General features: G+C 38.1%; 1 protein-coding gene and 1 long non-coding RNA gene across 6 annotated transcripts; both read left to right on the top strand.

Moving 5' to 3' along the window:
• The first annotated feature begins 26,128 nt into the window (after nucleotides 1–26,128).
• Nucleotides 26,129–30,918, top strand: LOC107803761 (putative methyltransferase PMT21). 5 transcript variants are annotated; one of them, XM_016627535.2, is made up of 8 exons: nucleotides 26,129–26,316; nucleotides 27,618–27,907; nucleotides 27,992–28,140; nucleotides 28,234–28,429; nucleotides 28,938–29,148; nucleotides 29,330–30,005; nucleotides 30,094–30,171; nucleotides 30,292–30,918. In XM_016627535.2, the coding sequence occupies exons 2-8, from the start codon at nucleotides 27,644–27,646 to the stop codon at nucleotides 30,509–30,511; spliced, it is 1,794 nt and encodes a 597-aa protein (XP_016483021.1). In that variant the 5' UTR covers nucleotides 26,129–26,316; nucleotides 27,618–27,643; the 3' UTR covers nucleotides 30,512–30,918. The 5 variants fall into 5 exon arrangements, with proteins under 5 accessions (XP_016483021.1, XP_016483017.1, XP_016483027.1 ...); XM_016627531.2 differs by lacking the exon at nucleotides 26,129–26,316 and adding an exon at nucleotides 26,449–26,670; XM_016627541.2 differs by lacking the exon at nucleotides 26,129–26,316 and adding an exon at nucleotides 26,670–26,966.
• Nucleotides 30,919–39,327: 8,409 nt separating this feature from the next.
• On the top strand, nucleotides 39,328–46,988 carry LOC142177469 (uncharacterized). The gene is made up of 2 exons (XR_012705913.1): nucleotides 39,328–41,427; nucleotides 42,699–46,988. It is a non-coding gene; the product is annotated as an uncharacterized LOC142177469 (long non-coding RNA).
• Nucleotides 46,989–72,089: the final 25,101 nt, after the last annotated feature.

Below are 72,089 nucleotides of genomic sequence, written 5' to 3'. Positions count from 1 at the left end.
TATTACCCATAACATTACGAACTCAAATATATAATTTATTCCTAATTCCATGACCAAATGCGTGGTAAAAATCCAAAAATACCAATTTCTAGGTTTTTTCTTAAAATCCTACAATTTCCATAAATTTTCATGTATAAATCCGTATATAACTCATGTATTTAACTCACAATAGGTGGGAATAGCTTACCTCACAATGGATGACGAAAATCTCCTCTTCAAGAACTCCAAAAGTCGCCCAACCAAGTAAAAAATGGGTGAAATGGGCAAAAACCCCGACTTAAACCCATTCAGCCCAGGCCCGCCCTTCATCGCGATCGCGAAGGCTAAAAATCATGGCCTCCAAAATTCCTCTTCATGTTTGCGTCACCTAAGCCGTATTTGCGATGATTTAAGATCCTACTGCTTCGCGTTCGCGAAGGCTTAACTGCTATAGGTCCCCCAACCCCCATCCTTCTACGCGTTCGCAACTCCCTGTCGAATTCGCAAAAGGGTAACCCAGTGCCTTCTCCGCATTCGTGAACTCCTTGTCGCGTTCACGATTAAAATTTCCCAACCGTCCAAACATCCTTCTTCATGATCGCATAAGCCCACTCGCGATCGCGAAGCACGACACCATCACTAGCAACCAACAACATCAAAACACCTAAATTTGGTCTGAAACTACCCCGAATCACACCCGAGGCCTCCCGGGACCTCGTCCAATCAGACCAACAAGTCCCAATACCTTATACAAACTTATCCAAAGTCTCAAAATGCCACAAATAACATCAAAGTCATGAATCAACGATCAAAATCTTTCTTTCAAACTTCCAAACTTTGATGAACGTGTCCGAATCATATCAAAACATTCCGGAATGATGCCAAACTTTACGTACAGGTCACAAATCATAATACGAACCTATTCTAAGGCTCGGAACCTCAATCAGACATCGATAAAACCAAAGTCCACTTCAAACCAAACTTAAGAAATTCTTAGACCTTCAAAATGCCAACTTTCCATAATAAGCGCTGAAATGCTCCCGGACCACCCGATACTCAACCCGAACATACGCCCAAGTCCAAAATCATCATACAAACCTATTAGAGCCTTCAAATCCTGATTCCAAGGCCGTTTACTCAAAAGTCAAATCTTAGACAATTTTTCCAACTTAAGGCTTCCGATATTAATTTGGAAGCTTAGACTAATTTCGGAAGCTTTAAGTTGACCAAATTGACTAATGTTTGACTTTTGAGTAAACAACCTTGGAATTGGAATTTGAAGGTTCTAATAGGTTCGTATGATAATTTCGGACTTGGGCGTATATTTGGGTTGAGTATCGAATCACTCGGGAGCATTTCGACGCTTATCATGGAAGGTTGTCATTTTGAAGGATTAAGAATTTCCTATGTTTGGTTTGAAGTGGGATTTGATGTTATCGATGTACGTTCGGGATTTTGAGCCTTGGAATGGGTTTGTATTGTGATTCATGACTTGTACGTAAAGCTTGGCGTCTTTCCGCGATGTTTTGGTATGGTTCGGGCACGTTCGTCGAAGTTTGAAAATTTGAAAGCTTAAAGAAGGATTTCGATCATCTATCCGTAGTTTTGATGTTATATGGCATGATTGGAGGCCTCGACTAAGATCATAATGTGTTTTGGGATGCGTGGGTATATTTGGTTAAGGTCCTAGGGTCCTCGGGTGAGTTTTGGATTGAAATCGGATAAAACATTTGAAGTTGAGGAATGCTGGTGTTGGCTAAGTGTTGGTGCAATCGCACCTGTGTGTTGAGGGCCGCAGGTGCGGCGTTGGCACCGCAGAAGTGATATTTGGACTGAGCTGGGGTGGCCGCAGATGCGAGGCTATTTTCGCATCTGCGAGCCCGCAGATGCGAAGGGTGCTCCACAGAAGCGGAAAATGAGAGGGGCAACTGGGTCGCAGAAGCGGAGGGATATCCGCATGTGCGTGAGCGCACAATCGCTAGTTGTCCGCAGAAGCAAAAGTGCAAAAGCGCTATTTGGGATGCAAAAGCGGAGGCTGCTGGCTTTGGCCGGAGCCGCACCTGCGATGGTTTTTCCGCAGGTGCGAAGCCGCGGAGGCGGCTATTTGACCGCAAATGTTATAGGTCGTCTGGGTTGAGGTGTTCTTTTTAAAGAGGGATTTGGCCCATTTTCACTTGGTTAGGGCGATTTTGGAGAGCTTCAAGGGGAGATTTTCGTTAAGCAACACAAATTAAGTGATCCCCACATATTACAAGTTAAATACATGATTTATATATGGATTTAAATATGGAAATTAGTAAAAATTTGGGATTTTGGTAGAAAACCTAGAATTTGGTATTTTTGGATTTAGACCACGAAATTGGACATGGACTTGAGAATAAATTATATATTTGAGTTTGTGGTTGTCACGACCCAAATCTTCCTCCGTAAGATATCGTGACGGCACCTAGTCTCTATGACTAGGTAAACCTAACAATTTCGGAATAATTGAAATAAAAGCAGAATCAACCACTAAACTTCAACAGATAACTACATACTGAAAAATACCGCTCGGCAAGTACAAGTAAACCAACACTCGAGTATGAACAATTCCCAAAGACCCGGTAGTCACAAGTCACAAGCTCTAAGAATTTGTTCTAACTATATCTGTACATCAATAACTAGGAAAAATAAAGGAGGAATAACATAAGGGATAGAGGGGGACTCCGAAGTCTGCAGACGCTGGCAGATATACCTTGAAGTCTCTGAAAGCCACAGGAAAAATCTCGACTAGTAGCGGGGCCGGTAGGAGGTACCTGGGTCTGCACACAAAACATATGTAGAAGAGTAGTATGAGTACACCACAACGGTACCCAGTAAGTGCCAAGCCTAACCTCGGTAGAGTAGTGATGAGGTCAGGTCAGTGCCCTACTCGGATATATATAATAATAAGACAGAAGATATAAAAATATGATGAAAGACTGAGAATTTAACAAGGAGAATTTACGGAAAAAAAATACAACACATCTCATAAAGGTAAACAATAGGAGCACTCCAGAGATACCATCTCGTAATCCCAAAAGTAAATACTCAACATGGGATCTCCCGAGGTACCGCCTCGTAGTCCCTAAAGTAATATGTAAGGGGATCTCCCGAGGTACCGCCTCGTAGTCCCAAAAGTAAATGTGCAGGAGGATCTCCCGAGGTACTTCCTCGTAGTCCCAAAAGTAAACACACAACTTGAAACCGATGGAAACAACAATTAACAGCAAGAATCCTACAGTTTAAGACTAATACAAATCAAGGAAAAATAGGAATTCAACTAAGCATGCTGCAAAGATTTCAAATAAGCATTTAAGACATGTAGACATGCGATATTAGGCAAGACAGAATAACTACACATGCTGGGATGGCTCGTTTAAGATATAACGGGTTACTGTTCAGTAAAACCGGATTTTCAACAATTAGCCCGTGTACGCACTCGTCACCTCGCGTACACGGCACTCACATATCACAGAATTTCCATAATAGTATCAAATCCTATGGGGATTTCCCCCACACAAGGTTAGGCAAGCCACTTACCTCGAGCCAAGCTCAATCAATCAAGTAGAATACCTTTTCCTCGGTTTTTCGACTCCGAATGGCCCAAATCTAGCCAAAAATAATTACATACTATAAATACAACTATAATAAACTAATCTAATTAATGAAATCAAGACTTTAACAAGAATTTTGAAAATTGTCCCAAAAGGTTGACTCGGGCCCACATCTCGGAATCGGGTAAACGTCATAAAATACGAACACCCATTAACCCACGAGTCCATCCATATCAAAATTACTCAAATCCAACTCCAAAATCGGGATTTCGGTTGAAGAACGTTTCCCACTTTCCCCCCAAATTGCTCAACCCAAAACCTTAATTAAATGATTAAAGTAATTATAGATTAATGGGATATAACCAAAAACTAGTTAAGAATCATTACTCAATCGATGCTTATGAAAATCCCTCAAAATCTCGCCTAAATCCGAGCTCTCTATCTCAAGTTATGATGAAAATGGCAAAACCCTCGATTTAAAATGTTTATATCTACCCAGGTCTTTTATTCATCGCGAACGCGGAAGATTCCCCGAGTTCGCGAAGCACTAGAAACTCTACAGCCAAAAATCCTCCATCGCGAACGCGAGTGACCTCTCGCGAATGCGGAGCTTACACAGCCTGACCCTTCGCGAATGCGGGACCCTCATCGTGAATGTGTAGGCTAAATGCCTGATGACCCCATTGTAATAGACTCTGTTTCTAGATTAGTTGTTAGATGCTCATGACTTAGTGACACCCCGATGTCGGGCTATCATTCTGCACTTGTGTTTTGGGTTTTTACCCCGTTATTATGTAAACCTTCAATTAGTTTAATTGCTTTAGCTCACTTCTGTTATATATATTGAAAGCATATTGAGAATGTCGGCTTGCCTATTTCCAAGATAGGTGCCATCAAGACTGGTTAGATATTTGGGTCATGACAAGTTGGTATCAGAGCCTAGGTTACATAGGTCTCACGAGTCATGAGCAGGTTTAGTAGAATCTTGCGGATCGGTACAGAGACGTCTGTACTTATCTTTGAGAGGCTACTGAACCCTTAGGAAATTTCACATTCTTGAATTCTTGTCGTGCGAATCTTTTGATTCTGGTAACTAAATTTCTGTTGTTCTAATTCTCTTACAGATGATGAGGACGCGTACTACGGGAAAGGATGGACAGCCACTAGTTCTCAGGGCCGCGAGAGGCCGAGGTCACGGTAGGGGCAGAGGTGCATCCTGCACAGCAGCTGGGGCACCACTAGCCCAGCCGGTTGCAACTGCTCATGACTATGTGGTTCTTGTCATGCCTCATGATGAGCAGCGTCGATTGGAGAGGTTTGGGAGACTCCAGCCTCCATCTTTTAGTGGTACCGAGGGAGAGGATGCACAGGGCTTCTTGGACAGGTGTCAGAGGATACTTCGTACAACAGGTATTCTATAGACCATTGGGGTCTCGTTCACTACTTTTCAGTTCTATGGGGATGCCTTCAGTTGGTGGGAGGCTTATGAGAGGCGTAGGCCAGTCGGCGCATCACCCCTTACCTGACAGCAGTTCTCCGGTCTATTCCTGGAGAAGTTCGTTCCCCAGTCCCGTAGAGAGGAGCTACGTAGGCAGTTCGAGCAGCTTCGTCAGGGTGATATGTCCGTGACACAGTATGAGATGAGATTTTCAGAGTTGGCCCGTCATGCTATCTGGTTAGTTCCCACAGACAGGGAGAGGACCAGGAGGTTCTTTCAGCTGCGATTGCTTATAACTAGAGAGAGAGAGAGAGTGTCTGGTGATACTTTCGACGAGGTTGTCAAAATTTCTCGTCAGATTGAGATTGTTCGCAGCCAGGAGCGGGTTGAGAGGTAGGCCAAGACGCCTCGTGGACAGGGGTGGATTTAGTGGTTTTCCTTATATGGGCAGTTCCACCATGGTAGAGGTCGTCCTTTCATACATGCTCAGACGGCTCGCCCAGTCCACCGTGGTGCATCATCTAGCCACGGGTCACATAGTCATCAGCAGGGCCAATCATTGTTCAGTGCACTACCAGCGCAGAGTTCTCACCATGCCTCATCAAATCAGGTTTCCACGGGTAGTTCCTCTGGACATCAGGAGCAGCAGTTCCGTCAGATGATGGGTTGTTTCGAGTGCGGAGATTTTGGTCATATTAAGAGAGATTGCCCTAGGTTATTGAGTGGGGCTCCTTAGCAGAGTACTTGGCCGAGGTGGGGCTCAGTCAGCTAGGGGTCGCCCGAGAGGGGGAGGCCGATCAGGGGGTGGCCAGCCTATTTCTATGCTCTCCCTGCTAGACCAGATGCCATTGCTTCGGATGCTGTGATTACAGGTATTGTCTGAGTTTTCCATAGAGATGCCTCTATATTATTTGACCCGTGTTCCACTTATTCATATGTATCATCGTATTTCGCTTATTTTCTGGATATGCCCCATGAGTCTCTAGTTTCATCTGTTCATGTATCTACTCCGGTGGGCGATACTATAATTATGGACCGTGTATATCGGTCATGTGTGGTGACTATTGGGAGTCTGAAGACTAGAGTGGATCTCTTGTAGCTTAGTATGGCCGATTTTGACGTGATTTTGGGTATGGATTAGTTGTCTCCATGTCATGTTGTTCTAGACTATCACGCTAAGACCGTGATGTTGGCGATGCCTGGGTTGCCGAGGGTTGAGTAGAGCGGTTCTATAGACTATGTTCCCGGCAGAGTGATTTCATACTTGAAGGCTCAACAGATAGTTGAGAAGGTTTGTCTATCCTATTTGTCTTTTGTGAGGGATGTTAGTGCAGAGGTCCCTGCTATTGATTCTGTTCCGGTGGTGCGAGATTTCCCGAATGTGTTTCCTGCAGACCTGTCGGGCATGCCGCCCGACAGAGATATTGATTTGGTGTCGGGCACTCAGCCCATTTTTGTTCCACCGTACTGTATGGCACCGGCTGAGTTGAGGGAGTTCAAGGAGCAGCTTCAAGAACTCCTTGATAAAGGGTTTATTCGGCCTAGCGCGTCACCTTGGGGTGCACCAGTTCTATTTTTGAAGAAGAAGGATGGTTCTATGAGAATGTGCATTAATTACATATTGTTGAACAAGGTCACAATCAAGAACAAGTATCCTTTGCAGCGTATTGATGATTTGTTTGACCAGCTTCAAGGAGCGATTGTGTTCTCCAAGATTGATTTGAGGTCAGGGTATCACTAGCTGAAGATTCGGGACTCAGATATTCTTAAGACAGCTTTCAGGACCCGATATGGCCATTATGAGTTCCTTGTGATGTCTTTTGGGCTGACCAACACCCCAGCAACGTTCATGCATCTGATGAGCAATGTGTTTCAGCCTTATCTTGACTCGTTCGTTATTGTATTCATTAATGACATCCTGGTGTACTCTCGTAGCCAGGAGGAGCATGCTCAGCATCTGAGGATTGTGTTACAGTGATTGAGGGAGGAGAAACTTTATGCAAAGTTCTCCAAGTGTGAGTTTTGGCTCAGTTCAGTGGTGTTCTTAGGGCACGTGGTGTCCAGTGAGGGTATCGAGGTGGATCCGAAGAAGATAGAAGCGGTGCAGAGTTGGCCCAGACTATCCTCAGCCACGGAGATTCAGAGCTTTCTTGGGTTGGCGGGCTATTACCGACATTTTGTGGATGGTTTCTCATATATTGCATCACCCTTGACTAAATTGACCCAGAAGGGTGCTCCTTTCAGGTGGTCGGATGAGTGCGAGGAGAGCTTTCAGAAGCTCAAGACTACTTTAACCACGGCTCCAGTTCTAGTTCTACCATCATCTTCTGGATCTTACACAGTGTATTGTGATGCCTCGCGGATCGGTATTGTGTGTGTTCTGATGCAGAAGGGTAGAGTGATTGCTTATGCTTCGCATCAGTTGAAGCCCCATGAGAAGAACTATCCTGTCCACGACCTTGAGTTAGCAGTTATTATTCACACCTTGAAGATTTGGCAGCACTATTTGTACGGGGTCCATTGTGAGATTTACACTAATCATCGGAGTTTGCAGCATCTGTTCAAATAGAAGGATCTTAACTTGCGTCAGCGGAGGTGGTTGGAGCTTCTTAAGGACTATGATATCACCATTTTGTACCATCTCGGGAAGGCCAATATGGTGGCCGATGCCTTGAGTCGCCGGGCGGAGAGTTTGGGGAGCTTAACATATCTTCCAGCAGTAGAGAGTCCATTGGCATTGGATGTTCAGGCCTTAGCCAGCTAGTTTGTTAGATTGGATATTTCTGAGCCGAGTCGAGTTTTGGCCTGTGTGGTCTCTCGGTCTTCTCTTTATGATCGTATCAGGGAGCGTCAATATGAGGATCCCTATCTACTTGTCCTTAAGGACATGGTCCAGCACGGTGATGCTTAGGAGGTCACTATTGGGGATGATGGTGCATTGCGGATGCAGGGAAGGCTATGTATGCCCAATATAGATGGTTTGCGTGAGTTGATTCTCCAGGAGGCTCACAGTTCGCGGTATTCTATTCATCCGAGTGTCGCAAAGATGTATCAGGACTTGAGGCAATATTACTGGTGGAGGAGAATAAATAAGGACATAGTGGAGTATGTAGCTCGGTGCCTAAATTGTCAGCAGGTGAATTATGAGCATCAGCGACCAGGTGGGTTGCTTCAGAAGTTAGAGATTCTGGAGTGGAAATGGGAGCAGATCACTATGGATTTCGTTGTTGGGCTTCCACGGACTTAGCGGAAGTTTGATGCAGTTTGGGTGATTGTGGACCGGCTGACCAAGTCACCTCATTTCATTTCTGTGATGACTACCTATTCTTCCGAGCAGCTGGCTCGAGTGTATATCTGCGAGATTGTCAGGCTTCATGGCATACCGGTATCTATCATTTCTGATCAGGGTACGCAGTTTACATCACGGTTCTGGAGAGACGTACAACACGAGTTGGTTACTCGAGTGGAGTTGAGCACATCATTTCACCCTCAGACGGACGGACATTCCAAGCACACTATTCAAATATTAGAGGATATGCTCCATGCATGTGTGATGGAGTTTGGAGGTTCTTGGGATCAGTTCTTGCCTCTAGCAGAGTTTGCTTACAACAACAGTTACCAGTCGAGCATCCTAATGGCACAGTATGAGGCTTTGTATGGTAGGTAGTGTAGGTCTCCAGTGGGTTGGTTCGAGCCGGGCGAGGCTAGATTATTGGGTACAGACTTGGTTCAGGATACTCCAGAGAAGGTTAGGGTGATTCAGGATAGACTACGCATAGCCTAGTCCAGACAGAAGAGTTATGCGGATCGGAAGGTTTGCGATGTTGCATTCATGGTTGGAGAGCGGGTCTTGCTCCGGGTGTCACTCATGAAGGGTGTTATGAGGTTCGGAAAGAAGGGCAAGCTGAGCCCGAGGTTTATCGGTCCATTTAAGGTATTGCGACGTGTTGGGGAGGTTGCTTATAAGCTTGCCTTGCCTCCAGTCTAGCAGGATTTCATCAAGTATTCCATGATTCTATTCTCCGAAATTATCACGGCGATCCGTCTCACGTGTTGGATTTCAACTCAGTCCAGTTGGACAAGGATTTATCTTATGTTGAGGAGCCGATGACGATCTTAGATAGGCATGTTCGAAAGCTGAGATCAAAGAATATTGCTTCTGTGAAAGTTCAGTGGAGGGGTTAGCCGGTCGAGGAGGTGACTTGGGAAACCGATCATGATATGCGCAGCCGTTATCCTCATCTTTTCACCACTTCAGATATGTCTCTATGCTCGTTCGAGGACGAACGATAATTTTAAGAGGGGGAGGATGTAACGACCCGGACGGTCGTTTTGAGTGTATTAGCCCCGATCCCCTATTTACTGTTTTCCCCGTATCTGGTTTTGCTTAAGTGACTTACCGAGAGGTCTTGTTTTTGGTTTCGGAGTGTTTCGGGACACTTAGTCCCTAAAAAGGAGGCTTAAGTCTCAAGATTTTGATCGTAGTTAGAAGTGTATGAAGATGACTCTGTAATGGAGTTATGTCGGTTCCGTTAGCTCTGTTGGGTGATTTTAGACTTAGGAGCGTGTCTGAACTGTGAATTTGAGGTCTGTAGCTAATTTAGGCTTGAAATGGCGAAAGTCGAATTTTGGAAAATTTGACCCGGGGAGGGGGGGGGTTGAATTTTTGATATCGGGGACGGATTTCGATTCCGGAAGTTGGAATAGGTCCGTAATGTGGAATATGACTTGTGTGCAAAATTTGAGGTCAATCGGATGTGGTTTGGTAGGTTTCGGCGTTATTTGTCGAATTTTAAAGTTTAGAAGTTCTTTAGGCTTGAATCCGGGTATAATTGGTGTTTTGATGTTTTCTTGAGTGATTCGAAGGTTCGACTAAGTTTGCATGGGGTTATATGACTTGTTAGTATGATTGGTTGAGGTCCCGGAGGCCTCGGGGTGATTTTGGGTGGTTAACGGCTTGATGGGAGTTGAGGAATTGCAACTGAAGCTGCTGCTACTGGTGTAACCGCACCTGCGGAGTGGAAACCGTAGGTGTGAGCCCGCAGAAGTGAAGGAGGAGCCTCAGATGCGGCTAAGGAGGATCTGGGCAGCAGACGCAAGTGCGATGGAATTCTCGCACCTGCGATAGTCGCAGAAGCGGATTTAGGTGCGCAAGTGCGAGTTGGACCGCAGGTGTGATGTAGTTCCCGCACCCACGAAGAGTGCAGATGCGGTTACTTGATCGTAGGCGCGGAGGCAGTGTTTAGGGGTTTTTCCATAGAAGAGGGCCTTTGCCCGCAGATGCGGCTCCGCAGATCGGAAATGGAGCCGCAGGTGCGAGAAGTCTGGGCAGAACCTATAAATAGAACACTTCGAGAAATTTCACCATTTTCATCATTTTTGAGCTCGGATTTTGGGGATTTTGAGAGATATTTCGGAGTAATCACTGAGGTTAGTTCCTTGTGCCTATTTATCTTCAATAATGGTGTTTCCCCACTTATTTTACACCTAGTTGGTGAGTGTTTGAGGTGAGATTTGGGAGATTAGGGCTTGGGAATTGGAGAGTGAAATTTGGGATTTTGGAGGGGCAAATGATGTCGAATTTTGATAAATTTTGTATGGTTGGACTCGTGAGTGAATGGGCTTTCGGGTTTCGAGACGTGGGCCCAGGGGTCGGTTTGAGCCTATTTCGGATTTTGACTTATAATTTGGTGTTTCTCTTGTGGAATTGATTCTTTTAGTCTACATTAATTATATCGTACTTCTTATGGCTAGATTCATGGTGTTTGGAGATTGATTCGAGGGGCAAAGTCATTGCGGAGTAGGATTTTTGCGCGGTTTGACATAAGTAACAGTTTTAAATCTGGTCCTGAGGGTATGAAACCCCGAATTTTGGTATGATGTGACTATTTTGGAGGTGACGCACAAGCTAGGTGATTGTGACTTGGTCCGTCCCGTGAGACTGTAAAGTCAAATAGACTATTGCTAATCACCTGTTCTCTCTGTGTTATAGAGATTTCACTGCAAATCATGTTAGAAATCATGCTTAGGCCATATGTTATCACTGTTGGGACCCACATCGATCGAGTACTTGTTGAATTAACTGTTATTTGCTGTCTTGTACTGAGTCATGGTTTTACTTGCGCATCATATCTCAGTATTTTCTTGATTCTTGTTGACACACTGTGTTATTTTATTTGGTCTAATCTTTATGATTTCTGAGGGCCGTGAGACTAGAGAGGTACATGACTGAGTGAGGTCGAGGGTCTGGTTGTGAGGTATAGATACCGTAGCACGTTAGTTGTCCGTGCAAATCATGATGTTTATACTTAGCACGTGAGTTGTCCGAGCGGATCTTGTTATGATACGATAGCACGTGAGTTGTCTGTGTGGATTATAGCGCTTGGGCTGAAAGGAACCCTTCCGGAGTCTGCACACCCCCAGTGAGCGCAGGTACCTATTGAGTGTGAGTACTAAGGGCTGAGAGCCGAGTGATTGAGCTGTTGTGACGAGTTAAGTGTCTGTTGCCCTGAGAGGCTGTACTTGTTTTTCATTTGTTGATTCACTTAGTTGCTATCTGTCATTGTTGTGAAATTTCTGAAAGATTCTATATCCAGATTACCTGCACTGTAACTGTATAAACTGATTTGACTTGAATTGCTAGATTTGAAAGCATGTCTACTCTTTGCTAGAATTATTGAAAATGAACTGTATTTATATAACTCGTCACTACCTTCTCAGTTCCTTATTTATTTCTGTTACTTGCTGAGTTGGTTGTACTCATGCTACACCCTGCACTTCATGTGCAGATCCAGGTGTGTACGGTTCTGGCGGTCGCTGAGTTCGTGCGCGAGCTGATTATCGGAGACTTACGAGGTAGCTGCCGGCGTCCGCAGTCCTTGTTTCTCCTTTCTTATTATCTTTTCTCTCTTGTATTGGCATTTGGCACAGACTGTAGTAGACTCTGTTTCTAGATGGGTTGTTAGATGCTCATGACTTAGTGACACCCCGATGTCGGGCTATCATTCCGCACTTGTGTTTTGGGTTTTTACCCCGTTATTATGTAAACCTTCAATTAGTTTAATTGCTTTAGCTCACTTCTGTTATATATATTGAAAGCATATTGAGAATGTCGGCTTGCCTAGTTCCATGATAGACGCCATCACGACTGGTCAGGTATTTGGGTTGTGACATTACATAACTTCAAGAATATATAACAAGTTAAAACCTTAGGCTCTGATACCAAGTTTGTCACGCCCCAAAATCGTGGAGCGCGACTGGCTCTCAATCGAGTGAACCCGGCCGAGCAAGCCTGTTAGAGTTTCTTCTACCCAAACTCATCCATGAATAAAGAGGAGATGTACTCCATTAATCAAACATTGAAAAGATTTCATTAGCAACTCCCATTTCATTTCCATTAGCAGCTTCATTCATAGTTTCCAAAATATTACAAGTTCATAGATATAATGAATAACATGTTTGCCAAATACCAACATTTCTGGTTCAATTCCCCACATTCGACTACCACCCACAACCTGTCTATAGAGCCTCTAAGTACAACACAAGAGTAGTGTGGAAGTGTCGGCAACAAGGCCCCAGCTATACCTCAAAACATAATGTACAACTCGAATGACATCAGGCCCGAAATAGAGTAGGGCTCACCAAAACCTGCAGAATAGAGAGCGACCGCTAACGAGGACCAAAGCTGCCCGCTGATTAACCACTTGCATCCATTAAAGATGCAGCGCCCCCGACAAAAGGGACCTTAGTACATATGGAATAGTACTAGTATGTAAAGCTAACTGTCCTCTTTCAAAATAGAATGCCAATGTAAGAAAGGGAAAACCATGGAAACAACAATCAACAATCAATGATATTCAAATGCCAAGTTAAAACATAATAATTTCCAAAATATAAAGATAACATTATGAATTGACAATCAAAATATGATGATAATATTATTTATGGTTGGGAGATCTTTAGCACCGATATACCACTGTTCATAATACCAATGTTCACAATACCAATATTCACAATACCAACGTACACAATACATGGTGGTGATTGTGCTGGAAATTATGATTTGTGGTTGATGTCTCTAATGAGATGGCCTAGCCGATCGGGTCGTGATCGGACTCCGTGCTAAAAGTACGGTGAAAATTATTATTGAGAGTGATTGTGGTTGATGTCTCTAATGAGATGGCCTAGCCGATCAGGTCGTGATCGGACTCCGTGCTAAAAGTACGGTGGTATTGTTATTGTGAATATTGGTATTGTGAACATTTGTATTGTGAATATTGGTGTTGTGAACATTGGTATTGTGAACAGTGGTATATCGGTGCTAAAGATCTCCCAACCAAAAATAATATTATCATTATATTTTAATTATCACTTCACAGTGTTATCTTCATATTTTGGAAATTATTATGTTTTAACTTGGCATTTGAATATCATTGATTGTTGATTGTTGTTTCCATGATTTTCCCTTTCTTACATTGGTATTCTATTTTGAAAGAGGACATTTAGCTTTACATACCAGTACTATTCCATATGTACTAACGTCCCTTTTGCCGAGGGCACTGCATCTTTAATGGAGGCAGGTGGTTCATCAGCGGGCAACTTTGGTCCTCGTTAGCAGTCGCTCTCTATTCAGCAGATTTTGGTGAGCCCTACTCTATTCCCGGCCTAATGTCATTCTAGTTGTACATTGTGTTTTGAGGTATAGCTGGGGCCTTGTTGCCGGCACTTCCATACTACTCTTGTGTTGTACTTAGAGGCTCCGTAGACAGCTTATGGGTGGTAGTCGAATGTTGGGAATTGAACTAGAAATATTGGTATTTGGCAAATATGTTTTTCATTATATCTATATGCTTGTAATATTTTAGAAATTATGAATGAAGCTGCTAATGGAAATAAAATGGGAGTTGCTAATTAAATCTTTTCAATGTTTGATTAATGGAGTACATCTCCTCTTTATTCATAGATGAGTTTGGGTAGAAGGAAATCTAACAGGCTTGCTCGGTCGGGTTCACTCGGTTGAGCACCGGTCGCGCTCCCCGATTTTGGGGCGTGACAACAAGATTTAGAAATTCTTGCTTTAAAATAAGTAATTGGAAGATTATGTAACTTAGAGATTTATCCTATCATTGTCGTATGCTTCATATCTGCTCATATTTTATTACATTATTTTATTGGACCTTTCGTAAGTGTCGATGTCGACCCCTCGTCACTACTTCTCTAGGATTAGGCTAGATACTTACTGAGTACGCATTGATTTACGTACTTATGCTGCACTTCTGCACTAAATGTGCAGGATCTGACAGGTTCATTGATGATCACTTGGCGCGTAGGCGCACCTGTTGAGGAGACCTCATGTGAGCCGCATTCTAGGCTATGCATCGCAGTTCACTGAATCTCCATTTTACTATTTATTTTATTCTGTCTTATTACATTCGGGACAAATGTTGTATTATTATTGTACTCCTTAGAAAAATGCCCATGCACTTGTGATATTGGGTTTTGGGGGTTCCTACGGGTTGTTCATCATTGTAGTTGTGTAAATTCTGTTTCATACGATTTAATTAAGGAAACTTATGATTTCAAAATACGAAAAAATAAATAGTATTTAAGTTGCTCAATCACCGTTGGCTTGCCTGACGGCGATGTTAGGCGCCATTACGACCTTTAGTGCATTTTCGGTCATGACAGTTTGGTATCAGAGCGTTAGGTTCACTTAGGTCTCACTAGTCATGAGTAAGTCTAGTAGAGTCTTGCGGATCGGTACGGAGACGTCTGTACTTATCTTCGAGAGGCTACAGGACTGTTAGGATCACTTCCCTTCTTGATTCCTCATCGTGCGATTTGATTCCTTTGTGGCTTGTGCCTTTATTTTCTTCCTACTCAATCTTATGCAACGTGAATCGCTTGTTATCAATTGGACGTCGAGTAGTGGTATTGATACTGCAGATGTGGTGCATGATGTTTTTCCCTGCGTGTTCGGACATGCTATTATCATCGCCTTGCGGAAGGATGTTTTGTCGTTTCAGTTCAGTATCTGTACTTCCTATGGTTTTGAGGCTATGCACGGATTGCTATATTGTTCATGAGTTATTATCGCACCGTGTTGGTGTAATGGTAGAGTGCTTATGTATGGATCGCGACAGTGAATGGCTCGGAAGAAGGATTTCTCAGTACATGATTTAGAGGTTCAACATTTAATTCCAGCAAAGGAAAGGCAATCGGACGATGGATGTTCAGGTTTTGGTTAATGGAGTAACGAGACTTGGTATCTTCGAGCGTGGTGGAATTTGTTTTGTGATGCGGTGTCGTCGTCCTTGTTTGAACTCATTACGGTTCTTCGGTGTTATGGTCTTCTTTGATTTTGCCTTCGGGGTAGGGTGTTGTGAAATGGTGCCTGAGGGGTGGTTGTCAGAGATAGCGGTGTGCAATTGTTCAGGATCTAATTGGTATTTCTAATATTGATGTTTCGAGAAAGATGATCTTCTAAGAGGTTTAGAGTTGGTCACAATTCATTAGTTCCAGTGCTACAGGTATGGATTTGATTTGAGGCAACATTTGGGTAGTGAAGTATGAGGAAGGACATGGCGGGAGGTGTCTCATGGTGGATAAATTACTAGCAGGTCAAGCATGAGAAGCGGAGGTCGAGAAGTTGATTAAAAGAGATGGTTTGACCGAAATGGGAGTGTCAGAGTATCATATAGATTCTGTGGTAGGACAACCACGTACCTTGAGGAAGATTAGAACGATTTGGTAGGCATGGTAGAAAGTGACTAGGTCCACAGATTATAATTGGAATGGGGGTTACTATACGGAGAAAGATTGAATATGGCAGAAAGGAGTTTGCTTGAAATAAAGAAGGGTGTAAAGATTTGATTATCGTTTCGGATGCAACATAGCTTTGGGTTTGGAAGGTATTGTTGAACTTTCAGTTGATGTCAACGAGGAAGGAACAAAATTGTATAGTGGGCAATCATGGGAGGAGGGTTTATTGAACTCGTGATAGTTGTACCCAGTGCAACGTCGTTGGAGGATGTCGGTAAGGAATTCCACATGTGGGTTATCTCCTGTGAGCAGGTTAGCGGTTGCGTGATGTTGATGAAGCTTCTGCGAAGAATACTACTTGCTACTCGGTATGAGGTTGAATATGTGATTGTGACTGATTATTCAGAACGTTCATGAAAGGCTTACCAAAAGACTTCGAGAAATTTAGCGGGTTAACAGTACGGGATCATGGTAATTGAGAAGGAGGAATCATTGTGGGCTCTACATTATGAGATGGTAGCTAAAAGCTAAGTGGAGGAGCCCCACCATCTACGATTGGATCGCATGATTATCTGTTTGTGCAGTTTCTGGTTATCAATTCCTTGGTGGATTATTTATGACTAAGAAAAGAAAATATAAGGGGTAATTCGAACAAGGAACTTGATGAATGTGTGTTATACTTCGCCTTATCGATTCAGGTGCATGTTTTGGAAGACTTAGAGTTTATGCTTCTTATGGATGTAATGTACAAGGAAAAGAATTCAGCCGGTTGCTTCTCTGATAGGGTGTTCATGTGCTAACAGGGCGATAGAGTTTGGTTATATTCAGGACCAGGTCAGAGTGGGTGACTCTCAATAATGGTCCTAGTGGGTTCAAGAATTTAAGCGCAGTGCCTAAGGATTTCGGGTCCATTGTGTAGTTAAGGATCGAGTTTTCACAGTGGATTACGATCGGGACTTGGGAATGTTCTATGTTACCATCGGGTATGCGGTGCAGTATTGGAGGAAAGGAAGAAATAACTTTGGATTCGAGGAAGGTCTTGCAGAATGGGTGTACTAGTTGGAGATGCTATTGTGTACGTAAGGAGGTATAAAATAATTCATGGGTATTGAGACGATGTGGTCTCGCGATTTGGGTCACTTGGGATGAGTGCGAGTTGAGTTTGTTATGTTGTGAATGGAGCTATTATATTTCTAAGTCAGGTCAAGAGTAAATTGAAAGAGGTTGGGTCGGTTAGTAATGGTTGAATCAGCATGATTGTGGCAATAATCAGTTCCTTCGGCGAGTGAAGTTATACATGTGGTTTGTAGATGTACGTGCGGGCTTGACAGCCACCGTAACTTGATTGACTTGGTAGGTATTTAATTCAAATGGCCTTGTTGTGTAAATGGACTCCAGAAGAGTAATGACGGTCTAGATCACGACTTGAGGTTTATATTTTCTACGATTTGGGAATTCAGTAGCGTGTTGCATTGGTTCTTCTTAAATGAGTTAAGTGAAAAGTTTCTAGCCAATGAAGTGTTTATTCTACTGGTAATTCAGGGTTTATGATGAATTCTTGTATTCTCGCGTAGCGGCGTGATGGGTGCAGTGAGCGGCATGGGAATTGGAAGTTGAGGATCAAGGTTACGGTTTTGTGTTGATAAGAATGTCACGAGCTCGGATGAGCAGGGAAGAATTCAGATATTTAGAGTAAGATGGCGTTATCTTAGTGTCGCCTGAGAATGGTATTCTATGGAAGAGGCATTGTGTATTGATTTGTGGATTGTGATTTGCCTTACAGAATTAGTATGATTGGTGGTATGGATGTGCGGACTTTGCTACCTGAGCGGAAGGTCGTGAGAGCGTACCCCACGGGGAGATTTGTTAAAGTGTGGCATGTTAGTCACTTTATTGTTAAATATTAAGACTAAGTATGGAGGTTATGGTAATATCGCAAATGCGAGAGTTTATGCCTAAGAGGCATCCTATTACTTGGGTTGTGGCCCGTGTGAGTTTGTTTCAGATTTGACGGATGTTCTTATGTGTCATGAATAGGCCATTGTGGATCTTTGGAAGGTTATTGGCCCAGTATGGTATGATCAGAATCGGTGTGAGGTCCGTTGGTGGGACTAATGTGAGTGTGTGCTCTATGTCAAGTCAGATATGTTCGTTTGTCATAGCATTGCTAACGGAGGAGTCGTCGGGCATGGGATGTTATTCACGCCGTCAGCTATTCTATGTAAATCTCTATTGTGCCATGTGGGTTATGGGACGACTTGATTATTCGCACACGTGTTGAGGACCTATGTAGCTTGTGGTGTTATGTGAGCAGGATGGCTCTTGAGATGCTGGTCATTTATTGTACCTTAGTTATGCTTGGGTTACGTAGCATATGGCACTATCCGTCTCTCCAGGATTGGTATTATGCACTTGGCGTGCTTGTGGTCGATATTTGGGCATTTAGTAAGTATGAGCGTTACGGCTTGATATATGTGTTTTCTTCGTGATTGTTATGTGCAGATCAGGTGGCACGCCGCTAAGGGCATGTTATGTGGATCGGGTTGCGTACCGCAACAGTGTCATGACGGATCGTGTTGCATGCCGCAATAGTGAGATGTTGAGCATAGGGAATTACACTTAATTTGATGCCTTGTTTTTCATCCCTGAGGTAGGTTCATAGCATCTATTCGACCGTTTTATTCGTTACGCAGGCTGGGTAATTCCCTGTCAGAGTTCGTTCTTCCTTATGAGTTATATTCGAGTGGTAGCTTGTTGGCGCTTTGATGGTGCTACTAAAGGTCTTAGACGGTATTTGAGATGGCTTATTGCCCGAGCAGTTTGTACGGGGTGAGACGAAATTATTGGACCTGAAATTAGTGCAATCAGATTTATATAAGGTACATTAAAGAGAAAATATTGTTATTCAGTTCATAATAAGGTAATGTTTATTGTCAGGAGGAGAGACTCCATGAATTATTGATTCGGCAGGTGGTTATGAGTTTCTATACGTTTGTTTCGTCGTGGCAGTATTGTGAGAGTTGGAACACGATTTATATGCGTCAAGAGATAAATTGCGGGAATCGGATTCGTGAAATTACAGCTATTGTGGTCGGAGGATGTTATTATGGGCACCTGACTTATGTGGTGCATGGTGTGATTTCAGCATAGGTGCATGATCATATTTTAGTACAGTGTGTGGTGATTGGTACGATGCTCGTATGTTAGAATCAGGACCTGTAGAGAAATTCGGAGGTTGGAATTTGGTCCTAAGGCTTATTGACTAAATAAAAGGGAGGATCTTCAGTCTGACTCGAGCTAATGTGTTCAACTAGATTCTGGTGGCACAGGTAGGTGCACGAGGTGTTAAACAGTGATTTTGGACAACTCTAGAGCAGTCCTTAGCATGTTCGAGGATAGACGTATGTTTAAGTGGGGGAGAATGTAACGACCCGACCCGTTGTTTTGAGCTCTAGTGCGTCGCTCGGCGGTTTGAGGCCTTGAGTAGCTTCACTTCAGATATTATGACTTGTACGTTTGGTCGGAATTGAATTTCGGGAAGTTCGGGATCGATTTGGAAAGAAAATTCTAATTTTGGAAGCTTTAAGTTAGAAGAATTGACTAAGGTTCTACTTTTGAGTAAACGACCTCGGAATCGGGATTTGAAGGTTCCAATAGGTTCGTATGATACTTTCGGACTTGGGCGTATGTTCGGGTTGAGTATCGTATCACCCGGGAGCATTTCGACGCTTATCATAGAAGGTTGGCATTTTGAAGGCTCAAGAATTTTCTAAGTTTGGTTTGAAGTAGGATTTGATATTATCGATGTTCGTTTGGGATTTCGAGCTTTGAAATAGGTTCGTATTCTGATTCATGACTTGTACGCAAACTTTGGCGTCTTTCCAGAATGTTTTAGTATGGTTCGGGTGCGTTCGTCGAAGTTTAAAAATTTGAAAGCTTAAAGAAGAATTTCGATCGTCGATCCCTAGTTTCGATATTGTATGGCGTGATTTGAGGCCTCGACTAAGTTCGTAATGTGTTTTGGGACGCGTGAGTATGTTTGGTTAAGGTCCCGGGGGCCTCGGCTGAGTTTCAGATTGAAATCCGATAAAAACTTTGAAGTTGAGGAATCCTGGTGTTGGCTAATTGCTGGTGCAATCGCACTTGCGTGATGAGGGCCGCAGGTGCGAGCCTGCAGGTGTAGCGTTGGGGCCGCAGAAGCGACATTTGGACTGAGCTGGGATGGCCGTAGATGCGAGGCTATTTCCGCATCTACGAGCCCACAGAAGCGGAAAACGAGAGGGGCAGCTGGGTCGCAGAAGCAGAGGGATATCTGCAGTTGCATGAGCGCAGAAGCGCTAGTTGTCCGCACAAGCAGAAGCGCAGAAGTGCTATTTGGGACGCAAAAGCAGAGGCTGCTGGCTTGATCTGGAGCCACACCTGCGATGGTTTTTCCGCAGGTGCGGAGCCACAAAAGCGGCTATTTTACCGCGTATGCGAAAGGTCGTCTGGGCAGGGGTATTCTTTTAAAAGCGAAATTTGGCCCATTTTCTCTCATTTTCACTTGGTTGGGGTGATTTTGGGGAGCTTCGAGGGGAGCTTTTCGTCAAGCAATATAAGGTAAGTGATTCCCACCTATTACAAGTTAGATACATGGTTTATATATGGATTTAAACATGAAAATTAGTAGAAATTTGGCATTTTGGTAGAAAATCTAGAATTCGGTGTTTTTAAATTTTGACCACGAAATTGGACATGGAATTGAAAATAAATTATATATTTGAGTTTGTGGTATTATAGGTAAGGTTTATCTTCAAAAAGGTTTGGAATCCGAGCATGTGGGCCCGAGGGTTGACTTTATCGACTTTTTGAGCGGAGTTGGAAATTGTTTAAATTGATTAATTATGGGTATTAGAATGTATTTTGATTGGTTTGCATATTATTTGAATAGTTTTGGATTGACGGGCTTTGGTTTGAGGTGTTAGAGAGGCCTTGGAGCTGGTTATGGAACTTCGGAGCGAGGTTAGTCTCCTGTCTAACCTTGTGAGAGGAAAACTACCCCTAGGTGATATTTATTATTATGTGTAACTAGTTGTGGGTGTTACGTACGCATGGGGTGACGAGAGTCAGTACGTAACTAAAGCATGTTTATGTCCCTAGTAGACTTAGGATCTTATTTTGTAATATTTGAATTATTTGAACTCATGTTGTTGGCTTAATTAATTGAAGTTATAAATGAAATTGATTTAGAAATAAATATATGTATACTAGGCCAAGCCTTAACACTTTGAGTTGTGGGCGAGTTAATTGAGAAACGGTAAAGATTATATTCATTTTGTACCCATGTACGGTATTGTAAACATGTGTTTTGTAATTCGGTAACTTCTTTCCTTTTCTTATGGAGCGGGCCGAACGCCTCGGCAGTATATAAATGCATCTATAGTTCGTGCCGCACGACCCTCGGCAGTGTATACATTATTCCGGATCAGGCCGAATGACCTTGGCAGAATCGTGCGTTATATCGCTAGTAGTCCGAATATTCATGAGTTAATCTCTCTACTGATGCCCGACATTTATATGGTATTCCTTAATTATTTGATATTGGAAGATTATGTAACTTACAGATTTATCCTATCATTGCCGTATACTTCATATCTGCTCATGTTTTATTACATTATTTTATTGGACCTTTAGTAAGTATCGATGTCGACCCCTCGTCACTACTTCTCATGTGAGCCGCATTCCAGGCTACACATCACAGTTCACCAAGTCTACATTTTATTATTTATTTTATTTTATCTTATTACATTCGGGACAGATGTTGTATTATTATTGTACTCCTTAGAAAAATGCTCATTCACTTGTGACATCGGGTTTTGGGGGTTCTTACGGGTTGTTCGTCATTGTAGTTGTGTAAATTCTGTTTCATACGATTTAATTAAGGAAAATTATGATTTCAAAATACGAAGAAAAAAATGAGTAATTAAGTTGCTCAATCACCGTTGGCTTGCCTGACGGCGATGTTAGGCGCCATCACGACCTTTAGTGGATTTTGGGTCGTGACAACTTAGTCTAACTCTTAAATTTAATTTGTTTTCACACTCTTATTTTATAGCTAGAAATTCATTCATTATGTAAAATTCAATCGGTTGAAAAGGTTTAAAAAAAAGGGTAAAAGGTAGAAGAAAATTAGGTTTAGCTATGACAGAACAACGCAAAGTTATTTTTATTTAAAAGTAATTTGACCTTTCTTTTTGTAGATGTACAATAATTTTGTAAATGTTGAAGTACTACTATTTAAATAATAAAAAAGTAGTAAAAAGAAAATAAATATTCTAGATAATTGTACTCCTGGTATACCAAATAAATAACAGCTTCGTTTATTTGCATAAGCAAAATAATTACATAAAAAAGTTTGAAGATAAGCAAATAAGAATTAGGTCATAGTAAAGACGAATTACAAACTCAATTCGACATCTTTTCTACACATACATACTATTTTAAATCATGTTCTTTCGATGCATACACTAATGAGAAAATGACTGTGGAGTCAACCCATACCATCTTATATTACAAAGAAGCTCTCTTTTTTAGTCATCCCATTCTCGGTCCTTGGTGCTCTATTTTATAGAACAATGCATAACATGGGTCCAATCAGTTGAGATAATTATCGCACAAATATTATGGGTATTCCAAAGAGTATTTTCTACGTTCTTTAACCAAACAAGAAGCCTGTTGAAATAAAAGCAATCAAAATAAATGATAGATGATATAATAAAATGTTAGACTGAAAATTTAGATACAATAATTATCTGTAATTACATATAACGCATACATATGATCCAATTATGAACATCGCATAAAGACTTCATTTTATATCAACTTGATAAACCTTACAATATTCAAATTCACCAAAAAATCATATTAATTGCTTTAAAAAACTAATGATATACTTCTAGAAAATGAATGAATTAAACAATAAGAACATTATCATATAATGGTTACAAAAAATTTTCAAAGTTTCATAAATAAGAAAGAAAAGGAGAATTCAACGCACTACTGCTTCAAGGAAAAGGTAATACATTAGAGATTGCACAACTTTTAAATGGATCTGCCTTACTTTCTCATTCCCAGAAAGAAGAGTATATATTCATGAGTACTCATATTCCTATAATATATCATATAATATCACATCTCTAACAAATATAGATACAAAATATATGATTACTATATTTACAGTTTTTACACATTTACAGATCATATTTCATTAAAAAAAAATCCAGTTCTCCACAGATTCAATAATGAAGCACGGCGGAAAATCAATTAGGTCCGCAAAATTTCTTTTTATAGTAATTAACTCCTATCAATTCAAATTTAATTTTTCAATCTCAATTCCAAAAAATAAAATTAGTTTTATGAAAACCTAATTTTTATAAAAGGTATGTGTAAATGTCAAAAAGTGTATTTTGATTATTTTCTTGTTAAAAAAGATACCTTATTGTACACAAATATGGTTAGATACAGCAAAGCTTGTACTACTTTTTATTATTTATTTTCCAAATAAAAAATTATTATTTCAACTTAAAAGGAATGTGTAAGATCCAAAACAAAAATTTAATAAAAAGGATACCTACCATAACTGAATTATACACAAAATTATTAATTAAAGATACCTACAGTAATGTATATTATACACAAATAAGGTCAGATACAAAGTTTGTACTAAATAAAGAGTACTTCATCAATCTTTAATTGATTAGTCAACAAACGTCCGTACCTTAATTATATGTTAACTAAATTATACTACACTATGTTATTTATTTTTCAAATTAAAATCCCTATGATTCTTTCTTAAAAAAAAAAGAAGAAAAAACTTACCATAACTGAATTATACACAAAATTTTAATTAACGATACCTACAGTAATGTATATTGTACACAAATAAGGTCAGATACAAAGCTTGTACTAAATAAGCTACTCTATATTATTTATTTTTCGAATTAAAATCTATATTTAATAATATGATATAGTTCTGATTAGTCAACAGACGTCAAATATATTTCCTATCATAATTTAAAAAAAAATTATCATTCAACTACTACTTTAATTAATTATGTTTCCATTTATAATTTTAAATTATCATTGTTGTCTTAAAATTGCCAAGTGACTTCATTTTAGCTTGCCGCTTGGCTTAACCACATTGCAAACTATCCAACTTTAATATAATAAATACTCCCCCCGTTTACTTTTACTTGTCCTACTTTGCACACCCCTTAAAAAATAATAAATAAAATATATAATTTACTATGATACCCATATTTATTGATGCATGTTTTTAATGGATTTGAGAAAATAATTTTAAATGAGTAATTAATACTATGGGTATAACATGAAAAAAGAAAATTATCTTCTCTTGATATGCTAAAAGTGACAAGTAAAAGTAAAAATTTATTTTTAGAATACTGGACAAGTAAAAGTGAACGGAGGGAGTAGATGACTTTACCTTCAATTTCAAATTTAGTAAAGTGTGGTTCTTATTCCAAAAATAATTAATAAGCTCCATTCACTTTTAGTTGTTAAGTATTCTAAAAATAAATTTTTATTTTTACTTGTCACTTTTCCCATATCAAGAGAAAAATAATTTATTTTTTCTGTTTTGCCCTTGACATTAATTACTCATTCCAAATTATTTTTCAAATTAATTAAGACTATACACTAATTAATATGGGTATCATGGTAATTTATGTATTTTATTTATTATTTATTAAGGGGTGTGCAAAATCAATAATGGACAAGTTTAAAAAAAAAAAAAAAAGAGTACTAAGATACATCTCCAAATTTAAAAGAAAAGAAGGTACAGATATGACGGCAAATGCACATTTCCCGTTCCTAATTTCATTTTCTAATATCATTAATTGGCCCTCGTGGATGGTTTAATGTTCGTATCGAAAATATAACAAACACATACGTGCCATTTATAATATTTTTTGTCTAAATTTACCAGCAATTGTTTTTTTGTTTTTGTTTGTGTAACTTATTCTGTTGGCATTTCTTTTTCTCTGAGAAGATAAATGAAAACCTTGGCGACAACAGACGGAATTTATAACAAAATAAATTAACCGCCGTATTGCCCTAAATTTCCTGTAATGCCATAACTCAAAAGTCAAAACTCATGTGAATGTGTTTTTTTCCAATAAAGGAAAATACAAGGTAAAAAAAGGGGGAAAAACAGAGATCGATTATTAGAGGTAAGATGCCATTGACTTTTATTTTGAATCTTTTCCTACAGTTTGCCTTTGCCCCGAGAATATTTTTTGCCAAAAATATATTGGACTACATGTACTTTGATTTCGATTTTGCTATGGCATGCTTAGGTAATACAAGCTGCGTTTTTTCATTCCATTAATAGAGAATTAGCAAGAAAATAAAAAATCTCTAAGAAGTGCACTTATTTAACAAACCATTTAAAAAGAACCCATACCATGTAACGAGAATGTAATGCCAAGCATTTGTTTTCTTAAGTTTAGGCATTTGGTATTCAGAATATATTGACCAACTATTTTGGATTTACACCGAATAAACTCACTAAGGGGCAAAAGCTTTCTAACAATTGGTTTATAATCTTATGGTTCAAAACTGAAATCTAAGATTAATAGTAGAGAATCTCAATTATCCCAGTCCCACCATACCTCTTGACATTGAACAATCAACAATTTTCATCCCACCATTTATACTAGATATTTCTAAGTCTCTTATACAAGAGAGTCCGAAGTTAGTTTGATCTTTTTTCTTGCCTGGTGCATGAATGGAAGGAATACCAATAAAAAATATTTTTTTTGGGTGAAATTACCCGACACAAAATCAATGTGTATATAGATGGAAGTGCTGAAACTGATAAAAGAGGAGTTGATATGTCTGATAATATATTTATAAGTATTTTCTATTAAAATAAAAAAATATTTTACAAAAAAATAAAATGAAGGGATTAGTAATGTATAGATAGTTTATAAGGTGATTAATAATGAAATTATGATTGTTATACATTGATTAATTACTCTAAAAAGGTATTTTTATCTTTAAATAGTTTAATTTATGCGCTAATACATATTATGTTTTTATTTCACGTAATAATTTAATGCAAATAGTATTTAATATTGCCAATCAAATACTATATTATCTTACACGAGACTTTATGATGTGATTGATTATTTCAATGCCCAAACCAAACAAATGTATAATGTTATGGGGAATTTTGCCAAGACAAATTATTATTTGTATATCGAAACCAAACGACCGTCAATAATGATAATACCAGTATATTATTAATAATAATAATAATAATAATAATAGTATACATTTGTATGAATGAAAGAAAAGAAAAAGAGAAGACACCGCTTACATTGTGGGTGAGAATCATTTCAGTGGTAGAAATAATTCTTTTTTCACCGTTTACCTGATCAAGAATTTACCCAGAAACAAAGAGAGAGAAGGAAAACTATTGATTTTTTGTTTTGTTGATATACGTAGACAGACAAGGAACAGAGAGAGGAAAGGGAGAAGAATGGAAGGGACCATGACGAAGAGGTAATTGTAATAAATCCAAACTACAAAGACAGCTAACGAGGCTAATAACCATATAGAAATAACCAGGAACCATCACATTCTACTATATTTTTACTATTTTCTTTTTATAAATCTTTAATTCTCCTCCAATTTTTTGTATACATATATGTGAGCTTAGCTTTTCAGATATACTTATATTCATATATCTTTACTCCATTTTTCTCCTCCTCTTTCTTCTTTGGCATTCATAGGTCCATTTTTCTGGACCCATTAATACATTGTTGAATAGATTTTTTAAGCACAGTGATAGCGGAGAATTGTTGGGTTTTTAATCTTTGTCTGATATATAATTGTATCGGACACGTAATATTAGAGGTACTTTTTTTTCTGATCTTCCATTTGCTGTGCATTTCTTTCCTGTAAAAGCTGAATTGTTAGGACACTGTGGTACTCTGGGTTCTATCATTCTTTTTTTCTGTGTCAGATCTTTTTCAGATCCTGGCATTGTGACCTTTGCTGTCTTTCTCACCATTGGATTTTCTATGATTTGGTGAAAAAGGTCTTTTTTTTTTCTTGAATTAAGATGAACAATATTCTGCAAGATTTGGTTTTTAGAGGAATAAAATGACCATAAAGATTGAATCTTTTTGTCACTTTGAGCTTTATTTAAGGTATTCTTGCATTTAATGTATCTTTTTCTCTTCTGTCGGCAAGTTTATTTTGGGAATAAAGAACAACCCATAACCTTAATGTCATTAAGCTTTTCAACCAATGTGGTTTCAAGTTTCAAACCATAAATTTCTTCATGAGAAAAATCAACTATTTGGTCAAAAATCAACTACTCTTGGTATTTGTTTTTTACACAGTTCAAGTTAGATGCAAAAGCATTAGTTTGGTTTCATAATTCAACCTTTTTAGAGGCTTTTGGAGGGCCCTCAGCTGAATTTGATAAAGCTCTTGGGGTCCCTATGTCATGTGTTCCTGTAAAGTCTTTAGTCTTAACAGATCTCATGGTTTTCAATAGTTAGTTATTAGTGGCTGGCTCTGACCATTAGATCTATATGGGCCTATGCTTTTCTCATTGTTTGTTGTTTGGGCTTGTGAGTTTTCCAGTTGTAAAGGTAGTAGGGTACTGTATTCTTAGTTGGGACTCTATTCTATTCTGTTTTTAAAGACTTTTTTTGCCTTAATAGTTAAGTGTTATGTTTACATTCTATTGTTTTTCTTTAAAGAAGCTAGGATTGTAAGCAATTTCAAATGGTTGTATGACGGTAGATTTATTAATTGAAATGATTTAACCATGTTGTTTGCTTCTTATGCAGGTAAGTAATCAATAAAAAGTGACAAAATGGGGCACAAAGATGGAAAACCATATCCACCGGATAAAAATTCCTGGAAAATTCCCGTGGCGTTAATGGTTGTGGTGCTCTGTGGGTTTTCATTCTATCTTGGTGGAATCTTTTGCTCTGAAAAGGAGAGATATGTAACAAAGGAGGTTAACAGGGAAGATGAAACTGAAACTCCGAGAGGGAATGCTGTACAGACCAAAGCCGTTTCCTTTCCTGAATGCAGTGCTGACTATCAGGACTATACTCCATGCACAGATCCAAGGGTATTTTCTTTTGACTAATTAATCTGGTCCTTGTTAACTTTATTCGATCGACCATGTTTAAATGATCTATTGCTGCTACTGCAGAGATGGAAGAAGTATGGTCTTCATCGCCTTACTTTCATGGAACGCCATTGCCCTCCTAATTTTGAAAGGAAGGAATGCTTGGTCGCCCCACCAGATGGCTATAAAGTGCCAATAAGATGGCCTAAGAGCAAAAATGAATGTTGGTACAGGTAATACCAATGTTCAGTATCTTTGTTTGTTTATGTTATGTTGTTGGATTCATTCCTAAACACTAATTTTTGTTAATTTTGATCTGGCTTCAGGAATGTCCCGTATGATTGGATTAACAAACAAAAATCCAATCAACATTGGCTGATAAAAGAAGGGGAAAAGTTCATCTTTCCTGGTGGTGGTACTATGTTCCCCAATGGTGTTGGGAAATATGTTGATCTGATGCAAGATTTGATTCCGCAGATGACAGATGGGACCATCCGGACTGCCATTGATACTGGTTGTGGGGTGAGTGCCCTATAAATTTTAAGTTTGTTATATGACACTTTTTAACTAGGATCCAAACTACATCTTAGTCTGCATGGATATATGTGAGCACCAACTAATAAAAGAAGAAGCTCTTGGAATCCAATTGAGAGTGCTAGCAAAAATGAGGGATATTTCTCTCAATGTTGATGAGTGCCAATGAGGAATTCCACATTCATAGGCATTTTCTCTTCTATTATGTTTTATCAAGATATTCGCTTGATTTATCTCTTTGATCATGAAGTCATAACCATTCTGCTAATTATGTATTTGCTAAACTGTTTTTTTCGCTGATCTTTATTGTTTGTAATATCACATCTTCTTATCTAATTACTTAATGATCAAACATTTCGTTATCTGATGTTTCCCCTGAGAAATTTTGTTGAAATATATAATGTGGAATTCGTTTAGGATTGAGGGGTAATTAATTGATAGATTGACATATAATCCAGAATTCCTACTTAATTTTACGTATTTCTTCTTTATCTAGGTGGCAAGCTGGGGAGGTGATTTACTAGATCGTGGAATTCTGACAGTCTCTCTTGCTCCAAGAGATAATCATGAAGCTCAAGTTCAGTTTGCTCTGGAACGTGGAATTCCTGCGGTTCTGGGCATCATTTCCACACAGCGTCTTCCTTTCCCTTCAAACTCTTTTGACATGGCTCATTGCTCAAGATGCCTAATTCCATGGACCGAATTTGGTAAGAAACCTATTTAGAAAATGTTATATGCGTATCTTGATTGTATGCCAGAGTGTGATCGCACATTCTGCATTAGGATGGTTGCAAATCCAGCCTCTGTTTATACTGCTATATGACGCGGGCCAGAAATTGGAAATGCTTTATCCGCATGCTTTTCTAATTCAGCCTTCACTATTGGCAGGTGGAGTTTACCTTCTTGAAATACATCGTATACTGCGCCCTGGAGGTTTCTGGGTCCTTTCTGGCCCACCGGTGAACTATGAGAACCGTTGGAGAGGATGGAATACCACTATTGAGGAGCAGAAATCAGATTATGAGAAGTTGCAAGATTTGCTAACTTCAATGTGCTTCAAATTATTCAACAAGAAGGATGACATTGCCGTGTGGCAGAAGTTGACAGACAACAGCTGCTATACGAAACTTGATAACCCTGACAATTACCCTCCAAAGTGCGACGATGGTACTGAACCAGATTCCGCATGGTACACTCCTCTCCGACCCTGTGTAGTAGTGCCAAATCTAGCTGCTAAGAAACTTAAGTTGAATGCCCTAGCCAAATGGCCACAACGGTTGCATGTTGCCCCAGAACGTGTTTCTGATGTTCGTGGAGGTAGTGAGGGTGCCTTCAAGCATGATGATGTTAAGTGGAAGGTGCGAGCGAAGCACTACAAGAAGTTGCTCCCAGCTATTGGAACTGAGAAGATCAGAAATGTGATGGACATGAACACCTTGTACGGAGGTTTCGCTGCTGCTCTGATTGAGGATCCACTTTGGGTCATGAATGTGGTTTCCTCTTATGCTGCAAACACGCTTCCTGTGGTCTATGACAGAGGTCTTATCGGAACATTCCATGACTGGTAATTTAGATTTTGCTTGCAAAATTGAAGCCTAAACTGCAGCAGTTGATTGATTCATTTGTAACTTTGTCTCTTTGTTGTTATATAGGTGTGAGGCCTTCTCAACGTATCCTCGAACATATGATCTCCTTCACCTTGACGATCTCTTCACTTCTGAAAGTCATAGGTAAGAACATTGCACCTCTAAAGCTTAACCCCCACCCCATCCTTTAGTAAGTAATGTTCCCACCAGTTTCAGTATCATTTCTAAGCGTCGATCCTGACATAAGTTATGTGTATCTTACAGATGTGAAATGAAGTATGTACTGCTGGAAATGGATCGTATTTTGCGGCCTAATGGGTATGCAATTATCCGGGAGTCCAGCTACTTTGTAGATGCAATTGCCACTATGGCTAAGGGCATGAGATGGAGCTGTCATAAAGAAGACACAGAATATGGCGTAGAGAATGAGAAGATATTGATTTGTCAGAAGAAGCTCTGGTATTCAAAGCAGAGTTCAGAATAAAGTATCCAAGTTCTGATTAAATAGAAGAGTGATAAATTTACAATACAAGCCCATAGGAGAAAAGCTCCGGAGGTCACAGAGAATTATTTGTTCTACAGATTACAAGAAATTGAGATTTTGAATTGAGGAATGAATTTAGTACCCAAAATAACCATGTCTGTGCTAGTCTCATGGTTCCATGTCATGCTATAATTATTCTTTGTAAGGATCAAGCCTTGTCCTTTGTTATATTCTATTGTTTCTTCATTTACCTTCTTAGAGCTGGCTATGATAAATGTAGTTTTTTATTTATAAGTAACGACATTACAGCCTACTTATTTATGTACCTAGTTAAATTTGTTCATTGTCGAGTTCTCATGGTTTAACATTCAAAAGTTGATATTCAAGTATATTCGATTTTGTTGAAATCTTGTGGTGAATCTCTCACATTGAGAGTTGTACATGCATCGTATTCGTTGGTCAACCTTGTGCTTTCATTTAGTTTATTGTATAGTTCTTGCCAGCTTATGTTATCACTTATCAGAGTGTTGTTACTCCAGAAACTTGTTCAAGATTTCGACCCTAGATTCCACTTTGGAACGTACTACCTACATAAGGTTATTAATTGGTGAATTTTTCCTTTCAACTTTTATGGTCTTTGAATGGTGTGTTTTAAGCTGCTATCTGTCTTTTCTGGTCTTTGTTAAGCCTAAAATAGAGAAGTGGAATTAGGTTGCCCATAACCCAATATTCTAAATCTTGTAGCTAGCTAATTAGGCTAGAAAATATCAACAAGCATGTACTTAAGAGTGTTACCGGAGTGAGTGAAAACTATAGAGACTAAAGCGCTGAGAGAAAATAGCTAAGTGATTCTTTCCATTTGCGTAAGATTTGATAGGCATAGTTTTTATTGGTGGGCTAGTTAGGTAATCACTAGAATAAATAGCAAGTTCAAGTTGAACTGGAGGTCACATTGCAGTATGCACGTGACAGGGCGTTAAGTGTTGGATGGAATTATTTGCTATTAAGCTATAATAAGAACAAACTTACAATTCAATTTGAAGCTTGTCTCCGTTTGAGCATAATATTATATTTTAGTATCTGCAAAAATTGATTTGATCATTTGCAAATATTATTTTTCAATATCTGCAAATATTGATTTGAATAACTTGTTTGAAGAGTATTTCAAGTGACATAGCTAGCGTTTGGACATGTATTTGGTTAAAACTTGAAAAAAGAATTTTTGAAGTTGTGTTGAAAAATAATTTTTTAAAAGTTGAAGTTGTGTTTGGACATACATTTTATTTGAAAAAAAAATTTAAGTTTTGTGAGTGCTAGAAAAATTTTCACCCAAAAGCAGTTTTTGCGAGTTTGAATTTTCTTTTTTCAAAAACTTATCATATGAATTTTTTGTTTTTTGAAAAAAAAGCCCAAATCTAAGCCCAAATAATGGCTCGCTCGCATCTTCAACTTTTTTTCCAAGTGGAATTTATATTTAAATACAACTTCAATTCCCGAATTAATACCCCCTCCCCCCTTCCCCCAAATCTCAAAGAAAGGAAGACTTCTAAAATTTGGGGTCTAAAATAAGTCATAAATATTTGTGTGGCTATAAATCATCCATTAAGGGTAAAGTACGGAGTTAAAAATTAAATTAATTCTTAATAAAAAGTATGATATTTTTTTAAGACAAACTAAAAAGAAAAGTATGACACATAATTGGAACAAATGGAATATTCTTTTTTAACTTTAACTTCAAATACTGTTTTTTAAGTTTCCAGCAAATATTGTCTAAACGCCTACTAAATATATGTTCAAAGTGGAAATAGAAAGGATAAATCAAAATAATTCCACCATTTGAATATTTGTGATATCAAATGCTAAAATATGTTTAACAATAAAATAAGCTCCTGTTTAGATATAAATTTTGGCAGCATTTTTTAATTTTTTTAAAACATTGTTTGTTGATAGAATATGATTAGTTTTTCAAAAAAGATTGAAAAAAATTTTAAGTTCCCAAAACTGATTTGGAACAGTTTTGTTCACAAACTTTAATTTATTTTCAAATAAAATATATGTCCAAACACAACTTTAATTTTCAAAGATTATTTTTCAACATAATTTCAAAAACTCATTTTGCAAGTTTCAACCAAATCTATGTTCAAACGCTAGCTAACAATTTGTTTGGATAGTTGTTATGTATCATTTCATAATATATCGTATAGTACTGTATTGTATTGTAGTGTATCATTTTGATGTATACAATATTTGGATAGATTGTATTGTTTACCTCGTTTCATAATGCCATGCACCTACAATATGAAGAATACACTTGTAATATTTTAAAGAAAAAGTAAAGTACGAGGTAAAATTATTATATAAATAGGTAGGGTAAATGATAAATAGAATCATTTAATAATAAGGGCGGGCAAAATAAGAGAAGAAAATAAGGTAACGACGCGACCACACAAAATCGGTCGTTTTATAAGTGATACCTTTCGTCATTACGTAACGCCGAATTTAACGATACGATATAATAAAATTAAATAACAATCAAAATAAATATCGTATTTAAAGTAATAATACGATACAATATAACAAGTAACAACTATCCAAACAAGCGATAAGTATGGGCAAATTTTGTGACACGTGACCCTTTGGCATTTACTTTAAAGTAATGAATGCCCTTCGGCTTTTACTTATAAAGGTTATCGTAAGTAGGGGTGGGCATAATACCGGCCGAAATAAAAAAATCGACCGAACTGATAATTTTGATTTTTTCTTCGGTTTTTTCGGTGTTCGGTTTATATTTTTAAAAAGTTTGGTGTTCGGTTTTGGTGCCTTGATTTTTCAGTTAACCGAAAAACCGAAATTTTTATATGGGTTATTGGCCTTTGGCTCTAGGCTCTTCTAATTCTTTAAGTTATAGGTAAATCTAGTAAATTTCTCAAATACGAATAAGACTTAAACCTAAAGTATTCGCCTTTTGTTGTCTAACGCTAGTAGGTTAGAGTATATATTTTGTAGATTCAATAGCATTTATTCAATTATTTAATTGTCAAAAATTAATTTTTTTATTGGAAAATAGGAATTTAAGGTGATGGGTAATGATAGTCACATATATTTTTTATGTTGTTATAGTTAATAAGGATAACTTTATATGAAAATGAAATATTAGTTAGAAATGCATTTTACATCCTGATTAGATATATAAAGTTCTATGTTTGTGCATCATTTGTTGCTAAATGTTTAAACAGTGAATCTTTAGGAAAAACTTATATTGTATTTTGGTTGTAAAAGAACTACACACATCTAGTGAGGTATAGTTTTTGGAGGTAAAATAGACATAATTCGAAGGATTGAGTTAATAATTTATTTTCGGAATGAATAATGCATAAGGAATTACGGATCGAGTGCAACTAATTTCTTAGTTGCTTACTTGCTCTTGATTTTGTTTTGGTGAAAAACGTGATGCTAAGCCATTGTTTAATTTTCTTTTTCTTATTTCTTTTTTATATATCCAAACCAACCGAATCAAACCTAAAATTGACCGAATCGAAATAACCGAACTAATTTTGGTTCGATTATTAATGCAATAAATATAAAACTGAAAAACGAATAAATCGAATTTCATGAAAATCGAACGGAACGGACTGATGCCCTCCCCTAGTCGTGAGGGTCCAAATCGTCCACCACCGTTGGCCTCTCTTTTTTCATCAAATCCTCTACCCCTTTTCTGTATCAATTGGGTTGTAACTTTGTACCCATCGAAAGAAGGGTGGATGGGTTTTGGACGGCCGGATTTCGCTCTCTGTCATGGCAGTGTGGACCTGATAGAAGGGTGCAGTAGGATTCTATTTCAGAAGCATCTCTTGCATGGATCTATTATTTCTGTGGCGGTTTTCCCCTTTTTCTAGTTTGAAGCAACAGTGACGATGATCCAGTTCGATTGCGTATGTCTTCCTTTTTGCTGAAATAAAATTCCTTAGTGAGTTTTTATTTATTTCAACTAATTAATTTGTGATAATCCTTCACTCCGATGTTCGATATACCTTGTTTTTCCTTGGGGTCTTTCTTAGGGCTCAAACTCTTTCCGCGTCAAATTCAAATTCAGGTTCTCCTAATTTGAGTAGGTATAGGATACATGTATTAGCTAAGTCCCATTATAAATAAGTAGATAGGTTGAGACTACTTCTCCCATTGATGAATAATGGAGTATGTTTTCACGTACTCACATCCCTCCTATGCTGCAAGCGTCCTGATCAAGCAAGCAGTAGCACCACTAGAACATGATTTAAGAAGAAGAATCTTTGATCTTATTGATACTCTAGCCATTCGATTTCAAAGATTAAACATCAATGACGATACTTGTTATTTAGAAATTCAATTTGACCTTCATACTGACCTATACTGGTGTAGGCCTGCACCCCATGACCCTGGACAATTCCAAGGACGACAAGTTCATGAAAAATCACTTCATCTCAATCTTGACCTTTCCGTACACGTGTCATATGATACCTTCTAGTCTGTCATGCAGTCAAATATTGACATGTAGGGTGATGAAGAGTTTGATCGGAATTATCGTCACATTGTCATCCATGATATGATATACAAAGTACGTGGAATTGTTGATGATAATGAATCTAACAAGGGTCTCCAATACTTGAAGGTGTTTGTTGGTGTAACTTTAAACTTTAGCAATTTTTATGATGAGAGGATATTGTTTGAAGAAGAATTGTTGCCCTTGTCCCTGCGTTTCTTCAATGGGATGGTTCCTGCTAGTAAGTCATCCATGCAATTGCTAAAGAGAAAGGAGGCTGATGAAAATATTACTAGTATGAATGAGGACTGCGTCATCTGTTTTGAAGAGCTTGTAAAGGAGAGGAAGTTGCTGTGTATGCATTGTTCACATATATTTCATGGAGATTGCATTATAAAGTGGTTAGAGAATGGTCATTGTTACTCCATTTGCCGTTATAATATGCCAACTGCATGCTGAATTAGACTCCTAACTAGCAGCTAGCTTCTATCTTCTAATAGGTGTTGGATATTATGTATTTGTAAAAGGAAGAAATTAAGAAAGAAGCATTATTGATTTGAACAATTTGAGAATATCAAGCTCACTGTTGATGCTTCTTTTACATTGATAATTTTATGGTGTAAATTCAATAACCATGTTACCAACTTACGAATTCTTCTATTGGTAAAAAAAATATCTCGTCAAAATTTATATTAATTATAATTTAAACTTCAGTCCTCTGTGTGACAGATAATTTAAGTCGACGAATTTTTCAAAAAATATAAATGGTATTAGCCAAGACTTCAAGCCGCGAATTATATTAATTAAAATTACTATCAAGTACAGCCATAGGTGGCTCTAGGGTACGACCGCTAAAGCTTTTGCTTTAGGCGCCCCCAAGAGTCAAAGGCCCCCAAAACTTTTTCTATTAGTTATAATTATTTGTATTAGTAAGATTTTTTAAGTTAACAAAACATTAACATTTTGTTTCAATACACTACATTGGTTCTAGTTATCAAATATTTTGTTAGTAGATATGAATATTTGAATAGTTTAACTCAAAATTTTAAAATATTAGACAATATTATATTGTGGAATACTTTAAAAAAAAAACTTAAAACCTTGAAAGAAAATTTGTTAAGATCATATAACTTTTTCTTGGTTATCTAAATTAATCGTGTCTATTTATTTAACCGTTATCATATTACTAATGTTATTTTCTCGCGTCTTCAGTTTTACCTTTAGGCTTTCGATTTGATTGAGTCGCCCTTGAGTACAGCATAACTAAAGAAACTTTATGCAGTATTCGGGTGCAGAGCAAGCAGAAACTTCCATCCATTCTTGCCGGATTATATTTATTTCATTCGGCCACCTTTTAACACTCTGCTTCTTTAAGAATAATAGCAAATTTTATTGCCCCAAAAGCTTATCGGTAAGAAGAATCCAGTTTCAGCAGCCAAGTTTTTAGCCTGCCCCATTTGTTTCCTATGATTATGGCTGTCCAACGGGACGGGACGACATTTAGCCAGGACGATGGCGAGACGAAACGGGACGAGACAAACGGGACGAAACGGTAGGTCCATCCCGTCCCGCTAACAAACGGGATGGGACGGAACGGAACGGGACGAGACGGGTTCGCGGGCCTTAAGTGCCGTTTTAAAAAAAATATTATTTAAGCATTGAGTTTGGCAACATCTATTCTTTTGACAATGACTAAGTTTTTAAAATTTGCAACAACTAGTTTTTTGACTTATTTAATAAACTTAAAAATTAAACGGAAATTAGAAAACTAAGTAAAGAATTATAAAATATTAAAACAAAAGACTTGTAATAAAATATTCTAGTAATTATAAATTTATAATAGAGTTATAATTTATTTATTATAATTTCAAGCCATTAAGTAACTAAGTAAGAGTGTAAGACAATTCATAAAAAAACTTCAACGCTTAGAGCCTTTTATTTTATTAATAGAACTTTCAAATCTCACATACAAATATAATTCTTTCGAAGAGCACCTAATCTATGCAGCCACTTTCTAGGAAGGGTTCTGTTTGAACTAAGCCTCTTAGTAGCCAATTACAAATTATCATACTAATATTTGTAAGCTCCTATATAACTTCGTTGTAACTTATCTATAATTTCTCTCGGACATTGTTCTGGAATTGGCAATGTTGATTGATGTTCCATGAGTTCCATGCCGTCATAGCTCCCAGTGCTAAGTATCTCATTGTATTCTTCTTCTTCCCTAGTTTCACCACTTGTTGTTTTCATAGATTTATATTTATCAAACATTGATCTAATATAAGAATATATGTTAGCTTGGCAGTCTTCGAAAGATGGTTGTTCATCTTCTTGAATTGCTAAATTCTCATAAATTTTACGAACAAGTCCATTTGCACCTCTTAATTTTAAAGATGGGTTAAGTATAGTAGAAATTAAATAAACTTGGGGAATAGGGAAAAAATACTTTTTAAATTTTGCAATCATTTTATTAATGGCCGGTGCATAAGTTGGATTAATTTTGCAATCATTTTATTAAGCTAGTTGTTGCAGTTGTGTTAGCACTTAGCAGAAGTATTATCTAAGGTGATAGTTAAAATTTTATCAATGAGTCCATAAAAATCAATAATTTGTAGAACATTAGTTGCAATATATGCTCCAGTGTGTTTTGAATCAACAAATTTATAACCAATAATACGTTTTTGCATGTTCCAGTGATGATCAACCCAATGACATATAACAGTTAAATAATCACAACTATTATGACTACGACCTATATCAGATGTGATAGACACTTTACAATATAAGTGAAAAAATACACAACGAATATACTGAAGATATTCAGTTTGAAATTTAAAAACATCATTTCTAACAGTGGTCTTAGGAAAACCTTGATAAGCAGGATTATAAGTTTCTTGTATATAATGCACACAAAAAAATAGGACGTGGGACATGCGGGACGGGACGGGACATGACGGGATGGGACAGGACGGGACAGGGGGGACGGGACGGGACGAGACGAAACGAGACGAAATGGCCATCCCGTCCCATCCTGTGTCCCGTTTAACATGGGCCCATCCCGTTTAGAATTAAGTGGGACGGGACGCGGGACGTGACCAGGATGAGACGGGACGACCCGGCCCGTTGGACAGCCTTACCTATGATTCTTTACATGCATTTCATGGTTATAATGTGCACAAATATGACTGGGACTTGCTAAAAACTTGACTTCATGCGTGTATGTTGGAGGTGTTCGAGATGTGATTTGGGACTAAATGTTCATACTACATGCTATGTAAATTAGGAGTGTCAATGAATATTTAAAAACTAACTAAACCACTTGAATCATATGGTACCAAACTGATTTTTAGGTTTTCTTTCAATAACACCGGATGTTTTTTTATATAAATCTCTAAATGTAACGATAATTAGGGTAGAATACCGAATCTTACCGAAAAAATTTACATGTGAAAATATATTTATTTATTAAGTTTAAAAATAATAAAATATTTAATTTTTCCTTGGACCTTGAAATTATGAAATTGGTTACAAGTCAACAAGTAATTAAAACTCAAAATCCTAATTCACAAACCTATTATGGTACTCCTATTAAAATTAATTTTTTCCCCCAGCATATTCACTAGTAAGACACAAGGTATTCTAGCAATTAGGAGTAGCAAACTACAATGTATTGGGCATGTTTCCTTTCGTATGATTTAGATTCATCTATTTGAATATTTAATCTTCTATAGACTTTATTCTTGAGTCCCAATTGGATTAACATCTTTCCACTCATATGATTTATATTTTCTTTGTCATTGCTTAGCTTCTTTAACGTTATGGTAGAATAATTGATAAATGTAAAAAAAGTATTTTCTTTCATTTTAACAAAAAATAAAGTAATTTCATTTTATGATGCAGAAAAAGTATTTTCTTTCATTTCAATAAAGAGTATTTTCTTTTCATGATGTAGAAAATGCATTTTCTTTCATTTTAACAAAATAAGTATTTTCTTTTCATGATGTAGAAAATGTATTTTCTTTTATTTCATCAAAATGAGTACTTTATTTTTCATGTTATAGAAAGAGTAGCTTTTTTCAACAAAAAAAAGAGTATTTTCTTTTTAGTTATGAAGTACAAATTTTAACGTTTTTTGTTGTGTAAAAAAAGGTAAAGCAACACATTAGTCCCTTTGGGTTTGTGTAATTTTTTAAAAGAATAATTAAATTCTTGAAGAAAATAGAGTCTTGAAAACGTTGGGTAATTGGGGTTGGGAGGAGGTGAGGGGATGGGGAAGGGGAGAACGGGAAATATAAAAAATTATTTTCCTACAAAATATTTTTTACTTTCTAATCAAACACTAGAAAATATTTTCCGGAAAAGTTTTTTTCACTCATCTACCAAACAAAAAAAAATAAGTAATAAAATCATTCATTTTCCATGAAAAATATTTTCCTTCAAAAATATTTTTGATGCTTCGTGCCAAGCACAACCTTAAACACTGTAACTTTTCAAGTGACCAGATACACATCTCTTGCTGACATGGGAAATAATATTGTGTTTCAAATTAAATTAAGTGCATGATAGCCTTTATTATTGTGATTTTCTCCTTGTTTATAATTAAAATTTTTATGAGAACCCCACGATTTCACCGCCACCCTAAGCCGACCGGTGACCCCTTTCTCCCTTATATAACCACCCCTAACACTACAATCCACCAGCTTGAATTGAAGAGCAACTCAGCTGGATTTTATAAAATTTATGTTTGAGTAACAATCAATCGAGAAAACTACAACGAAAAAGAAGAAAAAGTATAAGAGTCAAGGGTTCGGTCTCTAATCAAGAAGAAGAAGCATTGACAAATTAGGGGGGAAGGAAAGGGAAGAAGAAACAAGGTGGGGTAGGGCGTGGGGTGAGGCGAGGAGTTTGGGTCTCTAATGAAGAAGAAGAATAAGAAGAGGAAGAAGAAGAAAGGAGGGGATAGAGGGGTATTTATTTCTACCTGGTGAAGAAGAACATGGGTGAAAATTGAATAGGGTCATTCTTTATGTTTTGAGGTTTGTGCCTTGATTGTAGTAATACCCTCATTCATATTACTATATCTGTGTATGATATTGTTGTCTCAGTACATACTTGTTTTGATCACTCATATGTTGTTCAAGCCGCATATGTGTAATATTGTTGAACTCAGTACTGTGAGATGCGATTAACTAAGACTTGAGCGGCTGATGAATGAGCTTGGGGCATATAGCCGATTTGGTATTAATTTTGAGGTGACATGTATGCCAGGACCATATTGGGCTAAGTGGTTGTAACGATCCGGCCGGTCGTTTTGAGAGTATTAGTCTCGAATCCCTATTTATTGCTCCCTCTATTTCATTCTGTGGTTACGTGACTTGCCGAGAGGTTTGGTTTTTGGTTTTGGAGTAAAATGGGACACATAGTCCCTAAAATGGAAGTTTAAGTCGTAGAAATGAACCGTAGTTCGAATTGTGTGAAGACGACTATGGAATGGAGTTTAACAGGACCAACAGCTCCGTAGGGTGATTTTGGTCTTAGGAGCATGTCCGGATGTTGATTTGGAGGTCCGTAGGTCATTTCGGCGTTGATTGGCGAAAGTTGAAAAGTTTGACCGGGAGTGGACTTTTTGATATCGGGGTCGGATTCCGATTCCGGAAGTTAGAGTAGGTTCGTAATGTCAAATGTGATTTGTGTGCAAAATTTGAGGTCAATCAGACTTGATTTGATAGCTTTCGGCGTCGAATGTGAAGTTGGAAGTTCTAAAATTCATTAGACTTGAATCGATGTGTAATTCATATTTTTAGCATTGGTTGAAGTGATTTGAAGGCTCGACTAAGTTCGTATGATATTTTAGGACTTGTTGGTATATTCGGACGGGGTTCCGGGGGCCTCAGGTGTGATTCGGATTGTCATCAGATCATTTTTTTGTTCTTAGAGGATTTCTGATGCTGGGTTGGTTCTGGTGTCATCGCACATGCGGTGGGATTGGCCGCAGGTGCAGACTTGCATAAGCGAGCTTTGAGTCGCAGATGTGGAGCTGGCCTTGCCCAGCAGTGGTCACAGAAGCGGGACATTTTTCGCAGAAGCGCCTTCGCTTTTGCGATGGCAGGGGCGCATAAGCGCCAATGGTCGCAGGTGTTGTCGCATTCCCGCAGAAGCGGTCTCACAGATGCGGGCCCTTATCCGCAGAAGCAAAAGCCCTGGACATGGGTGTTTTCTGCACCTGTAATGGATTTTTCGCAGATGCGGCATCGCATAAGCGATCCTTGGTCCGCAGATGCGGTTTAACTGGACAGAAAAGGCCTAAGTTCGAGGGTTTGATTTCATTCTCCATTTTTGGACCTAGAGAGCTCAGATTGAGGCGAAAGTTTGAGTGATTTTCAGAGAAAATATTTGGGTAAGGATTCTTGACTCGTTTTTGATTAATTTTCACTAATCTATCATTAATTTCTTCATTTAGTTAAGGATTTGGGTTGAGAAATTGGGGGAAAAGGTAGAAAAATGCTTAGGTCAAATTTTGAGGTTTTGATATCGGATTTGAGTAATTTAGGTATGGGTGGACTCGTGGTCGAATGGGTGTTCGAATTTTATGACTTTTATCCGATTTCGAGACGTGGGCCCGGGTTGACCTTTTGAGGAGATTTTCTAATTCCTTGTTAAAGTCATAATTTCATTATTTAGATTAGTTTCTTATAGTTATATTTATAGTATTTAATTACTTTTGGCTAGATTTGGGTCGTTCGGAGTCGGAAAGTCGAGGAAAAGATATTCTTATCGATTGATTGGGCGAGATTTAAGGTAAATAACTTGTCTAACCTTGTGTGGGAGAAACTCCCCTTAGGATTTGGTACGGTTATGATATTTGCAATACGTGAAGGCCGTGTACGCGAGGTGACGAGTGCGTACTCGGGTTAAATATTAAAAATCCGGTTCTTGCTAAGTAGTTTCCTCTTCAATTCCTTAACTGGGTTGCTCTAGCATGTGTAATCATCATGTTGAGCCTAATGTCGCATGTCTACATGTCTTAATTCTTACTTGCAAATTGTGCAACATGTTTAATTGAATTACCTGCTTCCTAGATTTTGTATTCAGTCCTTAACTGTGGGATTCCTTCCTGTAATTTCGTTGTTCCATTGGTTACGAGTTGTATATTTAATTTTGGGACTACGAGGCGGTACCTCGGGAGCTCCCCTGTTGTATGTTTACTTTTGGGACTACGAGGCGGTACCTCGGGAGCGCCCCTGTTGCATATTTACTTTTGTGACTACGAGGCGATACCTCGGGAGCGCCCCTATTGTGTATTTACTTTGGGATTACTGGGCGGTACCTCGGGAACGCCCTCTGTTGTTTACCTCTATTTGCTGTGTTGTTGTTGTTGTTGTTGTTGTTGTTGTTGATGATGTTATTTCTTAACGTATAAGAATCTTGTTTTTCCTCACGTGTTGTAGTTGTCTTCTTGAATTTCGTGTTGTTATCTTTCTGTAAATTCTCATTGTTCACTTCTCATTCATTTCATTATATTATTATATCTTCTGCCTTGTTTCCTATTATTTTTAGTAGGAGCCCTAACCTGACCTCGTCATTACTCTACTGAGGTTAGGCTTGACACTTACTGTGTACCGTTGTGATGTACTCATACTACACTTCTGCACATTTATTTTTGTGCAGATCCAGGTACTGCTTACCAGACCAGGTACTCGTGAGCTAGCCCGTACGTGGAGACTTCAAGGTATATCTGCCAGCGTCCACAGATCTCAGAGTCCCCCTCTATTTTTCTCATTCCTTATTAGATTCTGATGAATAGAGATATTTAGTATTTTTCTCGTTGGAGCTTGTGGCTTATGTCTACAGGGTTTTGGGAGTTGTAATTATTCTGAATCACAGTTCTTATTTATTTCAGAGGTTGAGGTTGAGTTTTAGCTTTATATTCTGTTATTCCGCATAATTGTTAGGCTTACCTAGTCTTAGAGACTAGGTTCCATCACGACATCCTACAGAGGGAAATTGGGGTCGTGACAGTGGTACTGAGTAGGGGCGACACATGCACTAGGCCCCACTATTGGGTTATATGATATTGATTAGCGCCCGGGCAAGGATCCGCTCATCCGGAGTCTGGTATTCATAGTGAGCGTAGACACAAGGATATATATGTACTTTGGTGAGGGGCATTTGTGCTAGGCACCCATACAGTGCTGAGTGTGATTATGTATGTGATGGTGAGAGGCACTTGTGCAAGGCACCGTGAGCGTGCTGAGTGTGTTTATGCTTGATGGTTTCACTATGATGATATTGACTTGACATGTATGACATATAAGCATAGAGATGTATTTTTCTCATGCTAGTTGGTAAATTAAATGTCTTATCTGTGTTGGTCTTTGATTGTTATACTTGGAAAGCATGCCTAAATTCCCAGAATTGTGAACGAGCTGAATATAATATCTTTGAGTTATTCACTTTTATTGTCTTTATTATATCCTGAGTTGTTACTGATTATTGATGTAGGACACTAACCTTTCCTTCCGAGCTCGTCATTGTCGTGCCCTATTTTACACTAGTCAAAATACAATAAAAATAATGGTTCTTCCGAAGTTGATTAAGAGAGTCACCACATAATATTTTAAGGTATATTAGGTTACCTATAAATCTGTAAAATTATTATCTTAATGGTCTGCTAACCGGTGAGATTCGGGTAAGGGTTTTAGTTATTCTAGGGGAAAGGTTTTAGGCACCCTTTAAAATTTATCTGAGGTAGCTCCTTAGGCTTAGGCTAGGTTTGAGGAAAGAAAAGTCTATATTCTGCTTAGTTAGTGGTTAAAGTGGCTAAATAAGATTTGTAAAACTATTTTGAAAACTTGTTTAAAAAATTCATTATTTTGGAAAAAAGTTGTGTATTCTATTTAAAAAGAGAGATATTATTTGTGAGGGTATGCAACTTGTAAAGAAAAAGATTTACCCTTTAAAAATATGTCTCAAGTTGGAAACCGGATATACCTTTGTCTTTTAAGACTGCTTTAGCACAAAAGTCTTTTGTTTAAAACTCGACAATATTTGTTGTTGTAAACTTGATTGCGTGACTGTATTTAGTTTTTTTTAAAATAGTCTGTTATCATGTATGATCTGCTTTGAAGTTTTCCCAAGAAGTGTTGGTTTTCGTTCTCAAATGTGTTAAACACTTAAAGTTGAAAATAATTAGCGATAAAATTTAAGTAAATTGTTTATTTACTGAAAAGATTAGTTTTAAACTATAAAAGTTCAAATATGCTAAAGTAATGAAAAGCAGGCGAGTTTTTTTTTATAATCCTATTCGAACCTCTTTTTACCTACAAGGTTGGGTTTGTCTATGTTTCCTAAATAAACATCAAACAATAACCAATAGTAATGTTAGTTTCCAATACACACACACACATGAGTAACAAATAATGGCTAATGATTGGTTGAAATAAACGAGAAAAAAGAGTTGGACTCTTGATATTGGGCCAGCGGATAATCAGGCCCAACAGGGTTCACATAAGCAACAAACTCAACAGGAAGGAAAGCAGAGGATGCGAACCAAGTCTGGAACCTGGGCTTGAGTTCCAAAGGAACTCAGCAGGCCCGAATAGTACATGCACAAAAAAGAACAGGAAAATAATTAGTGAAAGTCAACAGCAGAATAATAATAAAGGAGCTGAGGGATACAGTGAAACAAGTTTCACTTGTATTAATACGATGAGGATTAATGAGAATTAATGACGTATTGAAATGTTACCTTATTCATGGATACAATCTCATGTGGACGACCCCTGACATTTCAGAGTTCACAAGGGTCTCATGGACCCTGAGCAGTGCTTGTGTCAGGGAAGGGTATCTTAACCACAAACCAAGTTTACACCCAAATACCTTTAGTAATCCATTCTTACTCATCCTCAAAGGTTTAGGCACAAGTAAAGTGTCAACTTAGCAATTTTCATATTATCAGAAATAAGCACAAATTTCATGATAAACTTTCAAAGGTTCAGATGCACAAAAATTCAACACATTAAAGCAAACAGCTATAGAAGACATTGTACTACCATCAAAGTACCAGATGTAAACAGTTCAGAGCCAATTACGATATTGACCCAAGAATCCCTTATCAGAACACCAACACAAGGATAAATCGTAGCAATTAGACTGACAGAGTCTAGTAACATAGTGACCTTAAGGTTGATCTTAACGTGTCTCAGAACACTTAGAAGGATCATTATTAAGATGCAGAAAGTTAATTACACATTATCAGTATATAGGTACTATTTCTAATAAGTTCAAGTTTCAAGGAGGTTTAGTTAAGCGATCCAAGCATTAGTAGATAACACAGAAAAATATATGCATTAGTCCCATTAGTTCTACTGAAGATTTATCATCTCAGGACACCTGAACAAGTTCACAATACTTATAGCAAGTCAATAGATATTTCATATCAATCCACGCTAGCATACGCGTGGCTGAAATTTTTTCCCACTAAACACCTATACTAACAACTTATTCAAACTTCTTAGAGGTGATGGTAAGTAACAGAGACATCAATATAATAAGAGAGGTCATTTGTTCCCTAATGACGTGATACTAGTAGTAACAATTGGTAGTTTAATAGGTTTTCAGGATGCTAGAGCCAAATAACACTCCATTGCATGTTCAGGTTCTATACATAGTGATATGAGACAGATATAGAGCAACATGTAGAGAGGTTTATCCTTAGTTGGCGAAAGCAAGATAAGTAAGCTATAATTAGTTCACTTAAACAGGTAAGTGAGTTCATTAATAAATTAAACCAACAAAGTCTAATTCATGATCTTCACACACAGAGATTATTAGTCTCATTCTATCAAGATGACATGGCATCATGATCAAGTCTTAGCAGGAGAAATATGAGCAAGTCCCTTAATGAGGGTCATTTATTTGAGTGCAATATGACAATGTGGGAGGATCAGGATTACACATGGCTACTGGTATAAATCTTGACAAGCAACACAGTGATCGAATCACACATTTTTCTCAAGCTAAGAACATAGGAAGGGTTCATAAATATCACTGGACTAGAAGAAGTAGCATGATGAGTGTGAGCATAAGCATAACAGTCAATAAGAGTCATTCAACCATCACAACAATAAAGATTTTAGATAGCCACTCCTATAGAGTTCAGAGTCATGGGATAATAGAGGGGCATGGCAAATCAAAAAGTGAGCAGGTTCAGGTTCACCACATGATAGACTTATATGAGTCACTAAGAACACTGAACATGACTAACAACTAGAGTCAACAAAGCCAATAGATCAGATATAAAGTTGAAATGAGAATCAACCATTGAACCAAGACAAAGCAATACAACTTCATAGATATAATGATCATACTACTGGAGATATGTAATCATAACAGGACATTAAGAAGGATTCATAAACATGATTCAATTGGCTTATCTGAGATGATAGTGTTCACATAATTATTTTTCAACTAACAGGGATGAATCACACATATAATCAACATAAAGTTTCAACTTTGACTAATTGCGAAGACTTAAAAGAATTTATTAATGAGAAAAGCATGAAGAATCATATTTACTATCTAAGCTATGAGGGTTAAGATTCAAATGATCATTACAAATTAATAACAACACAAAGCAACATAACTGCCAGGAAGCCTGATCAACCTCAGAATAAACAGAATAACATGAAGAACGGTACATAGTAAAAAACCCATACTAGCATGCTCAACAAATGATTATCAGTTCAAACGACATAAACATAGATTTACATAACTAATTTAGGAAAACTAAAGAGAAGAGGTCAGTCTACACTGACCTTTTGTGGAGCAGCAAACCAAGCGAATGCTGACAGCCGTCTAAGATGTCCAAACTTACTATGACAAACTCATAGTAGATTAAACTCGAACAAAAAATAAAAGGAGGAAAGAGAAGTTAGAAAGGAATATTGGAACTCAAATTTTGCATAAAAGACTTAAACTTTCAATTCTTTCAGTGTATGAATCAGTAGTGTTAGGTGTGTATTGATGTCTTTAGCGTCTGTTAGGTGAGAGCATTTAAGGTCATATTTATAGTGGCCTTCAAGCCTTAGGGTTACGGTAAATTCAAATTAGTTAGTGGATGGTGACGATGGGTAGATGATGATAGCAATACAGTGAAATTAGAGAAAAGTAGAGGGAAAAATACTGAAGACCTTTTACCTGGACACGAGGAGATGAAGAATCGACCGTTGAGAGGGAAAATCTATTGGCGAGTTCTAATGTCTAGAGGTCATTACGTTTGACCTCTGAAAATGAATAATAATGATGAAAATCAGTCATGCATGCTCCGATTTGAAGGACGAAGGGAAAACATACGAGTTTCAGTTGCACGATTTAGGTCTAGGATTTGGTTTTGGGGTTTGAATTAAATCGACAAAAATGAAAAAAAATCGATGTGATTCCCAGCTAGCTGGGACAAGATGGATGATTCGAGGTTGAATCGTGTGACCTTGCATAGATTTGTGCAAGATTTTTTGATTGATAGGTTCTGACGGGATGAGGGAAAGGAGAGAGAAAAGGGAAATGAGGGCGGCCGGGTGGTGTGGGTGAATGATTAGGGTTGAGGGGATTTAGCAGGTTTAATGTGAGAGGCTAAATTTGCGCCATTGGATCTTAAGATCTATGGCTCTGATATTTGGAGAATGAAATTCGATAAAAATGAGTTTTTGAAATTCGATAAAAATGAGTTTTTAGGAAAAACGATGGTTGTTGGATATTTGTGATCCAACGGTTGAGATGGGGTCTGGCAATGGCTTTAAAAATAAAGGAAAAATAGAGATTAATTATGGACCATTTATGAGTTTGATCAACGGTCAAGATCATTTATATTTCTTTTGTGAGTGTAGAGGACAAGTGATGTGTCGTTTCACTACTAGTTTAGATGGATTGGCGTGGATCGCCCACTTGGACATAGAGGGTGGGTCTGGACCGGGTCAAGGGTGGTTGGGCTTGTGCATTGGGATATATTTGCTGAAATAGAATTTAAAACATGGCCACATTGAGTTTAATTAATCATTTGCAATTACAGCCTTTTTAACTTTTAATCCCTTTTTAAAATTAACTTAATCAAACTTAATTAATCCTAATTAAATGCAATAAAATATAATCATCAAATATATTATTAATTACTAAAGTTAATTAGTTATTAAAATTAATTATAACACTTCATATGTGAAAACTAATTTTGGCTAATTAAAGTAATAAAGGTAATATAGTTATAAATTAAACACTAGTTTATTAAATTAATTGAAAAATTTATTTGTTAAGATATGAAAGTTAATTTAAAATAATAGGAGTAATACAATTTGTAAATGTTTAATAATAAATTGCCATTAATTTAATAGCTTTAATTATTAAGAAGTATTATATGATTTATATTTTAAGAATAGGTGTTATTGATTTGAAAAATAATTTACTACATTTATTTTTGATTAATAAGTGTAAATAATTTAATTTTAAAAAGGAGGATCAAAATTTGTCATCAACAGTCACTGCTTTCAGCCCAAGGTTAGGGTTGTTACTTATTGAGTACATGAGGTCGGTTGTACTCATAATATACTCTGCACTTCATGTGCAGATCTAGGTACCCTCGAGCGCGGTGATTGATAGAGTTGAATTGGTACCAGTTTGTGGAGACTATGAGGTAGTTGCTATGTTGTTCTCATACCTTGAAGTTCTCTTCCATTTATTTTTGTTATTACTATCCTATTGTTCAGAAAGTTGAATTGAGGATTTAGCCATGTATCTTGAGATTCTATAGTGCTCATGTACTCATTGACACCAGATCTTTGGGATGATTATAGTAGTGCCATCGTTTCTTTACTCAAATATTTTATTATATTTCCGCTATTGAGATTATTAATTTCTATCTTATTGAATTCATTGTTATTGTAGAATTGTTGGCTTACCTAGCAAGTATTGTTAGGCGCTGTTGCAGATCCGGTGGGAGTTTGTGTCCTAACAAGTTGGTATCAGAGCATTAGGTTGCATAGGTCTCATGAGTCATGAGAAAATTTAGTAGAGTCTTGCGGATCGGTATGAAGATATCTGTACTTACCTTCGAGGGGCTACCAAACTATTATGAAACTTCACTTTCTTGCATTTTTGTCGTAAAGATTTGTTAAATTCCGAAAACTGAACTTTTACTCTTTTATTCTCTCACAGATGGTGAGGACATGTTCAACTCATTAGGCATCAATGCCACTAGTCAGGGCCGCGAGAGGCCGGGGCTGAGGTGGAGCTTGCACTATAGCTAGAGCAGCACATGTAGAGCCACCAATTGATCCAGTGAAGGAGCAGGATCCGGATACTGTTGAGCCGGTGGTACCAGCTCAGACACCGGCGGTGCCTATTGCTATACCCAATCTTCAGGAGACCTTTGCTCAAATCTTGAGTGTGTTAACGAGCTTGGGTCAGGCGGGTATAATACCAGTTGCACCAGCTACCTCTTTGGCTGGGGGAAGTGCCTAGACTCCCGCTATCTGTACACTGGAGCAGCTAGCTCAAGGTTATCAGACACCAGGGGTTTTGCCTATTCAGCCAGTGGTTGCTGCTCGGGCCAAGTTTGGTCCATCTATGTCCAATGAGGAGCAGAAGAGGTTGGAGTTATTTAAGAGGCTTGACCATCCCGAGTTCAATAGAGGAGAGTCATAGGATGCTCAGGGTTTTCTGGATTGGTGTCATCGGATTCTTCGCACAACGGGTATTGTAGACACTAATGGAGTTGCCTTTACTACTTTTCAGCTGATAGGGGCAACCTGTAGATGGTGGCAGACTTATGATTCAGGCAAGCAAGATGACATAACAACACTTACATGGCATCAATTCTCTTCTTAGAGAAGCTTGTTCCATAAACTTACATAAATGAGCTGCATAGGGAGTTCGAGCAGCTACGCCAGAGGAATATGACTGTGACCTAGTATGAGATGAGATTTGCAGATTTGGCACGTCATGCAGTATGGTTGGTTCCTACTAATAGAGAGAGAGAGAGAGAGAGAGAGAGAGAGAGAGAGAGAGAGAGAGAGAGAGAGAGAGAGAGAGAGAGAGAGAGAGAGGATCCAAAAGGTGCATTGATGGACTCAACTATGGTCTATGATACAGTTTGGCTCGAGAGGTCAAGATAGATGCTAGGTTTGACAAGGTGGTTGAGATTTCTAGGCGCTTAGAGCATGTTTTTAGGCTTGATCAAGAAGAGCGGGATGACAAGTGGCCCTGTGGTTCAGGTATTTTTGGTAGAACCTCGTTTGGAGGCCACCCGCATTATAACATAGGTCTTCCTTTTAGGCCTGCTCAGGCAGCTCGATAGATTCCTCGTGGTTCATTAGTTAGACATAATTCATACAGTGCTCGCCCAATTTAATCATTATTCAGTACACTCCCAGCTTAGAGCTCGTATCGTACTCCATCAGTTCAAGATTCATCAGTACCGGGTTCTTCCAGTGGTTATTCTAGTTCACGAGGTCCGATTCATGCCACATGGTCATTCTCAATTCGAGGTTTCTACGAGTGTGGGGAGTTGGAGCATGTGAGGAAGCATTGCCGATGCTTTTATAGAGGTTCAGTGCAGTAGAGGGGCTAGACTATGACTCATGTACCAGTTGCTACACCACCCGCTCAGCCAATTCGGGGTGGAGGTCATACGGGGTGAGGTCGCTCTAGAGGGGGAGGTCAGTCAGGTGGTGGTTAGGCCCGTCGCTATGTATTTCCTGCCATGACAGAGGCAGTTTCTTCCGACGCCATAGTCACAAGTAGTATTTCCGTGTGCCACAGAGATGCTTCAGTGTTATTTGACCCTGGATCCACTTATTCATATGTGTCATCATACTTTTCTCGTTATTTAGATATGCCTCATGATTCTTTAGATATGCCTGTTCATGTATCTAAACGGATGGGAGATTCTATTATGGTAGATCGTGTATATAGATCGTGTGTGGTTATCATTGTAGGTTATGAGACCAAAGTTGACCTCACACTGCTTAATATGGTTGATTTTGATGTGATTTGGGCATGTAGTGGTTGTCACCATTCACGCTATTCTTGATTGTCATGCTAAGACTGTGTCGCTGGTTATTCTGGAGTTGCCGAGGTAGGTGTGGAAAGGCTCTTTGGATCATGTTCCTAGTAGAGTAGTAACATTTCCGAAGGCTCAACGGATGGTTGAGAAAGGGTGTTTGGCGTATTTGGCCTTCGTAAGAGATGTTAGTACTGATACTCCACTATTGAGTCAGTTCTAGTAGTCAGGGATTTCCCGGATGTGTTTCCTGCAGATGTGCCAGGCATGCCACCCGACAGAGATATTAATTTTGGTATTAATTTGGTGCCGGGCACTTAGACCATTTCTATTTTACCGTATCACGTGGCACCAATAGAGTTGAAGGAACAGTTACAAGAATTACTTGATAAGTTTTTTATCAGGCCTAGTATGTCACCTTGAGGTGCACCAGTACTATTTGTGAAGAAGAAAGATGGTTCTGTGAGGATATGCATTGACTACATACTGTTGAACAAGGTTACTATCAAGAACAAGTACCCACTACCACGTATTGATGATTTGTTTGATCAGCTTCAGGGTGATAGGGTATTCTCGAAGATTGATTTGATATCGGGGTATTAGTTGAAGATCCGTACTTCAGATATTCCGAAGACGACATTTAGGACTTGCTATGGTCACTATGAGTTTCCGGTGATGTCTTTTGGGCTAACCAATGCCCCAATAACTTTTATGCACTTGATGAACAACATATTTCAGCCCTATCTTAATTCCTTCATTATAGTTTTCATTGATTATATTGGTGTATTCTCGCAGCCGGGAAAAATCATGAGCAGCACTTGAGGATCATGCTCCAGACTTTGAGGGAAAAGAAGTTATCTGCTAAATTCCCCAAGTGAGGTTTGGTTAAACTTAGTGGCATTCTTAGGACACGTGGTGTCCAGTGAGGGGATTAAGGTGGATCCGAAGAAGATTGAAGTAGTTTAGAATTAGACCAGACCGTCTACTGCTACTGAGATCCAGAGTTTCCTTGGGTTAGCTGGGTATTATCGCCATTTTGTGAAGGAGTTTTTGCCTATAGCAGATCCATTGACTAGATTGATGCAAAAGGGTGCCCCATTCACGTGGTCTGATGAGTATGAGGAGAGCCTTTAGAAGCTCAAGACTGCCTTAACTACAACTCCAATTCTGGTTTTACCTTCGGGATTGGGTTCTATACAGTCTATTGTGATGCTTCACGGATTGGCATTGGATGTGTGTTGATCCAGAAGGGTAGAGTGATTGCTTATATTGTGTCAGTTGAAGACCCATGAGAAGAACTACCCTGTTCACGATTTGGAGTTGGTATTTATTGTTCACACGCTGTAAATTTGGAGGCACTATCTTTACGGTGTGTCATGTGAGGTGTTCATGGATCATATGAGTCTCTAGCACTTATTCAAGCAAAATGATCTGAACTTGAGGCAACAGAGGTGGTTAGAGCTACTAAAGGACTATGATATTACCATTCTTTATCATTTGGGAAAGGCCAATGTGGTGGACAATTCTTTGAGTAGGAAGGATGAGAGCGTGGGGAGTCTTGCTTATATTCTAGTTAGAGAGAGACCGCTAGTATTGGATTTTCAGGATTTGGCCAATCGGTGTGTGAGGCGGGATATTTCAGAGTCTAGTAGAGTCTTTGCTTGGGTTGTATCACAGTTGTCTTTGTTTGAGCGCATTAAGGCACGTCAGTATGATGATCTCCACTTGCTTGTCCTGAAGGATACAGTGCATCATGGTGATGCCAAGGAGGTTACTATTGGTGATGATGGGGTACTGAGGCCAGAAGGTCGGATTTGTGTTCCGAATGTGGATGGGTTCCATGAGCTGATTCTTGAGAAGGCCCATAGTTCGCGGTATTCTATTCATACGGGTGTCGCAAAGATGTATCAAGATTTGAGGTAACACTACTGGTGGCAAAGGATGAAGAAGGATATTGTTGAGTATGTCGCTCGGTATTTGAACTATTAGTAGGTGAAGTATGATCATCAGAGACCCGGTGGCTTGCTTCAAAGGCTTAACATTCTGGAGTGGAAGTGGGAGTATATCACTATGGATTTTGTAGTTGGGCTTCCACAGACCTTGAAGATATTTGATGTAGTGTGGGTTATTGTGGACAGACTGACCAAGTCTGCAGACTTCATTCTAGTCATGACCACCTACTATTCAGAGCAGCTGACTCGAATTTATCTTCGTGAGATTTTTCGCCTTCATGGTGTGCTCGTGTCTATTATCTCAGATCAAGGTACTCACTTAACATCGCATTTTTGGAGAGCAGTGCAGTGTGATTTGATCACACAGGTCGAGCAGAGTACGACATTTCACCCACAGACGGGCAGGCAATCCGAGCACATAATTCAAATTTTAGAGGACATGTTATGTTCCTGTGTCATTGATTTCGGAGGTTCATAAGATCAATTTTTTCCATTTGCAGAGTTCGCCTACAACAATTACTATCAGTCGAGTATCCAGATGGCTTCTTATGAGGCCTTATATGGGAGGCAATGTCGTTCTCCTGTTGGTTGGTTTGAGCCTGGGGAGACTAGGTTGTTGGGCACTGATTTGGTCTTTTATGTTTTGGAGAAGATGCAGTTGATTCTAGAGCGACTTCATACGACGTAGTCCAGGCAGAAGTGTTATGCTGACAGGAAGGCTCGTGATGTTGCATACATGGTGGGTTAGAGGTTCTACTCAGATTTTTGCCTATGAAGGGTGTGATGAGGTTCGGGAAGAAGGAAAAGTTGAACCCTAGGTATATTGGCCCGTTTGAGGTGTTTAAGGGAGTGAGAGAGGTGGCTTACAGACTTGCCTTACCTCCTAGTCTATCGGGAGTTCACCAAGTATTTCATGTTTCTGTGCTCGAAAAGTATTATGGGGATCGGTCTTATATTTTAGACTTTAACATGGTGCTGTAGGATGGCGATTTGACTTATGATGTGGATCCGGTGGCCATTTTTGATCGGCAGGTTCGAAAGTCGAGGTCAAAGTATGGTAGCGGTGAAAGTTTATTGGAGAGGAAAGCTAGATGAGGAGGCTAAATGGGAGGCCAATCAAAAGATGTGGAGCAGATATCCTCACCTTTTTGAGACACCAGGTATGATTCTAGACTCGTTCGAGGATGAACGCTTGTATAAGAGGGGGAGAATATAACTACCTATCCGCCATTTTGAGTATTTATCTCCGTTTCCCCTATTTGATGCTTTACTTATGTGTAATTGCGATTACGTGACTTGCCAGGGTGGTTGGTTTGATTTCAGGGAGGTTCTAGAGTAAATTGGGACACTTAGTCCCAAGGTTGGAAGCTTAAGTTGTAAGAGTTGACAGGAATTTGACTTTTCTGTAGACGACTCAAAAATGGTGTTTTTGAGGGTTCCAATAGCTTTGTATGTTGATTTTGGACTTTGCATGTGTGCGGATTTGGATTTGGAGGTCCGTAGGTTGATTTGGTGCTTTTTGGTGAAAGTTGGAAAGTTGAAGATTTAGAAGGTTGATAGGTTTGATCGGGAGTAGACTTTATTGATATAAGGTTCAGATTTTGGTTTCGGAGTTGGAATAGATCCGTTGTGTTATTTGGGACTTGTATGAAAAATTTGAGGTCATTCCGAGTTGATTTGATATGGTTCGATATAAGCTTTGAAAGAGGAAAGTTCATTAGGCTTGAATCGAGGTGCGATTTGTGGGTTTGATGTTGTTTTATGTGATTTGAGGTTTCAAGTAAGTGCGTGTTATGTTTTGGGATTGGTTAGAGTGACTGGACGGGGTCCCGGGGGCCTCGGGTATGTTTTAGATGGATTTCAGATCATTTTTGGAGTTGTTGGCAGTGCTGGTTTTGCTGAGTCTGATGTTTTCGCATCTGCGGAAAAAAAGGATGTAGATACAGAGCTGCAGAAGCGGCCAGGTCAGCGTAGGTGAGGATTTGGTTGGAGAAGACAAGTACCGTAAATACGGTAGTGTGGCGCGGAAGTGAGAGCACATCTGCGGTGAGGGACCGTAGATGGGGATGCGCAGGTTGACCACATATGTTGGGAAATCGCAGATGCGATGATTTGACAGAAAAAGCGGCACCTCAGATGCGGTTAAGTGATCACAAATGCGGTGTCACGACCCCAATTTCGCTCCGTAGGATGTCTTGATGGCACCTAGTCACTAAGACTAGGTAAGCCTAGCACAAACTGAATTAAATGACAGAATTTAACCAGAAACAACTACTAAGCATGGCACTGAAATTTTTATAGTAAACCAATAATTCCGAGTGCAATACAATACCCAAAACCGATAGTACATGTCATAAGCTCTACTGAATTTTCTAGAAAAAATCTTCTAAGTACAACTATTCTGGAATAGAAATAGACAGTATAAGTACAATATCTGAAGGTGACTCCGAGGCGTACGAACGCGACGACAGGTATACCTTGAGTCTCCACAGCAAAACCTGAACAACTAGCTAGTGATCAACCAACTCTGAGGTACCTGGATCTGCACAAAAATGTGCAGAAAGAGTAGCATGAGTACACCATAGCTGTACCCAGTAAGTATCAAGACTAACTCTGGTGGAGTAGTGATGAGGGACAGTCAAGACACCTACTAGACTTAACAACCTGTACAAGTATGAATGTGAAACTAACACGGAAACAATGCCAATATAAAACTAAGCATGGTAAGATAACAAAACTATACTCGCAATAGAACACTATAAAAAACAATTAGCAACAGGGAGCAAGCATGCAGTAATGTCGTGGAGTACACTGAACACAATTTAAGTCCGGTGAAACCAAGTAAAGAAAAACAAGTAACAACTCAATAAGAGCAACCACTTCTACACCAGATTTGCTCAAGGATTGTCCCCGAGGTACTTCACCTCATAGTCACATTTCCCGGGTCCCAATTCATGAACCCTAATCACCTGGCATCTTGTGCTCTCATTACAATTCATAACCGCACGTATGACTCAAGTGCCAAGGGAGTGACAATATCTCATATCCGCACGGAATACTCACTTTCCAACAAGAACAATGACTCATGACCACACGGATAACTCATGTGCTAATAGGATAACTCTCACACAGAAGACAAGTAAACGAGAGTACATGTAAATGGTCAATAACATCAGGTTTCATCTTCTTAAACCGATATGGGTGATTAATAACGTGTATGTTCGCGCAAGTGTTCTATCACAACTCAAGTCAACAAGTAAGAGTGAAGACAATGAATGGCACATAGGAAATAATCACCACAAAATGTACAATGTATAACTCATACAAGGTAGGCACGCCACCACACAAATATCATCGATAACAATGCCCCCAGGACATCACAAGTCATCACAAATCATCCCTGACATAGCCCACCTTGTTTCGCCATGTGCGCAATAATAAAGTAAATGCCCGCCTTGTCTCGCCGTACGCGCATAATGTTATTCCCACCTCGTCTCGCCACATGCGCAAACCCACATATATAGCCTGCCTTGTCATGCCGCATGTGAAAATATCAATAATAACAATAGCGTGAACAACTCATGTGCGAACACCCTGACAATCCTCTTAACAATACCGCGTGTGCCAAAACATAACATCATAATATAAGGTCTTTCACCACATATGCCCATATGCCACCACTTTTCCTCAAACAAATTTAATATCACAATCACGCATAGCCCTTGGCTCAACAACATTGAGTACATCATCAACAACAACAATAACAAGAGAGTACGTTAAGTAAATCAACACAAGAACTACAGAACACAAAGAAACGGAAGAACGAGCTCACAATACAAGACACCACAAGTAATAATGGTTTCAACAAGAATAGCTTAACAAGGGAAGAGATAATGTGTAACCATGATTCCACATAAGTACAACTCGACGATAAGAGAGATAGCATGAATCAAAGATTCCAAATAAGGATAAGTCAACAATGAAAAGGGTAACAAAAGCCTCAATTAAGGTTAAGCAATTACGGGAAGGACAACAATAACTTCATTTAAGGTTAAGCAATTACGGAAAAGAAATCAATAACTTCAATTAAGGTTAAGCAATTACGGAAAAGACATCAATAACTTCAATTAAGGTGAAACAATTACGGAAAAGACAACATGGCAATAAAAGAGGCGACAACTTCAATTAAGGCACATAAGAGTTTATTGGCAACATGGGTGGAACATGAGTCAATCAACTCCAAATAAGACACGTATGGGTGAATTTAGTAAATGGAGAATTTAACAGGATAAGACAACTTCATTTTTAATGAACATAAGAACCTAAGAGCCCTAAACAGTCAAATTTTCATAAATAAGCCCGAGTATGTACTCGTCACCTCACGTACACGGCCTTCACATGACACAATTAGCACAAATGACTCAAATCCTAAGGGGTAGTTTCCCCCCCACACCCCACAAAATTAGGTAAGATACTTACCTCAAAGAAGCTAGACCGATACTCTAAAATGACCTTCTCGTGTGAAACAACCTCTGGACAACTCAAATCTTGCCAAAATAACTTCATCTCATGAATAAAAACCATAGGAAACAAATTCGGATAATAAAACTCCAATCTTTAATAAAAACTAAAAAGACAACTCTGGGCCCACACCTCGGAACCTGATAAAATTCATAAAATCCGAACATCCATTCCAATATGAGTCCAACCATACCAAATTTATCCAATTCCAACATCAATTCATCCTTCAAATCATCATTTTACATTATTGAAAGTTTTCACAAAATTCCCATTTCCCCCAACTCAAACCACTAATTTAATGATACAAATAAAGATGGAGTCATGTAATAAAATAAAATTCAGGTACTGAACACTTACCCCAATCCAATATGTGAAGAACCTCTCAAAGATCGCTCGAATCCGAGGTCTACAACTCAAGATATGATAAAAATGGCCAAACCCTCAAAATAGAGCACTTTATATTTCTGTCCAGGTAACATGCATCGCGATCGCGAAAATTTGTATGCGATCGCAAAGAAGAAATCATCATCTTCTAAGAATGTGCTACGCGAACGCGAAAAGGGAGAAGTGAACGCAAAGAAGAAATAATACTGCCCCACGAAAATCACTACACGAATGCTGAAGAAGGAACACGAACGCGGTTAAGGAAGACTCACAATACACGATTGTGAACCACTCACTGCGAACGCGAAGAAGTAAAATGGTCAGCTACAAGAACATGCCGCGCAAATTTGGCTTGAACCTCACGGTCGCGTATAAGAGAACACCTGATATCAGATCAGCAATCCAAAATTTGAGAAAATGACCCGTAGCCCATCTGAAACATGCTCGAGGCCCCCGGGAGCCCGTCGAAACATACCAACAAGTTTCATAACATAACGAGAACCTGCTTGAGGCCTTAAATTACATCAAACAACATCAAAACTATGAATCGCACTTCGAATCAAACTTAATGAACTTATGAACTTTCAACTTCTACAACTCGCACCGAATCATATCAAATCAACCCGGAAATGACGTTAAATTTTGCTTGCAAGTTCCAAATGATATAACGGAGCTATGCTACTCCCGAAATCGAAATCCGAACCCGATATCAATAAAGTCAACTCCCGGTCAAACATCTCAACCTTCAAACCTTCAACTTTCTAATATTCGCCAAAATGCATCAAATCAACCTATGGACCTCCAAATCTAATTCCGGACACACGCCTAAGTCCAAAATCACCACATGAAGCTATTGGAGTCATCAAAACACCATTCTGAAGTAGTCTATATAAAAATCAAACTCCGGTCAACTCTTACCGCTTAAGCTTCTAAAACAAGAATCCTTCTTCCAAATTGATCCCGAATCATCCGAAAACTGAACCCGGCCATATACACAAGTTATAATATATAACATGAAGCTGCTCGAGACCTTAAGCAATCGAACATGACGCTAATTCTCAAAATGACCGGCCGGCTCGTTGCATGCGGAATCACTGATAGACTTTTTATTTTGAAGGGTTTAGTTATTTCCTTATTTTTTGGAGTTGTGGAGCTCGGTTGGAGGCGATTTTTGGGAGACATTTCACTATAATTGAAGAGGTAAGTGAAGTTTATTTAATTTTGATGATAGATATTGATTACCCATGGATTATTTCACCTAGTATATGTGAATTTAAGGTGAAATTTGGGAATTCTTGACTATGGTTTTAGAGACTGAAAATTGATGAATTGAGGGTCAATTTGAGGTTAGATTTGGGTGGAACACATATATTTAGACTCGTATCGGAATGTGTATTCGGAATTTATGAGTTTTGTTGGGTTTCAGGGTGTGGGCCCGGGGTTGATCTTTCGGTTTGACTTTGCATAATTTATTCAATATCTTAACTTTATCATTCGAAATTATTTCCTATGACTTTTATTAATGGTATGGAGTTATTTCGACTAGACTCAAGTCACTCGGAGGCCGATTCGCATGGAAATGGCTCTTCATAGTATTGATTCGTGCGTTTTTTGAGGTAAGTAACATATCTAAACTTGGATTTGAGGGTAATTATCCCATAGAACTATGTTATTTGAGATGTGTTGGGATGCCTAACGTTCTAGGTGGTGGGCGTGTGTGTACACACCAGGGTATTCATGATCCGAGTGGACTTTAAACTATTATGGGACTTGTTCTGCTATCATGCCTCGTTATATCCGTATTTTCTCTACTTGTATGGTTATTTGAGCTATGATTCATGTTAGAAATTATGACTAGGCTATATGTTTACTTGTTTGAGACAAGATAGGTCCATTCTTGCTGGTTTGAGCTATTTTCCTTAATTGTAGTCATACCCTCAGTCATATTACTATATTTGTGTATGATATCAATGTCTTAGTACGTTCTTGTTGTGATCACTCACATGTTGTTAATGTCGTATATGTGTAATACTGTTGAATTGAGTACTGTGAGATGTGGTTAACTGAGACTTGAGTGGTTGATGACTGAAATTGGGCCATAGAGCCGGTTTGGTATTGATTTTAACGGCGATGTTTACGCCAAACCCATATTAGGATAAGTGGTATTGAGTAGGGGCGACACGTGCATCAGGCCCTACTATAGGGCTATGTGATATTAATTAGAGCTTGGGCAAGGATCCGCCCCTCCTAAGTCTGGTATTCACAGTGAGAGCAGACACGTGGATATATATGTGCTTTGGTGAAGGTTATTTATGTCAGGTACCCGTATAATATTGAGTGTGATTGTATATGTGATGGTAAGGGGCACTTGTGCCAGGCACAGTGCGCGTGCTGAGTGTTATTATACTTGATGGTTTCACTATGATGATATTGACTTGACATGTATATTTGACATGTAGGCATAGAGATGTATTTTTTTCATACTGGCTGAAAAATAAAATGTCTTATCTGTGTTGGGCTTTGATTATTATATTTGGAAAGCATGCCGCTATGCCTGAAATTGTGAATGAGCTGAACATGGTATCTTTGAGTTATTCACTTTTACTATCTTCATTATGTCCTGAGTTGTTACTGATTATTGATGTTTGACACTGACTTTTTCTTCTGAACTCATTACCGCTTTCAACCGTTAGGTTTGTTACTTATTGAGTACTTGGGGTCGATTGTACTCATACTCTACACTTTATGTACAGATCCAAATACCTCTGGGCGTGGTGATTGCTAGAGTTGCATTGGTACCAGCTTGTGGAGACTACGAGGTAGTTGCTTTGTCGTTCGCAGACCTTGAAGTTCTCTTCTGTTTATTTCTGTTATTACTGTCCTATTGTTCAGACAATTGTATTGAGGATCTAGCCATGTATTTTGAGATTCTATTGTGCTCATGTACTCGTTGAATTCATTGTTATTGTGAAACTGTTGGCTTACCTAGCTAGTAGTGTTAGGCGTCGTCCCGGCCCCGGTGGGAGTTTGGGTCGTGACAACAAATAAGGCAAGTTTTGCATATCTGGTAGAACTTATGAATAATTAGTACTAAATTTATGTTTTGAGGTTAATTTTATACAAATTTCTTAAACGAAGAACAAAATTTAAACAACCTCGCGAAATGATCCTTTTAGCGCAAATCCCTTTGTAATTAACTCTTCTTGATTTTCACATTAAATGTCACAATTTTACTTTTAAAGTTTTATGATTTTCTAAAGTTGGGCCTATGCCTATTCAGACTTTTGTGAAAAAATTAGGTGGCATGCAGAGGCGGATCCAGGATTTCAGGAGGATGGGTACACCACTATACGACGACCGTTTGATTTGGTCCTTTAAAATTTTGTCATGACAATTACTTGACAAGTAAGCAACAATCAATATTGTTATTACAAAACTTATCATTCCATAGACAAATGTCTAAATAATTTTCATACCTCAATGATAGCATCATTATTTATAGTTACAAATACTGAGCTCGATATATTAAAATTAAATAACTATTCAAAAAGAGAGTGGTAAATGAAAAACGAGGGAACATGACATTGAAAATGTTCAAATTAATTCAACATTTATTTTTTTAGAGTTTTTGAAACTCAATGATTGAACCAAAAAAGAAAATGAAGAAAACACAAAAGAAGAGAAAGGAAATTAAAGAGAATCCAAAAAAAAACCAAAAATTTAATTACAGAGAGAACCAAAAAAACAGAAGAATGCATGGATAAAAAAGAGAAACAAAAAAGAAAGATAGTGCAGATTTCAGTTGAAACAGAAAAGAAAGAAAAGGAGAAATAGAAAAATGGATTTGAGGTGAAAGATAAGGAATAGAGATTCGAACACTGGACCTCGGGGCCAAAGATGCACTAAGCCACCACTGAACCAAATGCTCTTTTGAGCATGGGTTCCGACATGGATTTATTAGTATTTTATCCGAGAAATACTACTGTAATACACAGTCTAAGGAGGGGAGCATGGGTTCACGTACCCCATGCCCCTCCATGTGGATCCGCCCCTATTGGCATGGCCTCTTTTTAGGCCTGCTATGATGTTTTAGCCATTGTTTGAAATCTATTTAAAGATTGGCCACTCCTCCGCTAAAATAAGTTGGAAAAGATTGTTCTACCACTTACTCTTCATCTCTTCAATAGGTGAAGCACATTCTCCTATGCGACTGAAGCTCTATGATCGTACCATCTTTTCCAGCAAACCCAACGTCTAAAAGAAATATTACTCTATTAAATTTTGAAGAGAAACTTTTTAAATCACTAACAAGATTAGAATATTATTAAAAACATAAAATAAGGACTAGATCCTAGTTACATATGTTCCTTTTTTATTCAATTTTATAGCAAATGATGATTTCATCCTTGATTTCTTAATTGTAGAACCTCGAATTCCATGGCGATGTCCTTGATTTCTCAATTGCAAAACCATAAATTTTATACCGGCATCCTTGATTTCTTAATTGTAGAACCACAAACTTTATGATGAAATCCATGATTTCTCAATTGTGGAACCACGAACTCCATGATGCCATCCTTGATTATTTAATTGTGGAGCCACGAATTTCGGTGACTCCATCCTTAATTATGGCGATATGAACTACATGATGCCATCCTTAATTTGTCAATTGTAGAACTACAACTCCAAGACTCCATCCTGAGTTTTTTTAATTATAGAACCACGAACTTCATGATGCCATACTAGTGTCATGACCCAATTCCCATTATAGGTCATGATAACGCCCAACATCACCTTTAGGCAAGCCAACGGTGAACTATAAATTTAATTATTTATTTTATTACTTTTAAAATCATGAATTTTATTAAATAAAAAAAATTAATACGGAGAAAATAATAGAGATATAAAGCATTAATAAAATATATAAATGAAATGGTAACAATATTTAGCAAAACCATAAAAATCTACAAGAAATTTTCCAAAACTCGGTGTCACAAGTGTACGAGCAATCTAGTAAAATTTACAAACCATTATAACTATTGTCTGAAATGAAATAGACATAAATAATAAATGCAACAAGAAGAAGATTCAGGTGTTGTAGGTCGGAGAATGGGGAGCAACTCACTACTAAGTCTCAGGATAGTGCGTATGCGCGCCCGAATGGCCACTAGATGTACTTGCCTCAGTACCTGCACAATTAGTGTAGAAGTGTAGCATGAGTACGTAAATCAATGCGTACCCAGTAAGTATCTAGTCTAATCTCGAAGAGGTAGTGACAAAGGGTCGACCTCGATACTTACTAGTGGTCCAATAAATAAAGTACATAAATTATAAATAGGCATGAAACACAATAGTAATAATGAAATAAAAAATATTAAATAACATGATGACATTATGAAATCCTCATATATCATGTGCTATCTCCAACAAATAAGGAACAATAAGTAAATATCACGTCTTAAGCCAAGAAAAGGGAATCTCATGTACATTTGGACTCCTAGCAATACAGTTAAACTTCTCTATAACAGTCTCGTTTGTTCTAAATATTTTTGGATGTTATAACGAAGTGCTGTTATATAGAACATATATTATAACATAACATAAAAATTGATTTCGGAAAAACTTGGCTTTTATAGTAAAGTGTTGTTATATAGGGATGTTGTTATAGAGAGGTCTGACTGTATTACGCACGAATTATGTCAAGGTCGTACGACCCAATCCCTATTAATTATGTACGCTGCCGAGGATCATTTGGCGCTAACCATAAATGCATCTCAAATATACTACTGAGGTCGTTCGACCCGATCCATAATGTTATTTCATAGCACTGCAGAGGCATACGGCCTGATCCACAAGAAATGGAGAAACTCCTCGACTTACGGGTCAAACAATTTCAACACAAGAATGGGCACATAAAGAAAGGATGAATTTACCAACAATCTAGTATTCCATAAAAAACTCAAGGTTATGAAGCTCGGCCTAACATGATCCCTAATCAAATTTCAATTATAAATTTAAGTAATTAAACTAACAAGTTAAGTTCAAGTAATATAAATATTGCATGATAAGTTCCTAATTCTACCCGGACATAAACATGATTTTAGTTATGTTTGGATTTTCACCACCTCGTGCGTACATAGCACCCGCATCAAGTAACAAATAACAATTAACGCACCTACGAAGATAATTCCCGCTTACAAGATTAGGCAAGAGACTTGCCTTACTTCCATGTCCTCTACTCGGCCCTCAAACTACACTAATAGCCTCAAAACAATGCCGAGCACCCGAAACTAATCAAAAGGCAAACAAACTAATCAATATATACTCAAAAGTTGATAATTCATCTATTAGAGTAATTTTTCAACCCAATTCGAAAAGTTCATGTCAACACCCCAATTTTAAACCTTAGGATGTCATGATGGCACCTAGTATCTAAGACTAGGTAAGCCTAACACATGCTGATTTAATAATAAAATTAAACTATTTAATCATTTATCATAAACCATTAAATGACATACATAGCCACAAGCGGTCAATAGTTATACATTTTCCAAAACTGGTACTATGGAGTCATAAGCACTACTAAAACACACTAGAATTTCTAAACACAAATATTGTTTTGAATTAAATTTAACAATGGCATAATGAAGTAAGATGGTGACTCCGAGGCCTGCGAACGTCAAGTAGGTATACCTTAAAGTCTTCTGCTGCGCAGACGCAACACTCAACAACACAATCAGAATACCTGGATCTGCACAAAAATATGTAGAAGCATAGCACGAGTATACCACAACGGTACCCAGTAAGTATCAAGACTAACATCGGTAGAGTAGTGACGAGGCCAGGTCAAGTCACCAACTAGACATAGAAACTCGTTTAAGATATATATAAGCTAACAATGGAAAAAATATCAATGTAAGTCCAACGGCGAAAAAAATATTGATTTATAACCAACAATGAAGTAATAAAAATATAAATGGCAGCAAGTAGTAAACGAGTAATAAAGAAATAACATAATCAGAATATCGATAAGATGTAAATGAACTCAAATAAGGGAAAAAAACCCGGATGACAACTCAAATAATCAAACTGCTCCCATCGCATGGACTTACAACAAGTATTACCCCGAGGCTCCTCACCTCATAAACCACAAGTCATGAACCATAATTTATAAATCTTACAGATATGGCACCTCGTGCCCACAATAACAATCACCTTCGCACGGCAAAGCCCACATGCTAACATGTACTTTGCAACCGTGATGAATATTAATTTAGATGAACAAAAGATATATTTAGGTATCATAAAATATAATAACAATCTTGAAGGTAAGGTGTCAAATGATATAATGAGTTTATTTAGAAATCAAATAAAGTAAAATAATATACAATTTGTACGAAATAAAGTATAAGATGAGTTTAATTTGAAATCAATAAAATTAAGTAAAAGTATCATTTTTAAACAAAGAAAAACATAAGTTAAATTAATGAATTAAATATAGAATTTATTAAATAAAAAATATGATTACAATTTTAAGTAAGGTAAACATATAACAGGGTGATTAGTGTAATTTGAAAACCCAATTATAGTAAAAGTGCGACAATAATTTAGAATAATAAGGCACCCAGTGAGATAACGAGTTCTATCTTAAGAGACACATAAAATAAAGTATGTTAATAATTCTTTTATTTAAACCATTATGTTACCAACAACTTAACAAAATATGATATAGTGACTGTACGCAATTAAATTCACATTGACAATCAATTCACCAAGTTACAACGGAAGAACATATTGGCATGTTAAAGCAATATAACAAATCACGTAGAATGCATAACTTACACTAGAAATCACAATCGTTCCAACACCAAGATAACAACGAATAACCAAACACAATCAAAATGTGGATGAATAATTAAAGGAAGAACAATGACCTTTCAAATCAATAAGTTGTCCCAACATTGAATGTACAATGAAAATCACAACCGAGGTACCTCCTCGTATTCACATTTCATAATTTTAATCACAATTATTTCTTATACCGCCACGTGAGTTTTATATTAGAAATAGGTTTTGAAAACAATTTTTTCCAAATAGCCACATGCACTTTAGCCCACCTTATGATGCCGCGTGGCTTCACTTAGTTCCCTTACAAGCAACATGCATATAAGTTCCATCTTATACCGCCACATGCACATTAACCCCAAGCCTTATATCCCCGCATGCGCGTCAATATCACATCACAATAATAACTCACACTATAAGTGCCCATATATCATAATTTGCCAACAATGTTATATCAATGTTTCCTCAACAATAGCCCATGGCTCCACAGTAATGGGTACAAGAATATCAACAACAATAATGAATGTAAAATGCCCAACAAGAAAGATGTTTCAGCAATAACAATTTCGCCTCACATGATAACGACCTTCACAACCTCAACACCAATAACTCGGCAATGAGATAATGTATAACCATGGTATTAAATAAGAATGACTCACAATGAAAGATATAACGTATATCAATGACTTCAAATAGAGAAAATCAACAAGGAAAAAGATAACATGAACAATAACTTCAAGTAATGATAATCAAGAATGAAGGGAATAACACGAACAATAACTTCAATGATAATTAACAATGAAGAGATATCATGTGACAATAAAAGAGGCTTGCAGTTCAACTAAGGCATGAGAAAAATTTATCAAGTAGGATGTAGAACAAGTTTTAAACAAGTCAATTACGGCATATACAAATAGATTAACTAAGAGAATTTAGAACTTGATATGGCATTTCAACTAAAGCATGAAAAATATTCTAAGTAGCCTAAACCGGCTAAATACCACGTGTAACCCGTGTACCCACTCGTCACCTTGCGTACACGGCTTTCGCATAGCATAAATGAATCAATCAATACCAATCCTAAGGAGTAGTTCCCCTACACAAAGTTAGGCAAGACACTTACCTCAACTAGGCCAACTCAACCATCTGAAATAGCTTTTTCCCTAAACGTTGCCTCCACACGGCTCAAATCTAACCAAAAATAACTTAATAACATCAAACATTCAAGAGAAACCAATTACAAGAAATAAAGCTATGATCTTTACATTTCTCCCAAAAAGTTAACAAAATTCCACGCCAGGCTCGCCTTGGATTCGGAATCCAAGCTTATCAGAGCGAAGCCCGAACCAATACAAACTCACACGAATGAAAACCGGCTCAATCGGAGTCCGATAGCTCAACCAATTTTCCAAAACATCGGTCTTGGATAATCATAACCCAAGAGTCCAACCCACACTAGTTGGGTCCTATATCTCCCGAAATACTCCTCCAAAACTTGCCAAATTTGAGTATGTTGTTCTCCTAATATAGGAGAACAAGACCCCAAAAGGAATCGGGAAATAAATACCTCCATGGAGGAAACTTGAAAAACATTCTTGAATTCTCTCAATCCCAAACTTTCAAGATGAGAAAAACTAAAACAACATTAATAGCCAAAAATGCTCAGCTGTTCTGCCTCGTTTCTTGTGCCAAATGATCTCAAAACTTACTTTTGATGCCTCTAATGGATTTATCGTAAAATTACAGTCAAGTTAGGTTTTTGAATCACTCCATTTGACCTTATAATGAAGGAGATATGTTGGTTTCAATATTTGGAAATAATGTAGATTTTTAAATACGAATTCAGTGTCAATTTCGTAATTAATCTGAAAAATCTGGCAACCCAATTCTTAGTAAAATGACCATAAATTTCTCATACGATGTCGAAACTTGATGACTTCAGTTGCTATGGTTCCAAAATTACGATACAAATATAATGGTTTAGTTGAAACACGAATAAAAGGTCGTTTGCTCAATATGGTAACCTTTATGCTCAAATCGACGTCGAAAGCGAAAACAATCACCATACAACCTAAACTTATCCAAAACTCATCGTAATTTAACCAAACTTTGTGGACATGTCTAAAATCACCATACAAACTTATTGGATTAATTAAAACCCGATCCCGAGGTCGTTTATCCAAAAGTCAAACCTTGGTCAACTCTTCCAACTTAAAGCTTCTAAAACGAGAATCATTCTTCCAAATCAATCCCGAACCACTCGAAAACCGAAACCAACCATACACGTAAGTCTTAATACATAATATGAAGCTACTCAAAGTCTCAAACCACCGAATGAAATGCTAAAGCTCAAAATAACCGATCGGGTCGTTACTGTCACGACCCAAAATCCACTATAGGCCGTGATGGTGCCCAACGTCACCGTTAGGCAGGACAACACTTAATTATTCATTTTATTATTTTTAAAATCATGAATCTTATTTGGATAAAGAGGTCAGTATATTAAAATAAATCGTAGTTACGTACAGTTTAATTAAAAATAATAAGTAAAAGTGTATCAATTAAAAAAATACGTAACAATTCTAGAACACCCCCAAAATTCGGTGTCACAATTGCATGAGCATCTACTCTAAGGTACAATAACAATACATCATCTGTCTGGAATACAATTTAGATAGAAAAATGTAAATAATTCTGATGGATACTCTGTATGATGTAGGTCGTAACATGGGATGCAGCTCACCGTAAAGTCCTCGCAATAGCTGTGCCTTTGCACCCAAAAAACTACTAGAAATATATACCTGCACAATAAGTGCAGAAGTGTAGCATGAGTACGTAAATTAACGTGTACCCAGTAAGTATCTAGCCTAACCTCGGAGAAGTAGTGACGAGGGGTCGACATTGACACTTAATAGTGGTCCAATAAATCAAGTACAATAGAAAGTGAACAAGTATGAGGTATAGTAAATAAACACTGTAAGAAAATATAAGTACGTGGTACGATCCTCCTCTGAATGACAAACACTACCTCTCAATTATTGAATACCTCCTCATGTGTGTGTGTGTGTGTGTGTGTGTATATATATATATATATATATATATATATATATATATATATATATATATATATATATATATATATATATATATATATATAATGGTCCCCACTAGATAGGTCATCGCAACTCAAATCAGGAAAACTCACAGATCCGCTGGCTTCTTATCAAATATTATGCACGATTTTGCCGAGGCGAACGACCCGATCCCATAAGAGTATTTTATGAAGTTGCCGAGGCAAATGACCCGATCCCATATGATTGTTTTATAGAAATGACGAGGTAAATGACCCGATCCCATAAGATCATGATACATGATACTGCCGAGGCGAACGGCTAGATCCCATAAGAATATGATACTGCCGAGGCGAACGGCTCGATCCCATAAGAATATGATACCGCCGAGGCGAACAGGCCAATCCCATAAGAGTATGATACTGCCGAGGCGAACGACCCTATCCCATAAGATTGTGTTACAATATCTAGCTGAGGTGAACGACCTAATCCCATAAGAGTGTGGTACATAATTTAGCCAAGGTTAACGACCTGATCCCATAAGAATGTGGCACATAATCCTGCCGAGGCGAATGACCCGATCCCATTAGAATAAGAAGCTTTAACGGGTCCTTGACCCCACTCACGAATATACGTGTGAGTTGTGAAATTTAAACAAGCTTTTCAATGATAACGCACAACGCGAGAGAAATTCATCGCAACTCAAATTAGGAAAACTCACAGATACGCTGGCTTCTTATCAAATATTACGCACGATTTTGCCAAGGCGAACAACCCGATCCCATATGAGTATTTTATGAAGTTGCCGAGGCGAACGACCTGATCCTATAGGAGTGTTTTATAGAAATGCCGAGGCAAACGACCTGATCCCATAAGAATGTGATATATGATACTGCCGGGGCGAACGGTCCGATCCCATAAGAATATGATACCGCCGAGGCGAACGGCCCGATCCCATAAGAATATTATACTGCCGAGGAAAACGGCCCGATCCCATAAGAATATGATACTGCCGAGGCAAACGACTCGATCCCATAAGAATATGATACTGCCGAGGCGAACGGCCTGATCTCATAAGAGTGTGTTACAATATCCTGCCAAGGCAAACGGCCCAATCCCATAAGAGTGTGGTACATAATCCTGCCGAGGCAAACGACCCGATCCCATAAGAGTAAGAAGCTTTAACGAGTTCTTGACCCCACTCAAGAATATACGTGTGAGTTATGAAATTTAAAGAAGCTTTTCGATGAAAACGCACAACAAGATAGAAATTTGTAAGGGAAGCACAATTATTCCGCGGCTAATCAAGTAGCTCGTCAAATCTCTTACAATAGCAAGTCCATCATTCTACGCAAGCCTAGTCTTAGGCCGTAACGCGAAATCAAGTAACTAAATAGGCAAGAATAACTCAACTAGTACAAATAAAGCATGGCGTGAATCCTAGTCTACCCAGACATAATCAGGAATTCTAGCATACGCACAGACTCTCGTTACCTCATACGTGTGCAACTCCCATAACATGTAGCATATAACGGGAATAACAGCTATGGGGTAAATTTTCCCTTACAGGGTTAGACATGAGACTTACCTCGCTCTGAAGTTCCATAACTGACTCCAACGCCTCTCTAACACCTCAAACCGAATTCCCATCGATCCGAAACTAGTCAAATAATGTGAAATTTAATCAAAATATACTCCAATCCTTACAATTTAATAATTTATAATAATTATCAACTCCGCTCGAAAAGTCAATAAAGTCAACTCTTGGTCCCACATGCCCGGATTCCAAACATTTTCGAAGATAAACATTACCCATAACATTTCGAACTCAAATATATAATTTATTCCTAATTCCATTTCAAAAATCGTGGTCAAAATCCAAAATTATCAATTCTAGATTGTCTTTTAAAATCCCATAATTTCCATGTTAAAATCTATATATAATCTAAATATTTAACTTGCAATAGGTGAGAATCACATACCTCGTGTTGCTCGATGAGAATCTCCTCAAAATAGCTCCCCAAATTCGGCCAACCCAAGTGAAAAATGAAAGAAAAAGAGCCAAATCCCGTCTTAAATCCAAGTCTACCCAGAAAATCCTGCTTTTGCGGTCCCATGGTCGCTTCTGTGGCATCAAGCTCGCTCCTACGAGAACCCAGCTGTCACGACCCAAAATCCAACTAGTCGTGATGGCACCTAACCCAACCCGCTCGGTAAGTCAACTTTCAATTATCCAATTCCAATAACAATTATTAAAGCAATTTAAGTAAATAATTATCTTAACCTTATACATTCCCCAAGAACTGGTAGTACAAATCATGAGCTTCTAAGAATAGAGTATACAAAGCGAAAATAAAATAAATATATAGTTTGTTTGAATAGTACATAAACATAGCTTTTATAAAATCTAAGGCTACCCTGAACAAGAGGCAGCTACAACAGGAATGCAGGTACATCTTCAAGTCCCGCAACCATTTAGCTCCTCAATTGGGATTATACTCTCTCTCTCTTTTCTAGATTCACACAACTCATAACTATTATGTTGGACATGAGACGTATCGACCTTTGCACTCAATTGAGCCTCGAAGTCATGAATAACATTGCCAAATTTGTTGATCTCTTGTTCAAGCTCGCATCTTCCTTCTATGAAGTGTCTCATCCCATTAATAACTTTTTTCACGGAGACTCCCACAATCCTAGAATAATTTCTTGTATATATCCATAATGTGAGCATAATGTTCACACTCTCGCCACATGTGGGTCCTCCACAATATGGACAAAGATCGCAAAAATAAGAATACTTATATTTCCACCACTTTTTATTACAAGATCCATATAAAAAAAATGCTATTAGACTAACTTAGAAATAAAAACTTGAAAAGATAAAAAGTAATAATTTAATTTAGAAAAATAGCTAATTCTAAGTTTCCGGTATTGGCGCCAAAAACTTGTTGCTCCCAAACGCACACACATGCATACGAAGTCGTCAAGTAATAAAATGATTAAAAATCGAATATCGAACCCACGAGGACTTGTTATCAACTATTGACTAACTTAAACTATCCTAATTATCTAAACAAGAATTACTCCTAAAAGTGTATGATTCTAAACTAATTAAATTAAAAAAAACAAATTATAAAATATAAATAGAGGAAGGCAGATTTTTATATTATTAGTATGATGAAAATAATCTAAGGTTATGGTCTACCTAACAATCCTATTGTATTCTTTACTTGAA

This window comes from Nicotiana tabacum, chromosome 23 (assembly GCF_000715075.1).
Source record: "Nicotiana tabacum cultivar K326 chromosome 23, ASM71507v2, whole genome shotgun sequence".
Lineage (NCBI taxonomy): Eukaryota > Viridiplantae > Streptophyta > Magnoliopsida > Solanales > Solanaceae > Nicotiana > Nicotiana tabacum.
The sequence above is the reverse complement of the archived record's forward strand: the minus strand, read 5'-3'. Positions and strand labels throughout refer to the sequence as shown.

Bases quoted from the DNA above. Each gene is read 5' to 3' on its own strand.
- LOC107803761 (XM_016627535.2), top strand. From the start codon at position 27,644: ATGGGGCACAAAGATGGAAAACCATATCCACCGGATAAAAATTCCTGG. The intron at 27,908-27,991 runs GTATTTTCTTTT...CTGCTACTGCAG, and splicing joins CTCCATGCACAGATCCAAGG to AGATGGAAGAAGTATGGTCT. The intron at 29,149-29,329 runs GTAAGAAACCTA...CACTATTGGCAG, and splicing joins AATTCCATGGACCGAATTTG to GTGGAGTTTACCTTCTTGAA.